Below are 72,089 nucleotides of genomic sequence, written 5' to 3'. Positions count from 1 at the left end.
TCTTCCATTCATCTCCCTCCCTAATGCGCACCAAGTTATAGGCGCTCCTGAGATCCAGTTTTGTGAAGAAACGCGCTCCGCGTAATGATTCAGTCATACTCGCAATCAGAGGAAGAGGGTAACTGTATTTAACAGTGATCTGATTGAGACTACGGTAATCAATACACGGGCGCAACCCTTCATCCTTCTTCTTCACAAAAAAGAAACTCGAGGACGCAGGGGAAGTGGAGGACCCTATGTATCCTTGTCTCAGGGACTCAGCTATGTATGTTTCCATAGCCGCCGTCTCCTCTTGAGACAGAGGATACACATGGCTCCGCGGGAGTGCCGCACCTGTCTGGAGGTTTATCGCACAATCTCCCTGTCTATGAGGTGGCAATCGCGTCGCCCTCGTCTTGCTGAACACGAGTGCCAAATCCTCATACTCAGGGGGAATGTGCATTGCGGGCACTTGGTTCGGACTCTCCACCGTGGTCGCCCCAACGGAAACACCTAAACATCGCCCAACACACTGGTCAGACCATTCCTTGAGAGCCCTCTGTTGCCACGAAATGGTGGGGTCATGGGTGATTAACCAAGGAAGCCCCAGCACCACGGGATACGCAGGAGAGTCAATCAGGTACAACTGAATGATCTCCTCATGACCCCTGCGTCTTCATCTTTAGTGGCGCTGTGACTTCCCTAATCAACCCAGATCCCAACGGGCGGCTATCTAGGGCATGGACAGGGAAGGGTGCATCAACGGGCAGGAGGGGAATCCCTAACTTAGTACAACATTTCTGATCAATAAAATTCCCAGCTGCGCCTGAATCGACTAGCGCCTTATGCTGGGAATGAGATGCAACCTGAGGAAATACCACAGGTATACACAAGTGAACAACAGAGAGCTCTGGGTGAGTGGGGCGCCTACTCACCTGAAATGACTCCCCAGTGCGCGACCTGTTGCCCCGATTCCCTGGAGACCCTCCCCAGCACCTATCCGCAGTGTGTCCTCCACAGCCACAGTTGGTGCAGGGGACGGCCCTCCTCGGGTTCTCTCTCCTCCTCTCTCTAGCGCCAGCACCCCCGAGCTCCATAGGGCTCGGCTCGGAGGTGCTGGGGGATGGAATGGACGGCCCCAACTCGGGACGTCCGCGGGTGGCCAGCAGGGTATCCAGACGGATGGACATGTCCACCAGCTGGTCGAAGGACAGATTGGTGTCCCTGCAGGCCAGCTCTCGACGAACGTCCTCACGCAGGCTACACCGATAGTGGTCGATGAGGGCCCTCTCATTCCACCCCGCATCCGCCGCTAGAGTCCGGAAATCCAAGGCGAACTCCTGGGCGCTCCTCTTCCCCTGTCGGAGGTGGAACAGACGCTCCCCCGCCGCTTTACCCTCAGGAGGGTGATCGAAAACAGCCCTGAAGCGGCGGGAGAACTCTGCGTAGCTGATGGTGGCGGCGTCTATTCCCCTCCATTCGGCGTTGGCCCACTCCAACGCCTTGCCAGAGAGACAGGAGATGAGGGCGGAAACGCTCTCGTATCCCGAGGGCGCCGGGTGTATGGTGGCCAGGTAGAGTTCCACCTGAAGGAGGAACCCCTGACACCCGGCTGCGGTGCCATCATACGCCCTCGGGAGCGAGAGCCGAATCCCACTGGATTCCGGAGCTGGTATGGTGGGGCTGGCCGATGGTGGTGGTAATGTAGGAGAAGGTGTGGGCACGCCTCCCCTTTCCCATCGGCGCAGGGTGTTCATGACCTCCTGCATGGCGGAGCCGAGTTGCTGGATCCTGGCGTCCTGGCAGCTGACCCGATCCTCCAGCGACTTGGTCGCCGCCGCTGCTCCTGCTGACTCCATAGTATGGTGTGTTGTTCTGTCACAAGCTGATGTGGATGCGGTGTTGGAGTCAGGCGCAGGACACAGAAGCTTAGTCAAAACGACTTTACTTGTCAACAAAGACAATACAAAATAACGGGCCTCAAAACACAGGAGGCGAGCGATTACGCAAACAGTGCGTAAAAACACTAACAACTAGAGAACAATACTAATGCACCAACGGACAGGCGGACAACAACACACAACTGCAAACAAAACCAAATGAAACTTATAGGTGACATAATCAATAAATAAGACGAAACAGGTGCACCAACAAGACAAAACCAAACAAACATAGAGAACATCAAGCGATAGTAGCTAGTACTCCGGGGACGACGAACGCCGAAGCCTGCCCGAACAAGGAGGAGGAGCAGTCTCGGCGGAATTCGTGACAGACGGTGCCACGTTGAAAGTCACTGAGCTCTTCAGTAAGTCCATTCTACTGCCAATGTTTGTCTATGCAGATTGCATGGCTGTTTGCTCGATTTTATACACCTGTCAGCAATGGGTGTGGCTGAAATAGCCGAATCCACTAATTTGAAGGGGTGTCCACATACTTTTGTATATATAGTGTAAGTAAACATTTCACTGTAAAGTCTACACTTGTTGTATTCAGTGCATGTGACAAATACAATTAGATGTTATGTTAATTGCTTAATTAACTCAGGAACCACACCTTTGTGGAAGCACCTGCTTTCAATATACTTGTATCCCTCATTTACTCAAGTGTTTCCATTATTTTGGCAGTTACCTGTATATAATAAATAAGGTTCTAATGAAATTTCCATATCAACAATCGAAATGTTAAAAAAAATACAGTTCAAAACGTCAAAAAGGTCTCATCAAAACAAAATTCTAGCTTGATAAATGAAATGCATCAAAGGGATGTTGTCTATTCTCATGTTCATTCAACAGTAGCCTAATTTGCAAATTAGAAACCTTATTGTAAGGTTAGGGTTAGGATAGCAGTGTGATTAAGGTTAGGGTTAAGGTTAGGGTTAAAATCACATTTTGAGGAGAGACATTTAAGAAATAGGCAGGGTTTATGACTTGTGGCTGTGGTAACTAGTGACGACCCTCCTGTATGCTGCCTCTGTCTGGTCTTAACTTTCATTGGAGTTGACGTTCCGGTCTTCGAACCCTCCAAATGGTGCGTTACATTATTATTCCAACTTGGAGAATGTTTTGAGGTGCAGTATAGTGTCCATTTGTCAGGTTGTTTTGCTAGCTAGCTTCTCTGTCATTCAGTTCAAGGGATGTGAGCGCCAAATTATGTAGGCACGACCAAATGTGCAGAGCTTAACCTAGGTTTCCCATACAATATGTTTAGGCAATATGCATGAGCAAAATCTGAAATCGGCTCAATGCAACGAATGAAGCTACTTCAAGCTAGGCAAAGCAGCCCTGCTGACATTGTCCATTAACATTGACTGGAGTCAGGAACGGCCGTGCTCGTCAATGATTTGAATTGATGGAAAGGAAGGCACCGTTCTTGAGGTTTTGATGCAGTTTTAGCAAATGTTGAGATTTTGAGCATAAAAACCAACAGAATCATTGCGAAAAAACATTAGATAGCAAAAAATAATGACCATTTCTTATATACCTTTTCGGGGCCTGGTGGCAATAAATTATTACAACTGAAAGCTTACCTTGACTTGGAAGAGTTGCAGTGTTGGATAGCCTTAGCCAGCTAGCTAACATAAATAGTCAGGTTGTTGAGTATGCTAAATTAGCTGCATTAGCTCAGTAAGTGAAAGGCAAACTAAGGGGAACAAATACAATATAGCTAGCTCTCTTTTTCTCTCTCTCTGTAGGCTGCTTCTCCTTAATTTTTGAAGAAATTAATGTCTTCAAAACTATTCAACTATTATCTTTCTCTCTCTTTGAGTCAACTACACTTTATGCACTGCAGTGATAGCTAGCTGTAGCTTATGCTTTCAGTACTAGAATAATTATCTGATCATTTGATTGGATGGACAAGATATTAGTTCATACTGCAAGAGTTCTGATAGGTTGGAGGATGAGCCAATCCTTTCACGCCCCCAACAGACAACTTCCTCCCACGCCAAGCGGTGTATGATGATATTCGGTTGTCGTCTGTAGTCTTTCGTGAAATTTGAACATGGTGTTTACCCAGTCAGTGCTCAATTTGCCACATTTTGGCATGAGTGATGTGGCTGATATTGTTCATGAACATTCCCAGACTAAGAGATCTAAACTTGATAAAGGATACAAGTTCTTCCACAATATATCTTCAACTATCAAGGTAAGTTAGTACTTAAACCGACCAGTTAAGATAGATAGCTAACTAGCCAATTTAGCTAGCTAGCTAAAGGTAGCTAAGACATTACCAAATTGGTTAGTGCTAACGTTAGCTAACATGAGTTAGCTAGCTAACGTTACTTCATATTTGTCAGACTTAGCTAGCTAACTAATTAATGTTAACTATTTGGCCAGCTACTGTAATATATTATTTGTTTCTAGCTAGCAATGTAGCTCGCTAGCTAGCTAGACCCATCTAAGTAATGTTAAGAGTAGCAATGGTAACTTACTAGCATACACCAATTTAATGTTGTCACCTAACATTATTCTTTCTTGGTCTGTTGTTGTGGTTGTGCAGTGTCAAACATGGTAGACCAGGAGGAGGCAGTGGTAGTAAGGGCAAGGTGTCACCGGTCAATGAGGAAGAATGAGGAGCCCCATTCACTGCAGGTTACGAGATATGATAGGGAGTTTAGTGCTTAGTGTTGTTGCGGTTGCAGTTTACCTGTATTTTGTTTTTATGTTCAAAATAATCAAACTCGGGTGTATCTGTTCTCATGTCCCTGGACATGCAGTAGGCCTAGTTCCTTTGTTATTACTGATATGAAGCTGGACAACATAAAAATGTAGTAATGTAAACTTTTATTACATTTGGTCAGTTAAGTTTTAATGTGAGAATTGAAGAAAAGGTATCATGACCTTTCTGCCGCAGATGATCAAGAACAGTGTATGACGACTACGTGATGATTTTTTCTTTAGATCACATTGCAAGCACCCAAGGAGCCCGTCATCGTAAATCACTTCTCCTGTTCATGTGCAGCTGGGATAGCTTTGTGCAATCATCTGGTGGCTCTACTCTTCTAGACTGCACATTACACCACAATGGGGTTGAAGACTGTGCCACCACCATTGTCTTGCACAAGGGTACTGCAGTCGTGGCACAGGCCAAGGACTCGGGTGAGTTTTGAAATTTAGATAATTTTTCATATTGTCATAGAGAACACACAACTCATATTACTGCACATCGTTCTACATTCATCCTGAATCTTGTTATGATTTATTTTAAACAGGGGATTCGACCAGAGCCCACTTATGAAATGGTTGTGAGGAAGCCAAGGACATCATGCAGGAGTGGCATAAAATGCACTCTTTACCAAGCATTCCATGGTGAGTAACAATTGTCTTTCATAAACAAGTTGGCATTCCCATGCTGTCCCCATTATGCTCACACGTTGCCTTCACTCATGTAAATTTATCGGACTAAAGTTTTACAATCTTGGCTGACATTCATCCCTTGTCTTAGTTTATTTTATATGTGTTTCATGGCCCCTTCCTGACTTGACGTACTGTCTGCAGGACCAAGTTTGAGGAGCATGAGACCACAGCTTGCCATTGTCAAGGTGCTGCATGGACTGGATGAAATGACTCTGGTTGATGACTCTGGTTGATTTGGTCCACTGCCCTGCGGGTCAATGCTGTCATATTAGTGTCCCCCAACTGTCACCAGAGAGATTCTAAAGCATCCAGACGCTCCTGCATTCCCCCATCTCCCAGTAAAAGAAAGTCAATTGCACTGTAATTTAAACTTTGTCCCTACTTGCACTCAGTTTTTCCACTTGGAGAGCTTGAAGGTGTCACCAGCATTGTCATCTGCTGTTGAGAATGGTACAGTCGAGCAGTCTGCCTGTCCACTATGGAAGGAAATGAGGAAACCATGTGTGACTGCTAGCCGGTTTAGGGAGGCATGCCACGTGCGTGGGGAGTCATCTAGGCATGCCCTAGCTATGAGAATGCTTAAAGGTGAGCGGCAAACCGAAGCTATGAGGAAGGGTCTTGAGCTTGAGCCAGAGGTTCTACAGAACTACTCTGAATTATTTAATGTCTCGGTCAAACCTTGTGGTTTGATTGTGCACCCCATCTTGGGGCAAGTCCTGATGGGAAAGTTTATGACCCTTCTGCAGCGCAACCCTTCGGGCTAGCCGAGATCAAGTGCCCTGATGTTGAAAGTGTAACTGATGTGAAGGACTTTAAGTTTGTCAATGGCCAGGCCAAGCTCAAACACAGCCACAAATATCACTGGCAAGTCCAGGGCCAACTGGCTGTAACCGGTTTAGATTGGTGCGATTTCATTATAAGCACCAGAAGTGACATTACAGTAGAGAGAGTTTGGAGAGATGATGCTTTGATAGCAGATATGAGAGATAAACTTGACTTTTTCTTCTTCTACACCTACATGGATGTGTACTGGCCCCCCGTGTAGCTTAGTTGGTAGAGCATAGCGCTTGCAATGCCAGGGTTGTGGGTTCGATTCCCACGGGGGGCCAGTATGAAAATGTATGCACTCACTACTGTAAGTCGCTCTGGATAAGAGTGTCTGCTAAAATGTAAATGTAAGCAACATTGCAATAGAGTAAATTATTATACTGATTGAATTGTGTGATCTTTGTTATTTTATGAGAGGCTATACATAACATGTCACAGAATTAATATTCAAATGTATTTATTGAATAAAATCTTCAAATAAAAAAATTATGTTCTCTCTTTAACAGATTAATGCATTATGCAAACACTAAATCCCCAAACCCCATATTATTCATAAAACCTATTTATCAATTCATATTCAATATGCAAATGATCCCAAATTCATATCTTGTCTGTGAACAGATCAATTTATAAAAATCACAAAAAAACATATGTACACGTAGGTATAAAGCTGTTATTTATAATGACCTAATTAATTGAACTAAAATCATCAATCATTAATTTGTAGTGTGTCACTGCCGCGCTTGAGCATGTTTTCACACTGACTTATCACCCTTGAGATCCAGAGGGCCCTGGTAGTTCACCATTGAGCAGCAGTTCCTCCACAGTTGATTGACAGAGCCTGCCAGAATGAGTGGGATAATCGTGTAACTCCTTTACCCTCCTAATGGCTCTCTCCACTAGCACTCTCAGACGTGCAATGGCTTGCGTTCGCTCAGTGTCCTTCCATGTTAGCTGAGTTGCTCTTTTGAATGGGGGAATGATGAGCGTTGCCCCCACATCTGACAGCATCCTCTCTATGATGAACCCCTTGTCTGCCATACATCCATCACCAGGTTCAAACAGCTAGAGGATTCCAGATAGACGCATGATCTCCTGATCAGAGATGGACCCAGTGAAAAGCTTGGATACAAAGGTGATGGCTCCACAAGGTGCAATCCCAATCAGGCCCTTAAAGGTGGTGTGGTTTTTGTAAGATGAAAAGGTCTCTGACTGTAATGTCAGAGAGAAGGGGTTGGCACATCTCAGCTCTGTGCAGTCCAGGATAACTCGGACCTCTGGACAGTGCACCTTGAACTTGGCAGGCATGGTTGCCTGCGCCTACTCCCTGGAGATCCAAATGGGCACAGAGCCCAAGACAAGTATGTTATGGTACTGCTTTTTGGATTAAGAAATGTTGGTTCAAGGAACTAAGGGGAAGGTGGCTTAAGTTGGAGAGCAGAGTGGGAGAACAGATAGCATGCAAGCTGGCTAGCGATTTAGTAGTTTTGCTATTGTTATTTCAAAAGCTGAATACAGGTAATGCAATAACTGAACTATAGCAACCATTTGCAGGACTACAACGCTAAGCTGCAACACATCATCAACCATCTGGAAAACCTTAGTTCACGTTACTCACCAGGTAGAGGATGGCAGGCATAGTCATGGTCCTCTGGAGTCAGTGCAGAGGCACCAACACTTGAGTCCATAGCGGAGACATCTATCTCCTGTTCCCGGACATTGGTTCCCAGTCGCGCACTTGCTCTATCAAAGGGAAAGACCCGAGACTACAGGCTCTTCCCCCAATCGTTCCAGGAGAACTGACAGGGAACGGTCCCTGTCTTAATCTGACCATGGCCTTTTGGTGTTAAGTTCATGTTGGCCAGGTTAAAATGCAGGCTACAGATGAAAGTCCTCCCACATAAAATAGTGAAGTCAAAGCCCTCATCTCTTTTAATTGCTCTCACCCAGCTATCGCGTAAAATTGTATCCTTTGGGAAGTCGTGAAAGCTGTTTTTGTTTGTTGTTGGAACAAAAAGGGACACTACAGTAGCATCAGCGAGAGGACTGTGCCACCATTATGCTAGCTTGCTAACTCTGCGCTGTTGCTAGCGACCATAACATACATTGGAAAATAAACAACGCCGCTTTGCTGAACTCCCGTTTTTCAAACCCGAAAGTGTGAAAGAAGCATATTAATGTGAAAGTGTATGGAAGGGGTGAGAACCATGAGCCTCCTAGGTTTTGTATTGAAGTCAATGTACCCAGAGGAGGATGCAAACCTAGAGGGTGCTTTTGAAGCTACTGTAGACCTTCATTGGAAAACAGTGTGTTTTAATTAAGCAATAAGGCACAAAAGGCAGTGCTGTATGACATATTTTCATGAACTATATGTTGACAAGTCAATTCATACAATTTCAATCTTCCACCAGAACTTTTTGGCAAAGTTGCTATGCAAAAGAACTGGAAGTCTGTTCTAAACAAAATGGTGTTCTTGTCACTCGCTACCTAGCTAGCCAACTTCAGCTAACTCAGTCACGTCAAACATTGAACCTTTTCTTTTGGCATTTACTTGGATATGTCCATGATAATGACGTTGATGTGTGATATCGACTGGCTCAGAAAAGGTTGTGTCGTCTTGTCTGGGCACTGTTCACTCTGTGTATGGTAATACAGAGATCGAAATTCAAAAGTGAAACATTGTTTCCAAAGTTGGACAGGAAGACAGCAAGGCTTATAATAACCCCTGCTGTACCAAACTAAATGCTAGGCTGGAAGCAAAGGGAAATAATGTGCGAATTGAGATAAATACAAGAGATGATTCGGACAGCAACATGAACATTTTCAGATGGAACTATTAGCAGGCAAAGGTCTGTCTGTGAAGGCGAATACAGCATGGCTATGAACGCTGCTTATCCAATCAGCATCCAGGAGCCAAACAACCAGTTTTAAGAGTTATTTGGGGTGCGTTCGTAAATTCACTGGCCGGTGTCAATAAACGGCTGAGAAAAAAAAGCGTCATTAAATTGTTGCCAGCAGCACAGTTACAGTCACCAACGCTCTGGATAACATGAAAACAGCCTAACCAGCTCTGCTTGGGCGAGTAAAATGGTCAGAGTGAGATGTTCTCTCATTTGTGTCTGTAAGTAGCTAGCAAGCTAGCCAACGTTAGCCAGTTAGCTTGGGTGCTTGACTGCCGTTGTGTGGTCAGAACGCTCGCCTCAACACTACTCCTCGGCCAGAGCTTCCAGTGTACGCTCTGCTTGCTCAGAGAGTGAAACGCTCTGAATTTACGAACAGACAATCTGACAACGCTCTGAATTTATGAACATCCAGAGTGCACTCTGAGCACACTCTGGCACTCCAGATTGAATTTACGAACACACCCTTGGTGACGTGAATATATTTAGTATACTTTTATCTAAAAGTGCTAACTGTTTTAATGTTTCACTATTTTCATTTTTCTGAAATTCACTGAGTCGGATGGTCCGATCCCCTTCCTCCTCTGAGGAGCCTCCACTGCTATATGCTGATAACAATACATTATTTTGAGCAACGAGAGACATGTCGTTTCTGTCACTTCCAATAAAAAAATACTAAAAGTCTAACCCTTTGTAAAAATGTTTTGAAGAAACATTGAATTTGGCCTTACTGCTATTAGCCCATAGAAACCCAATGAATAACACATTCACACTGTACATGGCAAAACAGATAATACATTTCTTTATCAAAAGGAAGTATGTTTTGAAATATCTGTCCTATATCTTAGAGATATAAGAAACATCTGGATATATACTTTTTTCCCATATTTAACCAATTTTGTTTTGGCCCAAAACTACTTTCATAATTCCATTCTTTTTTTTTACCGATACCGGGTTACTTTCAGACAAGTCTTGTGAAACTTGTAGGCGTCGTAGAACAAAATTAACATGTACATGTTCGTGAGAGTCTCAGCTGTGGATGGTGGGGTCATATTAGTTTCTACCCCAAACAAATATCTCTAGCATAAACAGACAGATATGATGAGGATTGTGGTATTAGGCTAACTACATCGACGTGTGGGCGCGTCAATTGACTCTAGTGGGTTAAGGTCAATCATTTAAATCAGTTCCCACTGGGCACAGATGTCAATTCAACGTCGATTCCACGTTGGTTCAATGTAATTTTATTGAAATGACGTGAAAACAACGTTGATTCAACTAGTGTGTGCCCAGTGGGTTCAATCAATTTAAGACTGATAATATTTTTAGCATGCGGTTCTCAAGTTGAATTAAGCAAGGAGCAGGAGTGACTGGAGTCAGAGTGAAAGAAAGTTTGACTGTCACTTTTCTCTGTTTGCTTTTGGAATGTTTTTGTGTTGTCCCATGCATTGATTACAATGTATCAAAATAAAAGGAACCAGTGCACTTAATATGCACAAGTAATGATACAAAGATAATGTAACCTTAATTTTTTATATATTATATAAGTCAATTTGGCCATGTCACCTTGGATAAAATGTTAATTTTCTTTTGTTTGTGTGCAAACAGTAATGCAGCTTCTATCTTTCAATACTAGCTGTGCTAAGGTAGCCTACTTCAAATAACATGTCACTCAGAAACACGACAGGCTTGGGAATGACAGGCTGACGGTGGAAGCAGAACTGTTGCTATTGTAGCATGTTTTTATTGTTGTGGAAAAACTATTGAAATCATATAATGGCTACAGGCTCTATTCGATCTGTAAGGCTGAAGTGCTATGGATTCCGCGATAGAAATGTGAAGGTAATGTCCAATTGAGCCAACATAAGCAGCGGTTACTGTGAATGCAGTCTCTGCTAAAGCGGGAGCATTGCCTTTAAATTTCAATCACACTGCAAAGCTGAATTGCCGTGATGAAGATTGAATAGAGCCCTTGGTTAATCTTGAATAGCAGCTAAAGACCAGGCTGTGAATAAAACATTCCTGGTTTATGGTCAGTTCTATTGCAGGTGTGTGTGCAAAATGCTCACCAATATCACACATTTTCATAATTTGATTGAACTTCAGCCTTTAATTTGGACTGTCTGCTTTTCCATCTAATACAAATTCTGTTCATCTCTGTGAACGCAATAGCAGACCTTTCACTTATTATTGCTTCTTCCCCTTGTGAATCACTCATGGACAAGAGGGAAATACCACACAAAAGTTTTCCATCACACTCTCTTGCATATAACCTTTACCTCAGCTGAGCCCTATACTACGAATCAGGTTTGAGGTAACTTTGGTCAGCTCTGAGTTCAAGGTTTGAGGTAAATTTGGTCAGCTCTGAGTTCAACTCGGGATAACCAGTACCACGAAGGTGTCTCACTTTTTAGCCAGGTACATTTCTATGGCAACAAATCCTTCAGAACTAACCTGCACCGGGGCAGGCTAATGTAGTATCTGAAAGTCTATGATTTTGCTGACGTTTGCAAATGGTGTGATAGATGGACTTTACTCTGCTTTGCTGAAACATCTGGAAAGCATTACTACATAGGCTTCTTGGAATAGAGGACATTTGGAGATATGGGGAGGCCAGAGATTGGTCTATCAAAAACCACCCATCTTATGTTACATAGGATATAAATACCATGTTTTGAACAAAGGACAGAGAGAATAACATATTAGAGATTGGGTCAGTTGTTCTCCAGATTTCTGCAGGAGTCTGTAAATTGATACTGTATTCTTTGATGTAATAAGCCATTATAATCAAGGACAGTGTCAGCGGATTTCTTGTCATCACAGCATATCCTCATCGTTGTCTCGACACCACAGAATGGCGACGAGGATTTGGGACGTGTTGCGTCTCTCCAGCGTTCCATTCATGAGCTACGAAGTGACTCCCGCTCAAGACGCCGGCAGATAAGGTGAGATTTCTAACAGCTTTGGGCGCTGGTCGGTTCGTGTGCTTGTGTGTGTGTGTGTGTTGAGGAGATGTACCATCAAAGGACTTGTGTGTGCGCTTTGCTGTTATTTTCTGTGTGATGAGAATCCGTTCAAAATGTCTACATTTGTTTGCATTTGGAACAACGCAAACAGGGGGGAGTGTCTATAGGAATTGTTAACACTGGGCACATGGATATTTGGCTTGAATAATATTAAAAGGAGTGTCCAGGGATAGCATGAAGGAAATAAGGAAAACGTATACTTTTAGGACTTCGCTGATTTAAGGAAGCCCTCAAACGAGGCGATCATTAAGATGGGCCATAAATCCTAGGAGAGTCACTAGGTTGACTTTCGGGTCAGTTCTGGGAACTGGAGTTTGTGAAAGATACATTAAATTGTACGTTACCTCTTGACATATAGTTGACGAGGTTTGTGTTCGAAGTAACCTCTCATTGAATATCTGCAACTTGAGGTAGCAGAAATTTAGGAAGGAACAATGAGAAATAAGAAGCGACGGTAGCATGCTTAGTGTATTGTATGAACGGATGCATTCTTGTTGAATTGTGTGTGTGTGAGAGAGAGAGCCTATGCGTATGTGTATAAAAAGGGGAGGTCTCTGCAGTGTGTCGACTAAGGCTATGACAACAGGGGTTTTAGTTTTTTGTAAGGAAATATGTTAGTTAAGGTTAAAATCTTAAGAATCTCTATAAAAGAGAACGTTTAATAATTGTTAAAAAACTATGAGCCCCTGGGAGGACGTTAAGGTTAAAACCTTGTATGAGTCTCTATAAAAGAGAACGTTTAATAATTGTAAAAAAAACTATGAGCCCCTGGGAGGATGTTAGATGTAATGGATAAGAAAATAAGTCTAGATTAGAGTAAAAGATGTGAAGATAAAGGAGAGAAAAAGTAGATTGTGGTACAGTTAAGAAACTTCGAAGTAGGATTTGTGTTCTATGTTCTGTGTTGGTTTGTGAGTTTTGTTAAGTGTTACTGTTTGTCTGTGTTGGAAATAACGGAGGGACAGCTGGTCTGTCTGCTTTCTGTTGTTTAGCTTGGAGAGAGCTGCTTGGGAGAGCTCCTCTCACTCTGAAATCGCACTGGTGAATGAGCTGCGCATGCGTGGGATTTTATGAGTTTAGAGTTACGTAGAGCAAATATGCCACTCCCCTGCCTGCACTGAGCTGCTGTGACACACAGAATTAGTGCTACAGACAGAGAAGAAAGGGGGAGATTTTGAATACACACGGATAAAGTATTCTGTTTGATAAGTGGCTGTTGCTTAACTATGAAACTATTTGATTGAGATCTATTGAATTTATAAATGAGAGATATGTTGACGGATTAAAAATAAAAATAATTAAATAAATAAATAAAATAAAATGTTATTGCGCTATTTATAATATTCCTGAGTTAAGCTGTTTGCTTATTTCTTAGCGCGAATGTGAACATAGGTATGCATAAAATACTAAATTGTTGTCTGTTTCCTTTGTTCTCCTGTCATGTGAGAGACGAGAAGGAGGAGACAGAGAGAGAGAGGAGGTGCTGACCAGTGCGTCACGCGACAGTGTGTGCTGCCCCGGATCCAGTCCAATCAAGGCCAGTACTGTTCTGTTCACAAACTTACTTTCCCATACAGGATATTGTGTGTGCCTAGCATATTTCATGTTGTGAGAATTTAGCAGGGACTTGGCAACAGACTGATCAATTGATGTAATTAAGAATTGCACATTGGAGTTTTTTTGCATGGGTTGGTTCGATTAGAGTTGTGTTGGAAATCCAGCACTGACTTTATTCTGTCAAATTAAGGTAATTGGGTGATTATTAAGCAATTGGTTTGTGAGTGCTGTAGTGTTGCTGGATTACAGGTCTTTCTTTTTTGGATTGCTCTGAAGTTGACTACTTTCCTTCACTTTTCTTGATCGGATGTGGTAAGATTGCCACTAATCAATAATTTGGTAAAATAAAATAAAATAAAAATTAATTAATTAATTAATTAATTAATAAAAATAAATAAATATAATGATAAATTAATTAATTGATTAATTAATAAATAAATTAAAATTAAAATAAATTTGAGGGATTGATAAACAACATAGCTAAAAGTTTTTTGGGTTTACAAATGTATTATTTAAAATAATAATAATAATAAAATAATTCACAATAAAGGAATATAAAAGAGTTGTTACAATGGGGAAAAAGGACATCAAAACTACGAAAGTAATTACTCCTGTTGATGTAGTACAAAATAGTAATCCTCTAGTTAATGGTATTGCAAGGTTATCTGGAAAATGGAATAAACGTTGGCCTGACATTGAACAACCATGGCCAGTGGAAGGGACTTTTAACCCAGAAGTCATCAAGATAATGAAAGTGCTTGTGGCCACATATAAGGTAGATCAAAAAAAGGGGAAAAAAGGGGAACAACATAAATAAAAGACACAAAGAGAGCTGGGTGTTCTTAAGCTGTTTGAAAATGAATGACAAAAACGGATAAAAGATACAAAATATAAAAGAGACAGAGGTATAGAGAAAATGGCAAAAGAGGTGAAGGTGACAGAAAAACTAATGGCAGAAGTCAATACACCTTTCTCACATATGGATTCAGCAAAAAGACTCCCACCTTACGAGGAAGAAGTAGAGTTTAAGGACGTCTATCCTCAGCTTCCAGTGATTGCATCAGAGATGAAGATGAACGAATAATAGAGAGAGGACAAGCAGAAATGACCAGAAAGATGAATCCAAACTCCAAAAGTAAGAAGAAAACGAGATGTCTGGAAACTAAGGGTGGAGTGAGGTTCAGGAGGATGGAACTTGAAGATGATGATGATGATGATCAGAGTGATTCAGAAGAGATCATGGGTGGATATGACCCTGTGATCAGACAGAGATTGGCCAGAGCGGAAAGAAGGGGTGATGGAAGTTGGAAGAAGAAAAATACAAGAGATTCGAGTTCTGATGAAAGTGAAGATGGAGTAAGCGATGAAGATTTGGAGATTAAAGGTGCTTCATATTCAAGAGGATTTTATCCTACAATGACTAGCACAGAAGAAATAGAAAAATATATAGATCGATGCATATCATGCCTGGATAAGGCCAATAATTTAGAAGAAGTAAGAGAACTGGAAGAACAACTCAAGAAGCTGACGATACAGAAGAAAAAACTGCTGAAAAAAGGATCCCAAGAATTGGAGAAGAGGTATACATTGAGGCCAAGACAAGGGAGCACAAGTATGAACATGATGCCAGTGATAATTCGAGGACAGAACCTGGAGTATAAGCCTTTGCAGAATACCGATATGTCAGATATACTTGAGAAGCTGCCTACTCTTCAAGATGGAGCATATCCTTGGATTTCAAAGTTGGAAGAAATTACGGTGGGAACACAGTCTGCCATAGGAGACATTAAGAGACTTTTGGCTAATTTCCTTGGGATTCCAGGTATGGAAGACATTTTTCAGAGAGCTGGACTTCATCGATATGTGGGGACTGCGGTGAATGATCCTGAATTGTAGGCTGCAAGTAAAATCGGCTGTGGAGAGCACTGAAATATACGTTTCCAACAAATGTGCATCCTGACAACATTCTGATTGACCCACTAGGACAACAAGAAAATCAGAGAGCCTATGTGTCAAGAGTTCATCAAGTGTGGAGAAATATTACCGGAAATGATCCAGATGTGAGTCAAATTGAGCAGTCAATTTTGAGAGCTAAACTACAGATGGGACTGCCCTCACCAGTAAGGAGTAAACTGGCAGAGGTGGTTGGACTTGGAAGCATGACAAAAGGTGTCTATACAGATCATATAGCCCATCAAGTGGATCTGTACCAGAAAAAGGAACACAACCAGAAAGAACAGGACCAAGAAACTCTCAGAAAACTCAATCAAATACAACTGGTGGAGAATAAGAAGGAGAAGAAACAGGCTTTGGTTATGCAGAATCAGTGTTCACCAAATCAACAATCACTGCCACAGCTTCAACCGAAGCAGTTCCAACCGCAATTGTACCAGCCACCAATAGCGGTACCAGTTGTTTCATATCCACAGCCAGTTTCTGGACAGACACAGAATTGGAGAGGAAGAGGATGAGAAGGCTTAGGAAGAGGAAGAGGAGGAAGGTTCAAGCCATACTTCCAGCAATCTTCAGAAGTGTGTTATAATTGTGGACAGGTTGGTCACTTTGCCGTGAGTGTAATGGGCCAGGAGGAAACACCAGAGGGAATTTCAGAAGAAGATACAGGGGCCAGTTAAGATCATCTGGAGGACCGGTGAACCCTTATAGGGGCCCGGAGCAAGGATTCTAGAGGTGCCCAGAAGATCCGAAAGGGGGGTGTCAGCTGGTGGCATCAGGACCGGAAAAAGATCCAACAATTGAGGTGAAAGTAAACAAACGACCATTGGAAGTGATGGCGGATAGCTGATTCCTCTTACGGAACCAATTGAGCTCTGCTATGAAAATCAGAAAATTACAATACCCATACTGGTATCAGAACATACACCTATTGCATTGTTGGGAAGAGATGCATTGTGTAAATTGAACTGTACAATAAAATGTACACCAGACGGCTGTCTGGTAGAAGTGCCAAAGGAAAAGGTTTACCAATTGTTGATGATGACAGAGATGGATTCTTCTTCAGTATTCTGGATTGGAAATCTCAGTGAAGATTTTTTGAAGCAGGCTAAGATATGGGAGAAATTCATTGTGGCAAATATGCCAGATGCGAGGCTTCCGGAATATCCATTTCATTGTACGCTCAAGTATTTCAAGAATGCTGCCCAATCAAACTCAGAGGAATGGTTGAATCATCAACCAAAGAAAGTTCAACTCAGCTCATGTTGCATAATTTTAGGACCACAAGGAGCGGCTATGAAGATAAACACAGACGATTATCTGGATAAAGAATTTGAGATTGAGAAGAGTTTGCCACATGTGACCTTGTTGGTTTCTGAAGGCTATGAGCAGAAGCATATAGGAGAAATGATGACAGAAGCAGAGAAAGCTGTTTTCGTACTGATGAAAGATAATTTGGGGATTTGGAGGAGTGAATATCATGATTTCGGCTCAAGGACAAGGAGAGCCACAAGCTGTACAGATGACACATGAATCTATTTGCAGTGCGAAGATAGATTCAGACCCTATGAAAGAGTAGATGTTGCAACAAGTTCCAGGATGTTTGTGGTCTCAACACAGTACCGATATTGGACTTGTGAAATCAGCCCAACCGGTGAAAGTTGAACTTCGACCAGGAGCCAGAACTCCTTGGAAGAATCAGTATCCATTGAAAGATGAAGCAATCCAAGGGATCGAACCACAAATTGAAGGACTTTCGAAAGCAGGTGTTTTAAGGACAACAAAAAATCCTCAGAGTAACACACCTTTGTTGCCTGTGAAAAAACCAGATGAAACTTATCGTGTGGTTCATGATTTGAGAGCGGTGAATGAGGTAGTGACTGACTATCCAGCAGAAGTGCCAGACCCGCATACCTTGTTAGCCCAAATTCCTCCTGATGCGACACATTTTACGGTGTTAGACTCATGTGGTGCATTTTTTTGTGTTCCACTTAGTGTAGAAAGTCAGGGTTTACTTGGGTTCACATATAAGGGACAGTTCTATGAGTACAGTCATTTGCCACAGGGGTACAGGCATAGCCCCCACATTTTCAATAAAGTACTGAAGGATGATTTGGTAGGGATAGATCACAGTCATTCAGTACGTAGATGATATAATTATCTGCTCACAGAATAAGAAAACATGTCATAGAGACTCAATTAAATTGCTACAGGTATTGGCAGAAAGGGGGCATAAGGTTTCACAGAAAAAGTTGTAATATTGCCAGGAGAAGGTTGCTTATTTGGGTCAGAAAATAACGCATGGACACAGAAGCATTTCGGACAGTCATTTGGAAGCTATTCGTAAGGCTCCGAAGCCTAGAACTGTCAGAGAGATGATGACATTTCTTGGTATTGCTGGTTATTCTTCAGCTTGGGTTGAGAGCTATACTAGTTTGACGGGACGTTTGAGAGCTATGGTTAAGGATACTGGAAATGGTAAACTCCATAGCAATCTTTCCTGGACACAGGAAGGCCATGTGGCATTTGAAACGATCAAACAGAGGTTGCAGGAGGCACCTGCACTCACACTACCAGAATACTCTAATAATTTTTTGCTATATGTGTCTACTTCTACTGGAGGTAAATATGCATGTGCAGTTCTTTGTCAGCCGACAGGCACAGGGACGAATCCGCAGCCTATTTCCTACTACTCTACTGCCTATTCAGAAGTAGAACTAGGGCTACCACTGTGCTACAGAGCAATGGTGGGAGTATATTCAATGTAGGACAAAGCATCATCTGTTACGATAGGTTACCCAGTAACAATTCTTACCCATCATAGTCTCAGAAATCTTCTGAACTATGGAAAATATACATTGACTATGCCTAGGCTCAGAGACTATCATAGGCACTTAGAGCAGGAAGATGTCACCCTAATGAGGTGTGATACGGTAAATCCAGCCAAGAATTTGCCAACTTCAGAGGATGGTGAGCCACATGATTGTGTTCAAGAAGCAGAGAAATACTCGAGGCTTAGATCAGATTTGCAAGCCTTTCCATTACGTGAGGCAGACCTGGAGTATTGGATTGATGGGTCTTGTTATCGTGTGGGAGATAAATTGTGTGCTGGCTATGCAGTAGTTAAAGCCCAAGGAACTGGATTTGTTGTTGAAAAGGCTGAAGTAATACCACAGCCTGTGTCTGCACAACTTGCTGAACTTGTGGGGCTAACAGAAGCATGTTAGTTATCAGAAGGAAAGCAAGTGATGATATACACTGATTCAGCATATGCACATAGTGTATGTCATTTGTTTGGAGCAGTGTGGAAAGGTCGAGGGTTTAAGAAAACGGATGGTTCTCCGATACAACATCATGCGCAAATAATGAAACTGTTGCATGCTATGATGAAGCCTAAAGAGATAGCGATAGCTAAGTGTGCAGCTCATAAAACAGATGTGTCAAAAGTCACACAAGGGAACAAAGCTGCTGATGAAGCTGCAAAAGCCGTCACAGGAGCGGACAAATTGGGCAACGTTTTTCTGGTCACTCATGGAGTGGACTTGGAAGACAAAATTACGCTTAAGGGTGTGATTTTGATGCAGGAAGCTGCTTCTACGATCGACAAACAGTTATGGCTAGACCGAGGTGCCGTCAAAGATGCTACTGGTCTTTGGAGAAACCATGAGGGGTTGATAGTAGCGCCTCTAGACCTATTAGGTCTGATGATTCAGGAAGCACATGGGTTAGCTCATGTTGCAAGGGGGGAGGTTAGGAGAAAGATCACAAAGGAGTATGGTTTTTGGGGACCATACCTGCTTGAACAGGTTGACTATGTCATGGGTAGGTGCACAATCTGTCTGAACAATAATGTTCGCAGGGGTGTGACTGTTCTTCCTGGTCACATTCCTACACCGAGAGGTCCTATGCGTGAGTTGGTTATCGACTTTGTTGATATGATAAAACCAGTTGATGGGAAAAGATACATGTTGGTGGTTGTAGATAGATTTTCACGATGGCCGGAGGCCTGTCCAACCAAGGGAAAAGATGCTCAGTCGGTTGCTAAGTTCTTGTGTAAAGAAGTCATAAGCAGGTGGGGACTTTCCGATCGAATATCCTCAGACAATGGGAGAGAATTTGTGGATAAATCAGTGAAATTGATGTTGCAAAAATTGGGAATTAAGCAGCAGTTTATCACCCACAAAGTCAAGGTATTTGTGAAAAAATCAACAGTGTCTTGAAAAATCGCATTGTCAAAATTTGCCAGCATACGAGTCTAAACTGGATAGCGGCGCTTCCTTTAGCATTAATAGTGTGTCGCTCAAGTGAGTTGCGTGATCTACGTATGACACCCCATGAACTGGTCACAGGAAGAAGGATGCCTACGCCTTGTTTGCGAACAAGCGGAAAGGGTCCAAGCTTGGCTCTTTTGGAAGATGAAATGAGAGCGTACGTTACATATATGGCCAATTTTCATAAAAAGCTGTCCACATATGTTTCTGACAGGCAAAGAAAAGAAGAGGTGAAGGAGAAGCTTGATGAGCAAAAAATGAGTACAGTGCAACCTGGGGACAAGGTGTTCGTGAAGGTATTTAGAAGGAAGTGGTATAACGCACGTCGTGAAGGACCATTTGAAGTTGTTCGTAGTACTGGAACAGCTGTCCAGGTTAAAGGGTCTCCAACGTGGTATCATTTGTCACATTGTGTTAAAGCGCCTGGAGAAGAGGTGCCACGCGCAGAGAGACAGGATGTTGAAGGCTCAAGAGAGCAGGATGAAGATAGGGAAGAACAGGCAGAAGGAGAGATGCATGACAATATCCAGAGTCAAAACCCTGAAGGAGAGATTGTCCATGTTGTGGACAACGTTGATCATAATGTGTACACTTCTGATGATGCCAGAGATGACTCTGCAATGGATGGAAAGGAAAGGAGATTTGGGGACATTGATTTTCAATACGTCCCAGAAACAACAGGGAATATTTCAGTGGAATGTGAAACCGCGGAGATCGCCAAGGGCAACTCTGTTACAGGAGAAGCTGGTGATTCGGTTAGACAAAGTAGGCCCAGACCAGTTAGGAGAAAAGTCAGACCAAAACGTTACGAAAACTAGGGTTGAAGTAACTCTAGGAAAGTCAGCTCAGCTTCCATGCCAGTGCACGAGAGAGAACAGTGGTGAAGGGAAATTTAGAGTTCAGTGGGAAGATAGCTATGGCAGGAGTTTAGATCTGTTAGGAGCAGTTGCATTGAGAAAGTATGCGTTGCTGAATGATAAGAGAAGACTGAAGATTGAGGGTGATTGCAGTCTCTATGTGTACAATTTCCAGCAGGAGGATCAAGGTGAATATAAATGTATTTTTTATAATCCACAGTTTGAAAGTGAGGGATTAGAGTCGGGACTGAGAGTTAATGTAGTGACACTAGTGGTGATAGATGGAAATACAAGTAAAGAGCTCCAAGCTGTAGGGACAATAGATGAATCAACAACAATGACATCAACACTTCAGCCTAATACAACAACAGTGAGAAGCAATTCAACTCTTTCAACATTGACAGTTATTAAAGCTATAAATGTATCACATTTGATTACAATGGCGCCTCAGAAACTCACTCCAACACCAATTTTAGAAGAAAAGACTGTCATTAGGGTTAGGATGGGTGGTACAGCTCATCTTCCTTGTAGATGTGAGAGACGGAGTGGGGGTGGTGACATTCCTCCCACGTGGAGAGATAATTATGGAGAAGAAGTGTTGTTATCAGGACCAGAAGCAGAAGCTGTGCCCCCTAGTAAAAGGAAGTATATTTTGTACAATGATATGAAGTGGAAGAGGGTTATGAGTGATTGCTCACTTATTTTGCGTAATATTACATGGGAAGATCAGGGAGAATATACTTGTACTTATTTAGAGCCAGCGTTCAAATTTGTTCCGGTTAAGAATTACTGGTAAGAAGGCTATGTAACTCGTAAGGTGACGCTTATGATGGAAGATTTTAAGTCTGTTGAAGTTTCCACAGTCACCAAAGGAGTTCAGGAGCAGTATATTACAGTAGCCACTCCAACAGTAAATAATACACAGAGGACTCTGTAACTTTGCCACTGGAAATAATTAAGAGTGTTAATACATCAACTAAAGCCACTATTTTAACAGTAACTTTGAAAGAGATGGGTGTTACGATGGCGATAACAAATTTTGGAAATGTGACACAGACACCAACAACAACTTTTCTGAAACTAAAGGATGTAGTAAACGTGACTCAGAAGTCTATGATACAGATGGAGAGTGCTGTAAATGGTAGTAAGGATAGTGTTGAAATAGGAGAGCAGATGGTAGCAGAGAATGATGTAGATTCATCTGAAATAGTGCAGAATACTATCCCAGAGGTACAGGATGAGTTCTTTAATTTTGATGGAACACCAGAAGATATACTGTGAGGAAAAAAAAGTATTTAGTCAGCCACCAATTGTGCAAGTTCTCCCACTTAAAAAGATGAGAGAGGCCTGTAATTTTCATCATAGGTACACGTCAACTATGACAGACAAATTGAGAATTTTATTTCCAGAAAAACACATTGTTGTTAATGATTGTTAATGAATTTAATTGCAAATTATGGTGGAAAATAAGTATTTTTTCACCTACACACAAGCAAGATTTCTGGCTCTCACAGACCTGTAACTTCTTCTTTAAGAGGCTCCTCTGTCCTCCACTCGTTAAATGTATTAATGCCACCTGTTTGAACTTGTTATCAGTATAAAAGACACCTGTCCACAACCTCAAACAGTCACACTCCTAACTCCACTAGGGCCAAGACCAAAGAGCTGTCAAAGGACACCAGAAACAAAATTGTAGACCTGCACCAGGCTGGGAAGACTGAATCTGCAATAGGTAAGCAGCTTGGTTTGAAGAAATCAACTGTGGGAGCAATTATTAGGAAATGGAAGACATACAAGACCACTGACAATCTCCCTCGATCTGGGGCTCCACGCAAGATCTCACCCCGTGGGGTCAAAATGATCACAAGAACAGTGAGCAAAAATCCCAGAACCACACGGGGGGACCTAGTGAATGACCTGCAGAGAGCTGGGACCAAAGTAACAAAGCCTACCATCAGTAACACACTACGCCGCCAGGGACTCAAATCCTGCAGTGCAAGATGTGTCCCCCTGCTTAAGCCAGTACATGTCCAGGCCCGTCTGAAGTTTGCTAGTGTGCATTTGGATGATCCAGAAGAGGATTGGGAGAATGTCATGTGGTCAGATGAAACCAAAATAGAACTTTTTGGTAAAAACTCAACTCATCGTGTTTGGAGGACAAAGAATGCTGAGTTGCATCCAAAGAACACCATACCTACTGTGAAGCATGGGGGTGGAAACATCATGCTTTGGGGCTGTTTTTCTGCAAAGGGACCAGGACGACTGATCCGTGTAAAGGAAAGAATGAATGGGGCCATGTATCGTGAGATTTTGAGTGAAAACCTCCTTCCATCAGCAAGGGCATTGAAGATGAAACGTGGCTGGGTCTTTCAGCATGACAATGATCCCAAACACACCGCCCGGGCAACGAAGGAGTGGCTTCGTAAGAACCATTTCAAGGGTCTGGAGTGGCCTAGCCAGTCTCCAGATCTCAACCCCATAGAAAATCTTTGGAGGGAGTTGAAAGTCTGTGTTGCCCAGCGACAGCCCCAAAACATCACTGCTCTAGAGGAGATCTGCATGGAGGAATGGGCCAAAATACCAGCAACAGTGTGTGAAAACCTTGTGAAGACTTACAGAAAACATTTGACCTGTGTCATTGCCAACAAAGGGTATATAACAAAGTATTGAGAAACTTTTATTATTGACCAAATACTTATTTTCCACCATAATTTGCAAATAAATTCATAAAAAAATCTTACAATGTGAGTTTCTGGAAAAAAAAATCTCATTTTGTCTGTCATAGTTGACGTGTACCTATGATGAAAATTACAGGTCTCTCTCATATTTTTAAGTGGGAGAACTTGCACAATTGGTGGCTGACTAAATACCTTTTTTCCCCACTGTATCTGATCAATACCGCTTGTTAGGGAAGAGAGAAAATAAATGGAAGGCATATGGATTTGATTCTTCTGTTTTGCAAATTAAAGATGGATGGGCAGGTCGGAATCTATGGTTCCAGCAGTTAACTCACTTTGTAAGATCAGTGAGGAATCTGGAGGGTCCATGTCTGTTGAGAATTCCAGCACCAGGCACATGGGGTTCAATCTTAGAGACGGTGGCTCAACCTCTATCGTGTCAATCTTATGCTTTATTATGGCTGTTGTATCAGCAACAATCATTAACAGATATAATTATGTCATTGTCGAAGCATTTGTTTAGGCCTAGGTTTAATTGTTCTTGGTTAAACGAATTACCCTATGTGAATTTGTTAGATCGGAAGGAAAATCAGTTAACAGCGAATCCTGAAGCATTGGAGGTGAAACCCGTGAGGGCTAAAATCTGTTTTTGTTCAAATAAAACATATGATGGACCGGGTATGTTTATGGGAATATCAGATTGTGATGATTATATGATGACTTTGGGTAAGCATGAACGTAAGGTTAGTGATGAGACATATAAAGTAACTTTTTATGTTCCATTTAGTAAGAAGAGCAGGACTTTGATGGTAAAATATCAGCTTTTGCCTGGCAATGTGACTATTGGGAATTTTCTAGATATTTGGTGGGTTTGTAGTGATAAAGCCTATATATTCTTACCCTATGGATGGACAGGATGTTGTTACATGTTGACGTTGAAGCTTCCATATGAGGTTTATACCATTCAAAAGGGGGAAGCACCGGACACTGCTAAATCTGATTCTAGGTCTGGAAATAGGGTGAAAAGGGAAATGGCGAAATTTCATTATTTGGAATCCTACCATTGGAGGATAAGTCTAGGAGAGAAGTAGGGACTTGGACTTTTTCCATGGTATGGTGTAACATTTTTGGCAGATCACATTGATAATATTACCTATACTTTGCAGGGTTTTGCAAATGAAACGATACGAGGGTTTAACCTTCTGTCAAATACTCAAAGAAGTCACAGACTGACGCTGTTGAAACGTGACATGGCTCTTGACTATATTTTAGCTAAACAAGGTGGCTTATGTTTGGCTATGAACTTGACGGGGGATGATTGTTATACTTTGATCCCCGATAGTTCCGATAATATCACTAGTGTTATAGATGCATTGAAGAGTATAAGGGATGCGTTTGGTCGATCTGAAGGAGCTGGATGGTCAGCGAAGGCTTAGTTGCAAGATCAGTTAGGTCCAGTGGGAGCAGTGATAGTTCAGATTTTAGTGGCAGCTCTTGTAGCGCTGTGTGTGAAGTTTTGCTTTTGTACTTTGTTATTGACCTTTGCGAAAGCTATGATATTGAGATGGGTTGGAGTTGTGATGCCTGGAGACAACACTCAGATGCCGTTGTTAACTGTGACTGATCTAGATGGAGATAAACAAGTGGGACTGGATGGAGTATTGATGGATAGATATCCATTTTGAATATTCGATCATTTTTCACGTCTTTACATATTATTGTGATATTTAGTATTTTCTTATGAATCAAAGGGGGAAATGGAATGTGATTCATCTTATATATAATTGTATATAGAATTTTTATATTATTGTTGATATTGATGTTTTAATTTGCATGTGTTGTTTTGCAAAAGATACTGGTTGGTGTTTTATTTTCTTCCAGAAGTATATGGGGAATGTGTAGAGTGGGATTCAAATACTCAAACATGAACAATATGAATGGACTGGAGGAAGTGGAACAAGGAAGGTGTGGAAATGTTCAGATTCCATCATCGACGTTGCATTGAAAGTCGACACTGTGGAGGAGCTGCAGTGTAGTAGACTACATTCCAGTGTTATATTCTTTCTGTATACATTTTTGAAGAATGATGTTTTCTGTTGTTGGGTACATGTGGGGACCTCAGATGTTTTTGTTTATTTCGTTGAAGCTTAGGGATATTGGGTCTAGGCAGGGACAGAGAGAATCCACAGGAGGGTCCAATGGGTCGACCAGCCTGAATGTGGACATTTTTGATTGTATTTTGTTTTCTGAGGTTTTCATGTGTATTCAATTGCATCATAGCTTAAAATGCATTGATAAAGATTTATAAATTGATCTGGAGTACTTAGGTGGTCGCCTGGGGCAGAGGGGCCGTGAGAGAATTTTCCTGTCTTGATTGATTGATGGTTATTTGGAATGAAAGCTGCTAGACAGGTTTTTCGCTCTTACACTCCATAACAATTTATTTACACTCCATAACAATTTATTTACACTCCATAACAATTTATTTACACTCCATAACAATTTATTTACACTCCATACAAAAATGTGTCTATATAAAAATGTGTTTACTCTCCATAAATTTGGTTTATTGCTAAAGTTACTCAAGAACAAAAATTGTTATTTGTCATAATCCTATTATTTTTGTTTTCGAGACTTAATTCGTCTCGAAGGGGGGAAATATGTAGTATCTGAAAGTCTATGATTTTGCTGACGTTTGCAAATGTTGTGATAGATGAACTTTACTCTGCTTTGCTGAAACATCTGGAAAGCATTACTACATAGGCTTCTTGGAATAGAGGACATTTGGAGATATGGGGAGGCCAGAGATTGGTCTATCAAAAACCACCCATCTTATGTTACATAGGATATAAATACCATGTTTTGAACAAAGGACAGAGAGAATAACATATTAGAGATTGGGTCAGTAGTTCTCCAGATTTCTGCAGGAGTCTGTAAATTGATACTGTACTCTTTGATGTAATAAACCATTATAATCAAGGACAGTGTCAGCGGATTTCTTGTCATCACAGCATATCAGCATCGTTGTCTCGACACCACACTAACTCATCCCTAACTCCATTTATCCTGAATGAAGTGTCTGAGCCATGAGTTGAGGACCAATGAAATCAGATACCCTCATTCTTGCAAAGATTGTGTCCATGTTCGAGAGCTTAAAAACTGTGACGTATCATGGGTAAATTATGACTAAGTGACTAATCTACAAATAATATTTTATTTATGATGCAAGGTGATTTGTAGATTAGTCAGTCTCGCTTCGTCTTTAAAGTCGGCTTCAATGTCGAACTGTCATCAAACCCTTCATTTGAGGAAGACGACTGATTAAATATTTTATTAATCAAATATTTTTGTGTGTAAAAAAAAGTTATGTTTAAATACCTATCACATTTCACCTTTAGTAATGACAGCATTTGCTTTCCAAACTGTACGTTTTTCACGTGATTGTATTTTGAAATTTTCAATAGGCAAACTGACAACCAATCATAGACATATAATCCATAGATGGCAGTTCCCATTGAAGTCAAGACTGGCAGCCATTGCTGTAGTGTACCCATGTTTGGTAACAGTCAAATTGCCAGGGTTAGAGGTTCGAAAACCCTTCTATGGGTTATGTGTTTATGGCCACAACGCAACAAGCTGTTCCACAGATAGAAGGATTGATAGGAGTGGGAAAAAGGTGCTTGTACTTTGATAAGCACACCAAAGCACACGAAAGACGACATAAACGATAAGTAATAAAATAAAGACGGCACTTCTAAAAGCCTATTTCACACCATAGCCTGCTGAATTTGCAAGATACATTTTCTTTCATTTTGATTTCGGCACAAATGAAAATGTGGCACCTACTCGCCCATGGATTGATGTTTCAGCATGGTCTCTTCTCTACCTTGTTAGTATGTCAGAAACCTTAATTGGTTTTTCTCATATGCAACATTAACATTCTGAGAAATCAAAGGTCAGTTTTCTTTTCTTCCTTGAAATGAATGAAAATCCATCTGGTTTGAAACACATTGTCATGCTTTTCTAAACAAAGGCAGACTATCGGGGGACTGTATAGCACTTAGCTGAGGAGTAGGCTAACTGGGGGTGGTTGCTGTGGATAAAATAAATATTGTGGACATTGTCCATCTCACCTCTGTGTTATCACAGCTGTGATCTGAATCCCTGCGAGGCGCTGGGCGGTGTAGGTTCAGGTGGAGGATGGAGATAGCCCACTAGCGCTGGCTGGAAATCGATGGAACCAGGCTGGGGGAGGATGTGCCACCTCCTTCCTTCTCCTCTACCTCCAACATGATAGCATTGATAAGCATCAATCTGGTACGATTTTGCAAAAAGATAGGCCTCAAAGAACATGAGATAGGCATCAAGCTTATTTTAATGCATTGCATTCAATAGGGGGAAATTAGCATCACATTATGGACACCTAGAGAACAGCATCTCGGATATGATGCCTAAGTGAATACATTGCATTCAATGGGAGGGAGATTAGCATCACACGATGGATGCCTAGAGAAAGGCTTCATGAACATGATGCGTCAACAATCAGTCTGTGATACTTTAGCAGAAAGTTATATTCGTCGCATGGCATGATGCATCTGTCAATACATTGGATTCAAGGCAAAAAAGTTGGTGATAAAGCTGCAATTGGTAAATTGTCTGTCTGTTCTCTCTCTCTCTCTCTCTCTCTCTCTCTCTCTCTCTCTCTCTCTCTCTCTCTCTCTCACTCTATTCTCTAATGCCCCCTCTCTCTGTCTTATCTGTCTCCCCCATCCATCCTTTCTTCTCTCTCACTCTCTTTGCCTCCCTCTGTCTCTCTTTCTACCTCCTCTGTATCCCCTTATCCTCTTCTCTTTCACTCCCTCCACCCTCTCACCCCTCTCTCCGTCCTTCTATCTCTCTCCCTCCCCCTCCTTCCTTCACCCTCTCCCTCTTTCTCTCCCTCCTCCCCCCTCTATTCTCTCTCCCTCCTTCTCTCTCTCCCTCCTCTCTCCCATCTCCACAGACTGTCACATAAGACTGACACATAAGTCAATACATTGTATTGAAGGCAAAAGAGTTGGTGATAAAGCTGCAATGGGTAAATAGGTGAAAGACTCAGACAGACAGACAGACAGGCAGGCAGGCAGAGAGACAGACTCTAATCTCAACCCTAAACCTAACCCTAGCTTCATGTCCACATCCTGGCTCACCCCTAACCCCAGCCATAGGGTGAGGGTTAGGGTTGAGGTTGGAGTTAGGGTTGAGCCGGGATGTGGAAAATAAGTTAGATTTATTGTCATGGCCAGGGTTAGGGTTGAGCCAAGATGTAGCGAGGGTTAGGGTTGAGGCTAGGTTTAGAGTTGAGCCGGGATGTAGACATGAAGCTAGAGTTAGGGTTAGAATTGAGAATTGAACATGAAGCTAGGCTTAGGATTGAGGTTTAGGATTGAGGCAGGATGTGGACATGAAGCTCGAGTTAGGGTTGAGGGTTAGAGTTTAGTCTTAGGTGAGGAATGAGCCGGAATGTGGACTTGAAGCTATGGTTAGGTTTGAGGGTAGGTTAAGGGTTGACCCGGGATGTGGACATGAAGCTAGAGTGAGGGTTAAGCCGGGAGTGGACATTAAGCTAGGGTTAGGTTTAGGGCCTTAGAATGAACAATTTATGAATTAACCCCACCCCCCACTACATGGCAGAAAGGTAGGCCTCACTTGAAGCCTGACCTAAAGTTAATGTGCTTTTGAGTGACATCGGCAGAATTGTTGAGGCTAGAAATACAATTCACATATTGGATCATTCAGCAGAAGCTCCCGATGAATGCAAACCTACACCTGACTGTGTAAAATTAACTCTTCACAGTAAAAACGTCCATAGAAAAGCATTACCTACAGCCCTAGTAGAACCATGACGCCACCGTGGACTCAATTGAGCTGGCTAACTGTCCTTCCACAAAACCCATCGTGACCTTATAGGGAAGCCCTTGGTTGAGGTTCAGCTTCCTGTGGCAACAGAAAGTGGCTGAATTCATCCTCAACATGGTCCTTCATTATCTCCCTGCAGTTACACAAAAACACTGTCTTCCATCCTCTGTCAACAGTCAATTCTTGGCAATGAGGCCCTTTATCTACTTCCCCAGAGTCAGATGATCTCGTGGATACCATTTTTATGTCTCTGCATGCTAGCAGATACCATATACTTCAAGTCATTGTGCTAACACTTGTTAGCATTGGCTAGAGAAACTACATCTAACTTCCTTCATACTAGACACAGAAACATAACAATGGTATCCACGATTTCATCTGACACTTGGGAAGTAGAAAAATTGCCTCATTGGCAGTATCCCTTTAACGTAAAGACTTGAAACTCAGGGCATTGTTCAAGAGTGTCCCCAGGAGCAGTACGTTGAATTTCAGCTTCCTGCAATTACAGGAAGTGACTTAATTGGGGACCATAGTGCACCTACGTCATATCGCTGAGTATACCTGTAAAGAGATGCGTGGGTATGAGGATGTGAACGATGCTGAATGGGCATAAACAAAGAAGAGCTCACTCCATCTTGAAAAGATGGCGCCGACAGATAGGGCAGCTCTGCTTCTAGCTCCTAAGCAACTTTGCAGTATTTTGTTTTTTTGTGTGTTATTTCTTACATTATTAGATCAGAAATGTTTTTGTGTTATCACATACAGCCAGAAATAACTTTTGGATATCAGAGTGGCGGTAACTCACCAGAATTACTACCAGGAATACAACTTTCCCGAATTGGATCCTTTGTCCGTAAACCCTCAGGGCAATTGAACTGATTCCAGAGGCTGAAGAGGTATTCAGAGTGGACTTCCAGTCTGACTCAGGAGGCGCGCACACCATCCACCGCTTCTGAGTATATTACTCGCTAATGTTCAGTCTCTGGATAATAAAGTAGACGAGCTCAGGGCGAGGATCTCCTTCCAGAGGGACATCAGGGATTGTAACATACATTAGGGATTGTAACATACATCAGGGAAATATAGCTCTCTCGGGATATACTGTCTCCGTCCATTCAGCCAGCTGGGTTCTTTGTACATCGCGCAGACAGGAATAAAGAACTCTCCGGGAAGAAGAAAGGCGGGGGGGTGTTTCATGATTAACTACTCATGGTGTGATTGTGATAACATGCAGAAACTCAAGTCCTTTTGTTCACCAGACCTAGAATACCTCACAATCAAATGCCGACCGTATTACCTCCCAAGAGAATTCTCTTCAGTTATGGTCACAGCCGTGGATATTCCCCCTCAAGCCGATACCACGACGGCCATCAAGGAACAACGCTGGACTTTATGCAAACTGGAAACCACATATCCTGAGGCCGCATTTATTGTAGCTGGAGATTTTAACAAAGCAAATTTGAGGAAAACGCTACCGAAGTTCTATCAACACATTGACTGTAGGATTTGCTCTGAGAAAACATTGGACCACTACTACTCAGCTTTTCGAAATGCCTAAAAGGCCCTCCCCAACCCTCCCTTCGGCAAATCTGATCACGACTCCATGTTGCTCCTCCCTTCCTATAGGCAGTAACTCAAACAGGAAGTACCCGTGCTAAGGACTATTCAATGCTGGTCTGACCAATCGCAATCCATATTTCAAGATTGTTTTGATCACGCGGACTATGTTCCGGGTAGCCTCTGAGAATAACATTGACGAATACACAGACACGGTGACTGAGTTCATCAGGAAGTGTATAGGAGACGTTGTACCCACGGTGACTATTAAAACCTACCCAAACCAGAAACCGTGGATAGATGGCAGCATTCACACAAATCTGAAAGCGCGAACCCCCGCATTTAACCATGGCAAGGTGACTGGGAATATGGCAGAATACAAACAGTGTAGTTATTCCCTCCGTAAGGCAATCAAACAGACAAAACGTCAGTACAAAGACAAAGTGGAGTCGCAATTCTACGGCTCAGACACGAGATGTATGTGGCAGGGTCTACAGACAATCATGGACTACAAAGGGAAAACCAGCCACAACGCGGACACCAATGTCTTGCTTCCGGACAAGCTAAACACCTCCTTCGCCCGCTTTGAGGATAACACAGTGCCACCAACGCGGCATGCTACTATGGGCTCTCCTTCTCCATGGCCAATGTGAGTAAGACATTTAAGCGTGTTAACCCTTGTAAAGCTGCCTGCCCAGATGGCATCACTAGCCGCGTCCTCAGAGCATGCGCAGACCAGGCTGGAGTGTTTACAGACATATTCAATCTCTCCCTATCCCAGTCTGCTGTCCCCACTTGCTTCAAGATGTCCACAATTGTTCCTGTACCCAAGAAAACAAAGGTAACTGAACTAAATGACTATCGCCCTGTAGCACTCACTTCTGTCATCACAAAGTGCTTTGAGAGGCTAGTTAAGGATCATATCACCTCTACCTTACCTGACACCTTAGACCCACTTCAATTTGCTTACCGCCCCAATAGATCCACAGACGATGCAATCGCCAACACACTGCACACTGCCCTATCCCATCTGGACAAGAGGAATACCTACGTAAGAATGCTGTTCATTGACTATAGCTCAGCCTTCAACACCATAGTACCCTCCAAGCTCATCATTAAGCTCGGGCCCTGGGTCTGAACCCCGCTCTGTGCAACTGGGTCCTGGACTTGCTGACAGGCCGCTCCGAGGTGGTGAAGGTAGGAAACAACACCTCCACTTTGCTGACCCTCAACACTGGGGCCCCACAAGGGTGCGTGCTCAGCCCCCTCCTGTGCTCCCTGTTCTCCCATGTCTGCGTGGCCACGCACGCCTCCAACTCAATGATCAAGTTTGCAGACGACACAACAGTATTAGGCCTGATTACCAACAATGACAAGACAGCCTACAGGGAGGGGGTGAGGGTCCTGGGAGTGTGGTGCCAGGAAAATAACCTCTCACTCAACAACAACAAAACAAAGGAGCTGATCGTGGACCGCAGTGGAGAAGGTGGAAAGCTTCAAGTTCCTCGGCCTACACATCACTGACAATCTGAAATGGTCCACCCACACATCCTCCCAGGAGGCTAAATAAATTTGGCTTGGCACCTAAAACCCTCACAAACTTTTACAGATGCACAATTGAGAGCATACTGTCGGGCTATATCACCGCCTGGTATGGCAAATGCACCGTCCGCAACCGCAGGGCTCTCCAGAGGGTGGTGTGGTCTGCCCAACGCATCACCGGGGGCACACTACCTGCCCTCCAGGACACCTACATCACCCGATGTCACAGGAAGGCCAAAAATATCGTGAAGGACAACAACCACCCGAGCCACTACCTGTTCACCCCGGTATCATCCAGAAGGCGAGGTCTGTACAGGTGCATCAAAGCAGGGACCGAGAGACTGAAAAACAGCTTCTATATCAAGGCCATCAGACTGTTAAATAGCCATCACCAGGCGGCTTCCACCCAGATACGTAACCCTGCACCTTGGAGGCTGCTGCCATATCTAAATAGACTTGGAATCACTGGCCACTTTCATAATGGAAAACTAGTCACTTTAATAATGTTTACATGTTTTTGCTTTACTCATCTCATATGTATATACTGTATTCTATTCTACTGTATTTTAGCCTATGCCTCTCCGACATTGCTCGTCCTAATATTTATATATTTCTTAATTCCATTCTTTTACTTTTACATTTGTGTGTATTGTGTGTATTGTTGTGAATTGTTAGAGATATTACTGCACTGTTGGAGCTAGAAACACAAGCATTTCGCTACAGCCACAATGGCATCTGCTAAATATGTGTATGTCACCAATAACATTTGATTTGATTTGATTTGAGTTAGCGCTCAAAAAAACCTTTCAAGGTCATTTTTCTCCTACTGGGATAACAAGTTCATCAACTTTTAAAGCAGTATAACTTTTCCATGCTTCCTCCAATCACAATGTACGGAATACCATTTTGGAGCTCTGAATCTGAACTTGTGTAATGTGTAAAAACAAGCATTTTGGATTTTTCAACATAACCCCAGTTGGGATGGCCCGTCACATATTAGCTTGATTGTAATTAAAAGATGTCAAATAGTATTCTGTTTGTATTTTTGCCATGATATGTTAGGCTGCTCCCTTCCATTCTGGAGTGTTTGATCTAATGCATTCTGAGACATGTAATTTTTCTCTAATATTTAATAACATTTAAGTGAATGATCAATTATTACAGACAACCTACAAAATGATCATAGAATGTTTCCAGACTGTAATTATTTAACTTTTTTAGGAGGATGAGTTTTAAAAATGATATGTGACAAAAAAAATGTTACATATAAATTAGTAATGGAAACAATACATTATGTCAAAATAAACATGTTCATAATGATGTATGGAATAATTTATCCAGTTGAATTTCAATGAATTTCATTGAATTAAAGTAACTGTCCAGTGTTTCAAGTTTTCTATGAAACATGACCTATAATGACTTACAATATGAGTTAAATAGTTTTCCTTCCAAAAAATGGTAATTAAGTATATGTTAAAAAGTAGCTTTTCTGTGTTGGAATGGTGTGGGTGTACCCCAACAACAGAATGTTGTGGGTGTATATGTCATAAAAAAACATGAATGCGAGTAGACTGCTGATTGTCCAGCTCATCCTACTCTAGACCGCTGATTGGCCAGATCATCCTCCTCAGGTGTATGACATCATACTCTATGAGGAAATATCTAGCATTTTTTAAATGATCTGTTTAAGATACAAGTTTTAGGTGCAAAAAAAATAAAATTCTAAATGTATGCTTTGGCTACAAATACGAGTATTGGACGAGTCAACAACATTAACAGAATATGGCTAATCTTGACCCCATTGAACGCAATGCATTCATTTAGGTGTCATTTCCGTGATTTCTTTCTCTAAGCATCCACAGTATGAGGCTAATCTCCCCCATTAAACGCAATGTATTCACTTAGGCGTCATGTCCGTTTTGAATGCAATGCACAAGTACAGTGAAATGCCTTTCTTGCAAGCTCTAAAGCCAACAATGCAGTGATCAATATCAATATAGTACAAAAAAAATTACTTAAGGTAGAACAAAAACACACGAGAAATCTAAATGAGAAATAAGAAGAACACGAGAAAGTAAGAAGCTATATACAGGGTCAGTTCCAATACTATATTTACAATGTGCAGGGACACTGGAGTGATAGAGGTAGATATTGTATGTATAAGGGCAAGGTGACTAGGAATCAGGATGTACAGTATGATAAACATACTAGCAGCAGTGTAAATGAAGATTGTATGTGAGCGTGTGTGTGTGTGGTCAGTATAAATGTGTGTGCATGTTATGTGTGTGTTGGAGTGTCAGTGTGTATGAGTGTGTAGAGTCCTGTGAGTGTGCATAGAGACAGTGCACATTCTTTAAATAAATACTAGGGTCAACTCAGATAGTCAGGAGCTTGTTGGTGTCAGACTTGATGCACCAGTACTGCTTGCCGTGTGGAAGCAGAGAGAACAGTCTATGGTTTGGGTTGCTGGAGTCTTTAACGATTTTCCGGGCCTTCCTTTCACACTGCCTGATATAGAAGTCCTGGATGGCAGGGAACTCGGCCCCATTGATGTAATGGAATGTCCACACCACCATCTGTAGCGCCATGCGATCAAGGGCAGTGTTGTTGCCATACCAAGCAGTGATGCAGCCAGTCAAGATGCTGTTAATGGTGCAGCTGTATAACCTTTTGAGGATTTGCCACCAGTTTTTCAACCACCTGAGGCTGCCGCGCCTTCGTCAGGACTGTGAGTCTGTGTGTGGACCATTTTAAGTCCTTGATTTGGACCCCGAGGAATTTGAAGCTCTCGACCCGCTCGACTGCAACCCCAACAGCGTGCATAAAATGAGTTGAGTTCGTCTGGTAGAGAGGCATCGTTCGGCAGATCACGGCTGGGTCTTCCAGATTGACGCTTAAATGCTGATACCAGGCTGCCTCCTCTCACCGACCCCTCCTCAATGTCACATGGAGATCTATCTTGCCTTTGGGCTGCAGAGAAACCACATCAGACCCCTTCTGTTTATCACCCCCTTCGCCCTCCCCCCATCCCCTCTCACCCCTCTACCAACATGTTCCTCAGGCAGGGAGCCATTGACTGGGCTCACTCTGCATCGATTCTTAGAAGTGGGTTGCTTTTGATAAATAGCATCAGTAGGTTAGCCCCACAGGGATGAGAAACTGAATGAAGTCTGAGTGGGAGTTATTCATATTTTCACCTGATTAAATCATCTGTTTTTGATTGAATAAGTGATCAAATGGATCGATGTATTATTTGAGAATGGTGTCATCACATTAGCTATTGACCTTCTGTCACGATCGCTCATTAACGAGAAGGACCAAGGCGCAGCGTGATATGTATTCATATTTATTTCCGTACTGAACACACGACAAAACAACAAACGAAACGTGAAGTCCGAGGTAGACAAAATAACATACCTCACACGGAACAAGATCCCACAACTGACTGGTGCCAAAAGGCTGCCTAAGTATGGTCCCCAATCAGAGACAACGAGCTACAGCTGCCTCTGATTGGGAACCACCCTGGCCAACATAGATCTAAACGATCTAGAAACTAAACATAGAAATAAACACAACACGAAATATACACACCCTGACTCAACAAATGACCGTCCCCTGAGTCAGGGCGTGACACCTTCATGTCTTTAAATATTTACTTTTCAATATATTCAACTCGGGTTGAATAACTTCCCATGTATTTCGCAGCACTAGTCGCATCATGAGTATGAGTCTGTTCCCAGCAATGTCTCATCAACACAATGTGAATTGAGTTAAGGAGCCAGGCCTTCTTTGAACCGGAAGGTCTTTGTGAAGAAAGGTCTGATATTTTGTGAGTAGCAGTACGGCTGAATGAACCAGACCAAGACCAAGGTGAGATAGCACATCTTATTTTACTGCTTTATAAGTCCTCCTCCACCTCCCGACAGCTTCAAGAGGCAGGTGACCTCTGGATGCGTCCCTGCCGACCTTTACTTTTAGGTGGTTATGCTGACCTGAAAATTCCTCCATCCTGATTGGTTTAGGGACTGGCGATGCAATCTGGTGATGAATACTGAAAAGGTCAAGCCGTCCTCTCCAAAGACGCGTCACTCCATTGTACAGCACGCTGTGTAAAATGCATCTGATAGACCCTTTCCCTTTTTTCCACTGGAATGTCTTGTTCCTGGTGCAGTCTTTTGCATCTCTATCTCCTCCCAACTCCCTGTCTTCCCCTTGATATGGAAATAGGGTAGTGATAACACATGCCCTTAGAAGAATCACATTTTTCAAGGGATGAAAAACGATTATAGGATTGTTGCAGAACAGGGCAGACTTGAGTGGTTTAAACCTATAGAGGTGCTAGTTGTGTCTTAATTAACATATCCCGACTGAGCAATGGCTTTCTTGAAGCATTGGATTTAAATGATGAGGATTAGGATATGCAGGACAAATGTAGGACACGAAGAGGGAAGGAATAAACCACTGGAGTTCCCAATCTCAATGAATACATATTCTCTATAGTATTGTGATCCAATGCCACCTGTTGTTTCAGTCCTTTGTATTCTCTCCCACCCCGTACCCTCTCACTTTTTATTCTCCCTAACATTTCCCTGAAGGTAGAGAAGGCATCAGTCCCTGTTCTGTTTGGTCTGTGTAATGTTGATATATCTCACTCAGGGCCTAAATGTCAGTCTGGGAGAGTCAAGCCCTTTTTGGTAATGGCCAAGCAGTTGAAAATGTCAGGCACAGCGTTGTGTTGATGAGTGGCTGTGCCTGAGTGTCCCACGCAGCTCCCACAATACAGCTCCGACAGTCACCCACGAGTAGGACTCACCCTCTGTGCCCTAGCATTTCTTTGATATCGGGCAGAATAGCATACCAAAAGCAAATCAAAACCCAAGCTATGTTTGAGATAATGTAGTCCTAGTACAACAAGGTTCCTCATACGGTGTGCAAACATTCTAAAAACATTTTGCCCGGATTTTCCTCAACCATCTACTTTTGAGGGATATAACGTAAAAAGTAGGTTGAATGCTAACTTGAGACATGTATGTAACTTGAATTCTCCCATAAATATTGAATAATGATTTAAACAAAAGTTCTAGTCGTGCATGCATTTCATCTTACGGTTCAGCTCTATTACATTAGATCACAACCAAACTGATTTATGATTTTGCAACTGTCTTCCACATACTGTGAATCTCACAGGTTTTTACTCTCAGAAAACAACACTTCTGTGTTAGTCAGAGTTTGACATTGTTCGTGTGATTGTTACCTGGCCAAGTAAAAATGTTAGCGCAATGCAGCTGTTCCTATCAGTAATTCCTATCGTTGAGCATCTGAAAGCACCAGCAGCTGTACCAGGAGGATGACTCATGCCGTAGCACCTCCTCAGATGGTTTTCACACATCTTCTTTTCACTGTCAGATCTTAAGCCCTGACACCTCATCTCCAGATGATATGGGATGGCGTAACGCTTCACAATCCTCTGTGTCACTTTACTTCTCGCTGCCTCACAAAGTCCCGGCTCTCCATTGATTGGAGAGCGAAAGAAATGCTCCATACATACCTCAATCTATCTATCTATACGGGAGAAGACGTCAAAGAAGAAGAAACACAGCTAGCAAGTCTGTAATTCTGATTGCCTTCAGGAGATGAGGCCTTGCTGCAGAAAAAATTATTCTGACTTCAGAGGGATAGATCTCCCCCCACTCCCATCCGTGGCTTGCTCCCTGCGAATGCAGAGTTAGCCTTTCCTTTTATGCGCTGCCCCTGGGATTATTATATCAATCTACGTGACCTGATTACCAGCCTGCAGTTCACTGCCAAAGCACTGGATCAAGCGATCCCTCCATTTCTAAGGGATAATTAACCCTGGCGTGTCAGTGTCCTATTGTCCCACTGAAGCCTCCACAAGTTTCCTCAGCTACTGTGTTTTCACACAGCCGCAAGGTCTGGTCCTCTCTGTCCTCACAGGGTATATCAATGGTTATACAACGGGTGGGTCTAATTCTGAATGCTGATTGGTTAAAACCGCATCCCAGCTGGTGTCTATTCCACAAGTTACCACCGGCTAAAATGCCTATTTACTCAGTTCCATCGGACTGCGCAATCCACTGTCTCATCAGCCCAGCCTGGCACTTAAACTTGATCTCCATTATAAAAAGCATCTAGACATTATCTCACATTTCTTTTAGACTAACATTTAGTTTTCAACAGCTGAGATTTATATAAACCTTGCTGTCTGTCTCTCCGACATTTGCAACATTGGTTCAATATTCAAATTTGATCTCCAGCTGTCCCATAGTAATGAACATCTCGGGTTTCAGGATGAGACAGACAGGCAGGCAGCTTTTCTCAGCCAGTCAAAATCATGGATATATACAAAAAAATGTCAATTGAAAAAAGGTCCAACAAATCGAAGTGCAGCTAGTTTGCAGTCTTTCTAGCTTCAGTTTGTGTCACGAACAGAAGAGGACCCAAGAGCGCAAGTTCAAATTCAGAGTTCTTTATTCAAGGTTACAGGCGGGAAGAGGAGTCCCAGGGGTGTCAGGGGTCTTTCAGGGTCCTCCTGTGGGTACCTGTGCTCCGGGGGTCACCAAATGTCCGGGGGTGTCCAGTCCAAGTGCTTAGTGTGTGTGTTCCCCAGTGATGGAGCGGCGTATCGGGCTGAGGGTGGTGAAACGTCTGGGCACGCTCATCTGGTGGTCGGAGACCGGAGGGGCTGAAGATCGGAGAGTAGTCGAGGTCCAGAAGGCAGGTTGGGATAGACGGGGCAGTAGAACAAGGAGGCAGTCAAGAAAGGATCGGTATCACAAACAGGAGTCAGAGCGCAGACAGGCAGGTTACTGGTCCGGGTTTGAAGACGATCTGACAGGGCTTGGCTGAAAACCAGGGCTTGATATACTGGGAGAGGTAGTGGGGAAATGCAGTTCAGCTGGCAGAGTAATTAGAACAGAGTGAGGCAAGGTGAGGATGGTGAGTGGGAAATGCAGTGCAGCTGGCCAGGTAACAAGAGCAGAGCAGGGCAGGTGGAGCTAGTTAGGCTGAGTAGAGAGAGGGAGGTGAGCAGAGTGGAAGATAATTGAATGCAATTAATGTTGCTACCAGGGAGAGAGAGTGCTCATGACAGGACCCCCCCCTCCAAGGGACGGCCCCAGAAGTCCCAAGAACAACATCATGCCGGGGGGTGGAGGGGAGCAGGCGGCGGGTCAGAACTCCTCCGAGCGGTCCGAGTGAATCTCCTCATCCTCAGAAGGAGCTGGAGGGTCACGGTCGGGGAGACAGGACAGGCACTGAGACAGGAGCAGGGCGGGCCGGACGGCTAGGAACCCCTCTTGGGACGGCCCCCTACGGATTGCAGGCTGATCAGGATGTAGTCGGTGGAAGTCAGTGATAAGGGTCCGGTCCACTATCCTCCTGGCCGGGATCCAGGTCCTCTCCTCTGGACCATATCCCTCCCAATCAACGAGGTACTGGAGACCCCTACCCCTTCGCCTAGAGCGGAGCAGCCGCCGGACGGTGAAGACAGGACCGCCATCTACGAGGCGCGGAGGAGGTGGCGCCGGAGCTGCAGGGACCAGGGGACTTTCATGGACCGGCTTGACCTTGGAGACGTGGAAGGTGGGGTGGACCCGCATGGAAGCGGGCAACTGAAGTCGGACCGCCGTTGGACTGATGACTTTCTGCACAGGAAAAGGACCAATGAAGCGAGGGGCCAGCTTTCGTGATACAACCCGCAGCGGCAGATCCCGGGCAGACAGCCAGACCTTCTGACCAACCCGGTAAGTAGGTGCTGGGGTCCTCCGTCGGTTGGCACCGACGGCGTAGCTGGTTCCAGACTTCAGGAGCACAGTGCGAGCCTGGGCCCAAGTGCGGCGGCAGCGGCGGGCATACGCAAGAGCAGACGGACAGGTGGCATCCGCCTCCTGGCTGGCAAACAGTGGAGGTTGATACCCGTAGACACACTGAAAGGGGGAGAGCCCGGTGGAGGAACTGGTGAGTGAATTATGGGCATATTCCACCCAGAGCAGGTGTTGAGCCCAGGCCCGGGGATTTTGGGAAGCCACACACCTCAGTGCCTTCTCCAGCTCCTGGTTCATGCGTTCAGTCTGGCCGTTTGACTGCGGGTGGAATCCAGACGATAGGCTGGCGGTGGCCCCAAGGAGATGACAGAACTCCTTCCAAAAGGTTGCTGAGAATTGCGGGCCCCGGGTCTGACACTATATCCTGGGGTAGGCCATGGATACGAAACACATGTTCCAGGACCACCTGGGAGGTCTCTTTAGCAGAGGGTAGTTTGGGAAGGGGCACGAAGTGGGTCATCTTACTAAAGCGGTCAACAATGGTAAGGATGACTGTGTGTCCGTCAGAGGGCGGAAGGCCCGTAACAAAGTCCAGTGAAACGTGGGACCAGGGCCTCTTGGGTATGAGTAGGGGTTGCAGCAACCCAGCAGGAGGCTGGTTGGGAGTCTTGTTTCGGTTACAAGTGGGACAAGCTCGGATGAATTCTCGGACATCCCGTCTCATCCCCCGCCACCAGAACCGCTGGCGGACCAGATGAAGGGTGCGAGTGATGCCGGGATGACAGGCCAGACGGGATTCGTGCCCCCACTGAATCACAGGTGACCTGAGATTTGCTGGAACAAACAGACGGTTGGGGCGCTGGTGCTTGGACCTGGCTGGTCCCGAAGAGCCTCCATGACCTGCTTCTCGATCTCCCAGGTGAGGGCCGCTACGACCAAGTGGCTGGGAAGAATGGAAGCTGTCATGGCGGTGGTCTCGTCCTTCTGAAACATCCGGGAAAGAGCATCAGGTTTGATGTTGCGAGATCCCGGGCGGTAGGAGAGCGTGAAATTGAAGCGCGTAAAGAACAGAGACCACCGCTGTTGACGGGAGTTCAGCCTCCTGGCTGTTTGGATATACTCCAGGTTCTTGTGGTCTGTCCACACTACGAATGGTTCCTTTGACCCCTCTAACCAGTGCCGCCATTCTTCAAGGGCGAGCTTGACAGCCAACAGCTCGCGGTTCCCAATGTCGTAGTTGCATTCGGCAGGGGTTAGCCGACGGGAGTAGAAGGCACAGGGGTGCATCTTGCCATCCTCAGCTGCTCTTTGAGAAAGCACTGCACCCACTCCCACGTCCGAAGCATCTACCTCCACCACAAACTGCCTTGCTGCATCTGGCATCTGGAGGATGGGAGCAGAAGTGAAACATGTCTTGAGGATATTGAAGGCCTTATCAGCAGCTGATGTCCATTGGTACGGTTGTTTAGTGCTGGTTAGCGCCGTGAGGGGTGCAGCCACTGTGCTATAGTTTCTGATGAATCTCCTATAAAAGTTGGCAAAGCCCAGGAACTGTTGCAACTTCTTCCGAGACTCAGGAACTGGCCAGGAAGTGACAGCCGACACCTTCGTGAGATCCATCTGAATGCTGCCCTCGGTCACCACATACCCCAGGAATGAAACGGTCTTGGCATGGAACTCGCACTTCTCTGCCTTCACGAAAAGAGAGTTCTCCAGCAGGCGGCGCAGGACCAACCGGACGTGGTGCGTGTGTTCTGACAGAGTCTTTGAGAATATTAAAATATCGTCAAGGTACACAAATACGAACGTATTTAGCATGTCCCTGAGGATATCATTCACTAGGGCTTGAAAAACTGCTGGGGCATTGGTGAGGCCGAAGGGCATGACGAGATATTCATAGTGGCCGGTTGGTGTGTTGAACGCTGTCTTCCATTCGTCTCCCTCCCTCATCCGCACCAGATGGTAGGCATTGCGAAGGTCCAGCTTAGTGAATACAGTGGCTCCCTGCAGCAGTTCGAAGGCAGACGAAAGTAAGGGCAGTGGGTAGCGATTCTTAACCGTGATGTCGTTCAGACCCCGGGTAATCTATGCATGGACGAAGAGAACCGTCCTTCTTGCCGACAAAGAAGAATCCCGCTCCCCGCGGGGGAAGACGACGGTCTAATTATCCCCGGAGGCAAGAGAGTCATTAATGTAGTCCTCCATGGCCTTTCTTTCCGGGGCTGACAGTGAATACAGACGACCCTTGGGAGGTGCTGTGCCAGGCAGGAGATCAATCGCGCAGTCATAGGGTCTGTGTGGGGGTAGAGATGTCGCCTTGGATTTGTTGAACACCTCTTTCAGGCTGTGGTAACAGGCCGGAACATTGGATATGTCGGAGGTAGCGCTAGATCCTTCCCGGTGAACGGGCAGGGTGGCCCCCCTTAAACAGGTCTGGTGACAACTCCTTCCCCACTCACGGACTGTTCCTGTCTCCCAGTCGATGTGGGGGTTGTGCTGACGGAGCCACGGGTATCCAAGAATGAGTGGTTGGCCAGGTGAGTGTAGGAGGTGAAACTGGATGGACTCCTGGTGGTTTCCTGACAGCAGGATTGTCACAGGGGCGGAGATATGAGTGACAGTGCCAAGATGATGCCCATCCAGGGCTCGTGCAGGAATGGGTTGTGTCAGTTGATGATGGTTCACGCCCAGTTGCTGTGCAAGCTCAGGGTCCATGATGTTTGCTTCGGCTCCGGAATCCACAAGGGCGGCCAATGTATGAGTCTTGTCAGAAAGCTGAAGGCGGAGATGAAGCAGGGTCTTACGGATGGAGGGAGACTGAAGGCTTGTTGAGCTCACCCGGATCTCCCCTACACCTGGTGAGCTGCGGCTTTTGCCGGACAAGTAGCGACACGGTGATTCTCGCCACCACAGTAGAGGCAAAGGTTGGAGCTTAGACGGCGCCCGACGCTCCTCGGGAGTCAGAGAGGCACGGCCAATCTCCATGGGCTCAGGCTGATTGAGTTGGCTATGGGACTTGACAGGCAGGGGCTGGACAGAAGCGGTATCGACCCGAGTACGGATGGCAGGTTGACTGAGACGGCCCTTCTCCCTCCTCCGGGTCTGTATACGGCGGTCAATGCGAACGGCAAGGTCAATGGCGGCATCAAGCGTTGAGGGCGGGTCATGGGAAACAAGCTCGTCCTTGATATAGTCCGCCAGGCTATGGAGGAAGGCTTGCACCAGTGCCTCTGGGTTAAACGAGCTTTGACTGGCCAGGGTACGAAAGTCAATGGAGAAGTCTGCCACTGTCCGATTGCCCTGACGGATGGTGAGCAGAGCTTGTGACGCTTCGGCTGTTGGCGAGCCTAGGTCAAAGACCTTTAACATCTCCTCCTCAAAGGCACTGAAGGAGGCACAGGCTGGGGTTTGCCGGTCGAATTCCGCCGTTCCCCACAACCGAGCTCGACCGGTGAGATGTGTGATGACATACCCCACCTTGGCTCCCTCTGTTGAGAAAGTCCTGGGCTGTAGTGCAAACTGGATTCGGCAGCTGCTCAAGAATGGTCTTACTTGCTTCTGGTTGCCATCAAAACGTTCCGGGTTCCCAATCCTTGGTTCAGGAGCGTGGGGATCTGGTGGCAGCACTGCCGGGCCTGCAGCATTGGGACCTCCAGCGGAGGGATGAAGGAGTATCGGTGGTACAGGAACAAAAGGACCAGGGGGGGTGCAGGTGGAGTAGCCGGGCTTGAGAGTAGTTGCAGGGCTTGGGCTAGCTGTTGTTGCTGCAGTTGGAACTGTTGTTGCTGCTGGTTGAATAGCTGGAGAAGGGAAGCGATGTCGCCAGCCATCCGATTTATGTCTCCCTCAGAGCGTTCCAGTCGCTGTAGGGCAGTCCTCTCTGGCTCTTCCTCCATCGTGGTCAGGGAGTGCGCTGGGTCCATGATGGTCAGATCGTTCTGTCACGAACAGAAGAGGACCCAAGAGCGCAAGTTCAAATTCAGAGTTCTTTATTCAAGGTTACAGGCGGGAAGAGGAGTCCCAGGGGTGTCAGGGGTCTTTCAGGGTCCTCCTGTGGGTACCTGTGCTCCGGGGTCACCAAATGTCCGGGGGTGTCCAGTCCAAGTGCTTAGTGTGTGTGTTCCCCAGTGATGGAGCGGCGTATCGGGCTGAGGGTGGTGAAACGTCTGGGCACGCTCATCTGGTGGTCGGAGACCGGAGGGGCTGAAGATCGGAGAGTAGTCGAGGTCCAGAAGGCAGGTTGGGATAGACGGGGCAGTAGAACAAGGAGGCAGTCAAGAAAGGATCGGTATCACAAACAGGAGTCAGAGCGCAGACAGGCAGGTTACTGGTCCGGGTTTGAAGACGATCTGACAGGGCTTGGCTGAAAACCAGGGCTTGATATACTGGGAGAGGTAGTGGGGAAATGCAGTTCAGCTGGCAGAGTAATTAGAACAGAGTGAGGCAAGGTGAGGATGGTGAGTGGGAAATGCAGTGCAGCTGGCCAGGTAACAAGAGCAGAGCAGGGCAGGTGGAGCTAGTTAGGCTGAGTAGAGAGAGGGAGGTGAGCAGAGTGGAAGATAATTGAATGCAATTAATGTTGCTACCAGGGAGAGAGAGTGCTCATGACAGTTTGAAGTGATTGTGTTAGCTGTGTTGTTGGCTAGCTCCTCTGAACAATAGTGTCCTGACGAGAGAGCACATTTTCTATGCCAGGCGAAATCACACCTTATTAGCTCATTGTTACGGATGTATCCAAATAAATGTCACTAGAAAACAGCTTAAACAAATGCAAATGCAGCTACTATTGTTATTCTGGCTGCACTGTTTAATGTGACTGTAAATTAGCCATAGTTGGCTAGCTGGCAAGCAAGGGATTGCAATAGAACATTTAGAACGAACGACTGGGTTGCGTCCATGGATACAGAACAAAAAGACTGAACGACTAGATACAGAACAAAAAGACAATGACTGGGTCGCGTCTCTGACAATAGACCGATAGAACGAACGACAAGCCAGTTTGGGTAGCAACCCTAGATTTGTGTCTATTAATCAAAATAGCGTTGTCAATGAAAATATGTCAATCATTATTTGAATATGTTGGCAACCCAACTTCGTCTCGGGCCTAAAAACACCCATGCCAATATATCCTCCAAACACCGGCTCCTCGGGCATTATCACTTAAGAAGATGTTAAATAGCTCTATTAGTCCTACAGTAGGCTTGTGTAATATAGGTGTGTATAAAGCATATAGCAATACTTTACGGCATATTGTAAGACAATCTGGCACCCAAATGTGTTTTGTGACTTGGAGACGTAGATTAACACTGCAAAGGGAGTGACGTTGACATCTTAAACCCAGATGGGTGTCCTACACTGGGTAGGCATTATAGTGACCTGTCATTAACAAGTATGCAATTAATTCCCCATGATGGGATAGTGTGAAAGTAATGAAGGTTGACAGTGTGGAGGCTTGTTCCCATGGGACCAGAGTGACGACAGCCGGCCAGACGTGTCCTTGTCATTCGTGTGTGTGTGTGTGTGTGTCTCATATTGTCCTCCTCCCCCCTGCTTAACTTTGAGCTGCCATGATGGTAGCATTTGTAGTCCTACACTACCGGTCAAAAGTTTTAGAACACCTACTCATTCACAGGTTTTTCTTTATTTTGACTATTTTCTACATTGTAGAATAAATGTGAAGACATCAAAACTATGAAATAACACATATGGAATCATGTAGTAACCAAAAAAGTGTTAAACAAATCATAATAACAGTCTTCAAGGAGTTCCCACATTTGCTGAATACTTGTTGGCTGCTTTTCCTTCACTCTGTGGTCTGACTCATCCCAAACCATCTCAATTTGGTTGAGGTCGGGTGATTGTGGAGGCCAGGTCATCTAATGCAGCACTCCATCACTCTCCTTCTTGGTAAAATAGCCCTTACACAGCCTGGAGGTGTGTTGGGTTATTGTCCTAAATTATAGTCCCACTAAGCCCAAACCAGATTGGATGGCATATCGCTGCTGAATGCTGTGGTAGCCATGCTGGTTAAGTGTGCCTTGAATTCTAAATAAATCACAGACAGTGTCACCAGCAAAGCACCCCCACACCATAACACCTCCTCCTCCATGCTTTACGGTGGGAAACACGCATGCAGAGATCATCCGTTCACCCACACCACATCTCACAAATACACGGCGGTTGGAACCAAAAATCTCCAATTTGGACTCCAAACCAAAGGACAAATTTCCACCGGTCTAATGTCCATTGCTCGTGTTTCTTGGGCCAAGCAAGTCTCTTCTTATTATTGGTGTCCTTTAGTAGTGGTTTCTTTGCAGCAATTTGACCATGAAGGCCTGAACAGTTGATGTTGAGATGTGTCTGTTACTTGAACTCTGTGAAGCATTTATTTGGGCTGCAATTTCTGAGGCTGGTAACTCTAATAAACTTATCCTCTGTAGCAGAGGAAACTCTGGGTCTTCCATTCCTGTGGCGGTCCTCATGAGAGCCAGTTTCATCATAGCGCTTGATGGTTTTTGCGACTGCACTTGAAGAAACGTTCAATGTTCTTGAAATGTTCTGTGTTGACTAACCTTCATGTCTTAAAGTAATGATGGACTGTCATTTTTCTTTGCTTATTTGAGCTGTACTTGCCATAATATGGACTTGGTCTTTTACCAAATAGAGCTATCTTCTGTATACCCCCCTACCTTGTCACAACACATTAAGAAGGATAGAAATTCCACAAATTAACTTTTAAGAAGGCACACTTGTTAATTGAAATGCATTCCATGTGACTACCTCATGAAGCTGGTTGAGATAATACCAAGAGTGTGCAAAGCTGTCGTCAAGGCAAAGGGTGGCTATCCAATATAAAATATATTTTGATTTGTTTAACACTTTTTTCATTACTACATGATTCCATATGTGTTATTTCATAGTTTTTATGTATTCACTATTATTCTACAATGTAGAAAATAGTAAAAATAAAGGAAAAACCTTCTTGAATGAGTAGGTGTTCTAAAACTTTTGACCAGTAGTGTACATGTTGAACTATATTTAGTTTGATAGTCGTGCACAGGGTGTAATGTTATACATTAATTCAGCGGGTTAGTCCATTGGCCTATTATTCCTACCAAATGACAGTAAAGGGTAATACAGGTACAGTTATGTGTGGTTTCTGAATAGAGACCATCATTGATTGTATGGACACAGCAATAGGGCTGTGACGGTCTGGTTTCACACCTCTGAGTAGATGTGCACTGTAGGATCAGGCTATCTCACTCCTAGCCACCATGCACTTAGCCACTGTAGAATTCAACGTTAGTAATCAAATATCTTCAGTTGGCAGTAATTGAGTGTTGTCCACGACTGTCAGTATGTTGGCAAACCCAAGTGATACACAAACAGAACAGAAACTGCAAGACAATTTTAGCATTTTTATTTTATTTAGAACTCAGAACACAGCGTGTGTGTGTGTGAGAGAGAGAGCGATAACATCAGATATCCTCTTTGTACTGAGCACACTGTAGGTCTGAGTGGTGAATTATATTGCTGACACAGTTGTTGGAGCTGTCTCCTCCAGTCCTTACCCAATAAATGCTTGAATTTGTCATTACAAATTGAGAAATTCACAATGTCCCTCTATTAGCATTTGGGAATAATTGATTCATAAGAAAATATGCAATATAAATCAGGATGGGTCTCCTTTTACACAAAAGATCCACCTTACCCCCACCATTCGCCCGTTCCTTCAATTATTTTTTCATCTGCCATTTGTATGCGTTTCATTACCCATCTGCTCCCTTATGACATGCCGGTAATAGACTTGGAGCCATGCTGGTAAACAGTTTTGACAAATTAAAATCACCCAGCTCAAGTGAAGGGCCTGTGCTGCAAACTATATGAGAGAAGAGAGGAGAGGAGAGGCACTAGGTCTGCCTCCTAGTGACAAGGCCAAGCCAAGTACACATCCGCTGCAGGGCAGGCAACTACTGTACTCTAGGTTATTTAATTTTAATACCATTGGATGATAAGAAATTAGGATGATTTCTCTTAGTGAAGGAATATTCAACTGAATGCCAAGCTAGCACTTCATGTTCACATCCAAAACATGCAGCTACGGTATCCTACTGTTTCATTACTGCCTTTGCTGCTGTGCCAGTTCCCTCCTGCAGTCTAAGAGATTTCTCGAAAGGATGATTATTACTTTAGATTCACATGCCAGGACTGTGAATGACAGGGACATATGTGGAACACACAGTGAGTGACGGAGTAATCCATTAATGACTAGAAACATTATTAATCCTGCACATACACACAAGCCAGTTTTATTTAACAGGCATATTTAAAGATAGATGGCAGGCTGGTTAATCCATCTTCAATCCATCTAAAAATACTCCAAGGCACTGTTTTAGGCTGCTGTTTCTGTGCTACTTTACATTTCATCAAAGGTCCAGTATGAGCCTTAATGTTGTTATTATGTGAAGGATGATGTAACATTTGCAATTTTTTCTTCTTAAAATAACAAACCATACATGTATATTTATAATCTGGATTGTATTGATCTGTTTTCATTCATTATTCACAGTTGAAAGAAAAAATTACAAAACATTTTGTTTATGCTTGCAGTTTGCTAGCATTGATATCCTTTTAACATTTTTGGAATAGTCTTCCAAAGTGGCGTTCAGATGCACATGGTAATCTAATTAGCAAAAACAATACAAAATCTGTGGAATTACAAGTAGAGACATTTGAGTCATTTAGCAGACGCTATTATCCAGAGTGACTTACAGGAGTAATTAGGGTTAAGTGCCTTGCTCAATGGCACATCGACAGATTTTTCACCTAGTCAGTTCTGGGATTCAAATCAGCGACTTTTCGGTTACTGGGCCATTGCTCTTAACCGCTACACTACCTGCTGCCCATGATGACAACCCATGATACCATGTAACTAGCAGATCGACATTGATCTCCACTATCTCTCCTACACCACTGCAACACTGTAGCACAGCAGGCGGGCGGTCGCCTAATTGTTTGAGATTATCGCGACGTTCTTTAACTTCCTACCTCAACAAAAATCAGCTCGTCACTATCCATCTTCATTCTCCATCATGATGGCCTGACAGGGGTTTCCATCATGTGTCATTATTGGTGCATGAGGCAACACAGCGAAACATTCCTCCACTCTGGGAAATGCATCAATCACATACTCCTTGTCCGACAATGACAGGCCTGTGCGTGCTGCAGTAATGACAGCCCCGTGCATGCCACACGACCATTAGGATGTATCTGAACCACGGTAGAGAGGAGAGAGAAGACTCAATAAATGTGGTAGGTAATTAAGAGGTTAAAATTAGGCATTGAATAGTGAATACATTAGTACGATGGCAGTCTGAATAGCTGTCAGGCTGAAGCTGATAATTGGGTGATGATATTGGTATTGGTACTGCAGTCAGACTGCAGTGTGATTGAAGACAGGTACAGTGAGGGAAAAAGTATTTGATCCCCTGCTGATTTTGTACGTTTGCCCACTGACAAAGAAATGATCAGTCTATAATTTTAATGGTAGGTTTATTTGAACAGTGAGAGACAGAATAACAACAAAAAAATCAAGAAAAAAATGCATGTCAAAATTTTTATAAATTGATTTACATTTTAATGAGGGAAATAACTATTTGACCCCCTCTCAATCAGAAATATTTCTGGCTCCCAGGTGTCTTTTATACAGGTAACAAGCTGAGATTAGGAGCACACTCTTAAAGGGAGTGCTCCTAATCTCAGTTTGTTACATGTATAAAATACACCTGTCCACAGAAGCAATCAATCAATCAGATTCCAAACTCTCCACCATGGCCAAGACCAAAGAGCTCTCCAAGGATGTCAGGGACAAGATTGTAGACCTACACAAGGCTGGAATGGGCTACAAGACCATCGCCAAGCAGCTTGGTGAGAAGGTGACAGCAGTTGGTGCGATTATTCGCAAATGGAAGAAACACAAAATAACTGTCAATCTCCTTCGGCCAATTATCATGAGAACGGTGAGGAATCAGCCCAGAACTACACGGGAGGATCTTGTCAATGATCTCAAGGCAGGTGGGACCATAGTCACCAAGAAAACAATTGGTAACACACTACGCCGTGAAGGACTGAAATCCTGCAGCGCCCACAAGGTCCCCCTGCTCAAGAATGCACATATACAGGCCCGTCTGAAGTTTGCCAATGAACATCTGAATGATTCAGAGGAGAACTGGGTGAAAGTGTTGTGGTCAGATGAGACCAAAATCGAGCTCTTTGGCATCAACTCAACTCGCCATGTTTGGAGGAGGAGAAATGCTGCCTATGACCCCAAGAACACCATCCCCACCGTCAAACATGGAGGTGGAAACATTATGCTTTGGGGGTGTTTTTCTGCTAAGGGGACAGGACAACTTCACCGCATTAAAGGGACGATGGACGGGGCCATGTACCGTCAAATCTTGGGTGAGAACCTCCTTCCCTCAGCCAGGGCATTGAAAATGGGTCGTGGATGGGTATTCCAGCATGACAATGACCCAAAACACACGGCCAAGGCAACAAAGGAGTGGCTCAAGAAGAAGCACATTAAGGTCCTGGAGTGGCCTAGCATGTCTCCAGACCTTAATCCCATAGAAAATCTGTGGAGGGAGCTGAAGGTTCGAGTTGCCAAACGTCAGCCTCGAAACCTTAATGACTTGGAGAAGATCTGCAAAGAGGAGTGGGACAAAATCCCTCCTGAGATGTGTGTAAACCTGGTGGCCAACTACAAGAAACGTCTGACCTCTGTGATTGCCAACAAGGGTTTTGTCACCAAGTACTAAGTTATGTTTTGCAGAGGGGTCAAATACTTATTTCCCTCATTAAAATGCAAATCAATTCATAACATTTTTGACATGTGTTTTTCTGGATTTTTTTGTTGTTATTCTGTCTCTCACTGTTCAAATAAACCTACCATTAAAATTATAGACTGATCATGTCTTTGTCAGTGGGCAAACGTACAAAATCAGCAGGGGATCAAATACTTTTTTCCCTCACTGTATGTTGCGACCTCAATTGCGGAGACGGAAAAAACGCAGAACAATGGCTTGCTCAGTCGACTAGATAAATGGCTGCACCATCTTTCTTTGCTGATAATTAGTATTTTCTGTTAATGGTGATTCAGTAATTACATAGTAAGTTAATTAATACTTGTATGTCAATGCTTTAGGATGAAACTAAGGACTTCATTGGAAAATAAAACAGCATAACGTCCCAAATTGTAATTGCCTCACAAAGTACTTATAGAGAAAATTATAGAAACTTCAATTGAATTGTATGCAGTACATAAAGACACAGCAAGCACAAAACTAAATATTGAGAAGATTGACCCAACTGATAATAAACCCAGGATAAGGGTTAGTCAAGGGTACTCAAAGCTACATGACATTCAGCCACATTTCATGGACATTGTTTATTTTAAATAAAGGGGAGGAGGAGGTGCCTTGTTGATTTAAAAAAAAGTCAGATTGAAAAATGGAGTTTTCTTAGGTCATCTTTTAGATCTCAGATGTTGTGACTTCGTTTGACTTCAATTAAATCCTGAGGGGGGCTTCCGAGTCAATCTGTGATCTTTATCGCAACCCTGGCTCTTAGATCTCTATCGCTTTGCGACCCATGGGGAAATGGAGGTGCCTTTCATGACAATGGGTTTGGAATCCATGCTATTTCTGGCCAGCCCCCTGTTCCCTAAACAATGCTGTGACTCTATTGAGGGCCGCGACCTTGACTACAAGAGTTTCAGCGAGCCCAGAATCTGTAAAAATATCAATGACCTGAGGAGTGTTTTTTACTCATGCAGGGATAGCAGCACTATCATAGTGCAGTAGTGTTATCTAATCAGGGAGGTAAATATATTATTATATTCCTTGTGTAATATTTGCACTGCTCTGATACGCAGAACAAAAACACATTGGATTCATCTGTCTCTCCCATCTCTGAGGTTTCAATAGAAGCAACTGGCTAGGCTGGCAGTCTCTGAAAAAGCTAGCGGTTGACAGACACAGTGAAGAAGAAGGCCTTGGTTTGAGATGATTGGAGCTCCCCTCCCTGTCTCCGTTAATCCAACCTCTCCTCCCTCTCTGCCAGCCCTCCTCTGATGGCTAATTACAGGCTTTGATCTGTGTTTGTTCCATCTGTATAATATTTAACGTACTGTAATTACGCTGAATATTCACTAGGCACGTCACCTCCTGCAGAGTCATACTGTAGCTGTAATACCCACATGAAAAAAGCAGATAGTATACTATGGTATAAATACTTTTTCCACTAATTGTTCTTTTTACCAATCACATCAGATCTTTTCACATCAGATCTTTTCACATCAGATCTTAACATTTACATTTGCAGTGTACAAACATAACATGATGAACAGGAATACGTTCACAGGTGGCCAAAAATACCTATTTGAAAGCCATGCCCCCAAGAGCTGTAGTCAATGAACAGCATTCTCACATAGGTGCTTTGTGATTGGGAGTAGTGGGTTGAGTGGGTTGAGTGGGTTGAGTGGTTGAGTGGGTTGAGTGGGTTGAGTGGGTTGAGTGGTTGAGTGAGTTGAGTGGGTTGAGTGGGTTGAGTGGGTTGAGTGGTTGAGTGGGTTGAGTGGGTTGAGTGGTTGAGTGGGTTGTGGAATTTGTTGATGTTGTTTGTGTTTCCATCGTCCAACCAGAGGAGAGGATTACGCACAAGTATCCTCCAGTGCAGCAACACACCGGGCACACGGCAGTTTGGATCTCAGGTAAGTATTCGGGTAAATATTGGGTAGGTATTCCTGTTTAAGGCTTTTCTGAGTAAGTATGCATGTTGTTGTTGTTGTTGTTGTTGTTGTTGTTGTTGTTGTATTTTTTAGGTCACTGCAGTTAAGTATACATGTTTTAAATGGCATGCATGTTTTAGAAGATTATGTTTGAAAATCCGCTCTGGATCAGTATGCATGTATTAAAAGTTCACTCCAGGTAAGCATGCATTTTCAATGTAGAGATTTTGCATTCTTTAAAGCTGGCAGCCTCTATGCTCCTCCATAAGTGGGTAAATTTTTTTATAAAATACCAACAGTTTAAAAAGTGGGTAAAAGTTATGACATGGTAAAAACACAATAATAAGCTAATAATTTGTTAAAATTCATGAAACTTGTTAAATCCACTTAAAATTGTATGGATAAAATACCAGCAGGAGTAAAAGCACTTTTAAAGTGCATAAAAGTTATGACATGGTAATAACACAATAATAGCATGATATTGTGTTAAAACTTGTTAAAACGTGTTAAATCCATTTAAAATGTTATGGATAAAATGCCAGCAGGAGTAAAAGCACTTTTAAAGTGGATAAAAGTTTTGACATGGTAATGACACAGTAATAGCATGATAATGTTCTAAAACTAGTTAAATCCGCTTAAAATGTTAAAATATTAAGCTCAGAAAAATAGCTGCACTTTTAAAGTGGATAAAAGTTTTGACATGGTAATGACACAGTAATAGCATGATAATGTTCTAAAACTAGTTAAATCCGCTTAAAATGTTAAAATATTAAGCTCAGAAAAATAGCTTAATATTTTAAAAGCAAGTAGAGGGGGGTGCTTAAAAAAACTCTGGGGGGGTTGTTGTTCCTCTTGAATCATCAGTCTCAAAGATGGATTTTCAGCCAACCTGATGACAAACTTCCGCCCCAGAACAGCCATCCTCTCCTCTGTGGTCAATCGCCCTGCCTGTTCATGTGAGTATTGATTATTTCTGTGTTTAGGGAGCCTGAATGCCATCTTAATGGCAAGGTTTTGAACTGTCTGGAGCTTTGATATTTGTCTGGGAGCGGCATTGCACCAGGCTGGGGCATTCAAACAATGACTATGAGCTTAAAGTGCAGACTGTCAGCTTGAACATGAGGGTGTTTACATCCTTTTCGGGTGAACCAGTTAGAAATTATAGCACTTTTTGTAGATAGTCCCCCCATTTTAGTGGCGCAAAGGGATTGGGACAAATTCACTTATGTGTGTATTAAAGTAGTAAAAAGTTAAGTATTTGGTCCCATATTCATAGCATGCAATGACTACATCAAGCTTGTGACTCTACACATTTGTTGGATGCATTTGCTATTTATTTTGGTTGCGCAAATATCATACCCCCCCAACAATTCTAACCTCCCCTGTTATTGTAATGGTGAGAGGTTAGCACGTTTTGGGGGTATGATATTTGTGCGTCTGTAACTTTCTCACTCATCATTATTCACGATACATTCAGCATTATCAGTAATCATGGTAGCATCCATATTAATCCATATTAATGTAAAAACATATTCTATTCTTATTTACAATAAAAGTGACTACAAAATGAAACAATACAAGATTTACCATTCATTTCTATTTGGCACAAAATAATCTGAAACACAACCAAAACAAACAGCAAAAGCAAAAAAGCAGATATTCATGTTTACATTTGTCAATATTCATAAATTAATGTAAAGAAATAGTGATTGAAATCAAAATACTACTCTCATTACAGAGCAAGTGGTAAAGCTTCATATGACACCAATTGTTGCTTTGTAGCACCTATAGATAAAACACTATGGAGTCTTAAAGGAATCCTGGGTAAGGCCAATAAATATGCCAACTTTGATAAATTATTTCTCAATTATGTCAAATATATTTCAACAATCCTTCCTCCAAAGGACAATTCTATGGATTTCATATTGTAAAAATCCCCCAAATCATGTTATTTTTTTATTTTTATTTTTTTTGGGGGGGGGGGGGGGGTTGGGATTGGGGGGGTTAGTGAGGAATCACTCTTATGTATCATAACCTGAGGAGTACTGTCAGATGCAGGTGAAAGGTGTTAATGCAAGAGTATCAAAATACAGAGCTTCAGAATACAAGGAACTCTTGCTTAATGAAGTAATGATGCAATCTCTCACTGGGGTGAGAGAGACAATAATAAGTATATTCTTTCTTCTCTTTCTGATGCAACTGGAAATAACTGTGTCTTGAGGAGCTGAGAAATGTAGCTAATCATATCTGTAGTAGCTAGCTAGAGCATTAAAAAAATATGGTAGAGACACTATATCTATTCCTTCTGATAATCATAATAGGTCCTGTGTGGTTGGCTGAGTTGGTAGAGCATGGTGCTTTCAACGCCATGGGTTGTGGGTTTGATTTCCACTGGGGATACCCATCTGTAAAATGCATGACTAAATTGTTATGGATAAAGGTGTCTGCAAAATTATTATATTATAATAATCCTTGTCTTGCACAGTTTCACAGCTCACTGGTACCAGCACATGTCCCTGGGATCTTGCTGGCCAATTGTTCAGATTGATAGCTCACATAGATTTTGTCAGTTCTCAAAACAGCTTCTAACTCAAGACTATCAGACTGTTATATAGCCTTCACTAGCACATTAGAGGCGGCTGCCTATATACATAGATAATAAATCAATGGCCACTTTAATAAATGGAACACTAGTCACTTTAATAATGTTTACAAATCTAGCATTACTCATCTCATACAGTTGAAGTCGGAAGTTTGCATACACCTTAGCCAAATACATTTAAACTCAGTTTTTCACAATTCCTGACATTTAATCCTAATAAAAAGGCCCTCTTAGGTCAGTTAGGATCACCACTTTATTTTAAGAATGTGAAATGTCAGAATAATAGTAGAGAGAATGATTTATTTCAGCTTTTATTTCTTTCATCACATTCCCAATGGGTCAGAAGTTTAGATTCACTCAATTTGTATTTGGTAGCATTGCCTTTAAATTGTTTAACTTGGGTCAAAGGTTTCAGGTAGCCTTCCACAAGCTTCCCACAATAAGTTGGGTGAATTTTGGCCCATACCTCCTGACAGGGCTGGTGTAACTGAGTCAGGTTTGTAGGCCTCCTTGCTCGCACATGCTTTTTCAGTTCTGCCCACAAATGTTCTATAGGATTGAGGTCAGGGCTTTGTGATGGCCACTCCAATACCTTGACATTGTTATCCTTAAGCCATTTTGCCACAACTCTGGAAGTATGCTTGGGGTAATTGTCCATTTGGAAGACCCATTTGCGACCAAGCTTTAACTTCCTGACTGATGTCTTGAGATGTTGCTTCAATATATCCATATAATTTTCCTTCCTCATGATGCCATCTATTTTGTGAAGTGCACAAGTCCCTCCTGAAGCAAAGCACCCACACAGCATGATGCTGCAACCCCCGTGCTTCATGGTTGGGATGGGGTTCTTTGGCTTGCAAGCCCCCCCCTTTTCCTCCAAACATAACGATGGTCATTATGGCCAAACAGTTCTATTTTTGTTTCATCAGACCAGATGACATTTCTCCAGAAGTACGATCTTTGTCCCCATGTGCAGTTGCAAACCGTTGTCTGGCTTTTTTATGGCGGTTTTGGAGCAGTGGCTTCGTCCTTGCTGAGCGGCCTTTCAGGTTATGTCGATATAGGACTCGTTTCACTGTGAATATAGATAATTTTGTACCTGTTTTCTCCAGCATCTTCACAAGGTCCTTTGCTGTTGTTCTGTGATTGATTTGCACTTTTCGCACCAAAGCACATTCATCTCTAGGAGACTAAACGCGTCTCCTTCCTGAGCGGTATGACGGCTGCGTGGTCCCATGGTGTTTATACTTGCGCACTATTGTTTGTAAAGATGAACGTGGTACCTTCAGGCGTTTGGAAATTGCTCCCAAGTATGAACCAGACTTGTGGAGGTCTGCAATTTGTTTTCTGAGGTCTTGGCTGTTTCTTTAGATTTTCCCATGATGTCAAGCAAAGAGGCACTGAGTTTGAAGGTAGGCCTTGAAATACATCCACAGGTACACCTCCAATTGACTCGAATGATGTCATTTAGCCTATCAGAAGCTTCTAAAGCCATGACTTCATTTTCTGGAAATGTCCAAGCTGTTTAAAGGCACAGTCAACTTAGTATATGTAAAGTTCTGACCCACTGGAATTGTGATACTGTGATACAGTGATTTATAAGTGAAATAATCTGTTTTTAAACAATATTTTGAAAAATTACTTGTGTCATGCACAAAGTAGATGAAAAAATCTATAGTTTTTTAACAAGAAATTTGTGGAGTGGTTGAAAAACGGGTTTTAGTGACTCCAACCTAAGTGTATGTAAACTTCCGACATCAACTGTATATACAGTATTCTATACTATTCTATTGTATGTTAGTCTATGCCGCTCTTACATTGCTCGTCCATATATTTATTTATATATTCGTAATTCCATTGCTTTACTTAGATTTGTGTGTATTGTGTATACGTTGTGAAATTGTTAGGTATTACTTGTTAGATATACTGCACTGTCGGAGCTAGAAACACAAGCATTTCGCTACACCCGCAATAACATCTGTTAAACACGTATACAGTTGAAGTCGGAAGTTTACATACACTTAGGTTGGAGTCATTAAAACTAGTTTTTTCAACCACTCCACAAATGTCTTGTTAACAAACTATAGTTTTGGCAAGTCGGTTAGGACATCTACTTTGTGCATGACACAAGTAATTTTTCCAACAATTGTTTACAGACAGATTATTTCACTTATAATTCACTGAATCACAATTCCAGTGGGTCAGAAGATTACACACACTAAGTTGACTGTGCCTTTAAACAGCTTGGAAAATTCCAAAAAATTATGTCATGGCTTTAGAAGCTTCTGATTTGAGTCAATTTGAGTCAATTGGAGGTGTACCTGTGGATGTATTTCAAGGCCTACCTTGACTCAGTGCCTCTTTGCTTGACATCATGGGAAAATCAAAAGAAATCAGCCAAGACCTCAGAAAAATATTTGTAGACCTCCACAAGTCTGGTTCATCCTTGGGAGCAATTTCCAAATGCCTGAAGGTACCAGGTTCATCTGTACAAACAATACTACGCAAGTATAAACACCATGGGACCACGCAGCCGTCATAGCGCTCAGGAAGGAGACGTGTTCTGTCTCCTAGAGATGAACGTACTTTGGTGCGAAAAGTGCAAATCAATCACAGAAAAACAGCAAAGGACCTTGTGAAAATGCTGGGGGAAACAGGTACAAAAGCATCTATATCCACAGTAAAACTAGTCCTACATCGACATAACCTGAAAGGATGCTCAGCAATGAAGACGCCACTGCTCCAAAACCGCCATAGAAAAGCCAGACCACGGTTTGCAACTGCACATGGGGACAAAGATCATACTTTTTGGAGAAATGTCCTCTGGTCTGATGTAACAAAAATAGAACTGTTTGGCCATAATGACCATCGTTATGTTTGGAAGAAAAAGGGGAATGCTTGCAAGCCAAATAACACCATCCCAAACGTGAAGCACGGGGGTGGCAGCATCATGCTGTGGGGGTGCTTTGCTGCAGCAGAGACTGGTGCACTTCACAAAATAGATGGCATCATGAGGAAGGAAAATTATGTGGATATATTGAAGCAACATCTCAAGACATCAGTCAGGAAGTTAAAGCTTGGTCGCAAATGGGTCTTCCAAATGGACAATGACCCCAAGCATACTTCCAAAGTTGTGGCAAAATGGCTTAAGGACAACAATGTCAAGGTATTGGAGTGGCCATCACAAAGCCCTGACCTCAATCCTATAGAACATTTGTGGGCAGAACTGAAAAAGTGTGTGCGAGCAAGGAGGCCTACAAACCTGACTCAGTCACACCAGCTCTGTCAGGAGGAATGTGCCAAAATTCACCCAACTTCTTGGGGGAAGCTTGTGGAAGGCTCCCCGAAAGGTTTGACCCAAGTTAAACAATTTAAAGGCAATGCTACCAAATACTACTTGAGTGTATGCAACTTCTGATCCACTGGGAATGTGATGAAAGAAATAAAAGCTGAAATAAATCATTCTCTCTACGATTATTCTGACATTTCACATTCTTAAAATAAAGCGGTGTTTCTAACTGACCTAAGACAGGGAATTTTTACTAGGATTAAATGTCAGGAATTGTGAAAAACAAACTTTAAATGTATTTGGCTAAGGTGTTTGTAAACTTCCGACATCAACTGTATGTGACCAATAACATTTGATTTGATTTGAAGTGTTTGTTTTAAATGAGCAATCGTCCATTCCTCCTGACAGAGCTGGTGTGACTGAGTCAGGTTTGTAGGGTTGTAGCTTGTCGATCCCTGGTACAAACAGTTGAGTAGAAAAAACTGTACAAACTGCTCAGCATTTCCTTACCTTCTACTGTAACTCTAATGGCACGACCACTATTACAGGTGATTGATATGTTGTCAGTATTTTCTGTAGGCGACAACATCTAAGTTCAGCAACACAATAATAGACGTGTCATTGTTCTCTCAAAACGCAACAAATAAAGCAGACTAAACGCTATCTAATGTGGGCGATTATGGCAACAATTATGAAAATGTTCTTCCATGTTATTTCCATGAATTTAAATTTAGTATTAATTTAACGCAGCCATTCATCAGCCCAAGGGCGGGGCAGGGGGGGATAAAAAAGCAAGTCATTGGGTTTTGAGGAAATTAGTGTCATTAGGTCGTTATTCTCCCTGAAAATTGTGCCAGTAGCACTGAAATCCCAAATCAGTCATGTAGTGTAACCCAGGGGACTGGGACAGTGGCTCTTCTCTATCAACCGATGCTCCATATGAACGTGGCACATGATGGATTTCAGGACTACGTTCATTCCATCTCTTGAACTGCAGAGATTGCCTGGGGAGGCTGCTGGGTCCCTGACAAGCAGAGCCTCCTTCTCCTCCGTTCCTCCCTCTGTCATCTTGATCAACATTCAGCAGCTCGCCCCGTATCCATCACATGGGCTGACACCTCCCTTTTGAAGCATTTCTATCATGTAGCTAGGCTTAGTAAATGAATGATGAAGATGGATGATGATGATAATGTTGATTACTACCACCATCATTAGTTGTCTGGTTGTCTAGTTGACTAGTATACAACTATGTTAAATACAGAACCATCTCAGAAATTACAATGCCAGCCTGGTCCCATAGACTAGACATAACAGTTAGTATGCTTACTTACTTTATCGTGTTCTTCTTATTCTTACTTTTACATCTTGTGTGTTTTTTTCTACCTTGTTATTTTTAGTATTACATTGTTATTAATTACTGCATTGTTGGGGTTAGAGCTTGCCAGAAATGCATTTCACTGTACTTGTGCATGTGACAAAACTTGAAACATAGTAAAATTAGCATGATATGTTATGTTTGGTCTGTTAACATAAGCCAGAAGGTTACTTAAGGCAAAGACAAAAGGAGGTTGGTTGGTTGGTTGGGGTGGATTGGTAAGCGTATAATGCTAATGTCTAGCAACCCGAAGGTTGTGTGTTCAATTCTCATCACGGATAATTTTAACTTTTCAACTACTTACTTATTTTTATCTACTTTGCAACTACTTAGCATGTTAGCTAACCCTTCCCCTTCCCCTAACCCTAGCCTTAACTTTTAAATCTAACCCCTAACCTTAACACTAACCTTAACCCTAACCTAGCTAACATTAGCCAGCTAACTAACATTAGCATTAGCCACCTAGCTAACGTTAGCCACAACAAATTGGAATTTGTAACATATCATACCTTTTGCAAATTCATTTATATTTTAGTCATTTAGCAGACGCTCTTATCCAGAGCGACTTACAGTTAGTGAGTGCATACATTTTCATACTGGCCCCCCGTGGGAATGGAACCCACAACCCTGGCATTGCAAGCGCCATGCTCTACCAACTGAGCTACAGGGGAGAATATTCGTAACATATTGTACGTTTTCATAAATTCATAACATATTATACGTTTAGAAATTCGTAACATATCATACGAATTGTAATTCAGAACATATCATACAAAATTGATGATGGATATCCACAAATGAATACATACCATACGAAACGTAAATATCATACTAAATGGAGTGTCTGGGATTTGCATACAGAATAATACGAAGTGGTTGACAATGCGGAACAAAGTCTAAGCAATATTGTATTTACATTTTACCATTGCTACAAAATAGCAAGAAAACGGTTTTCAACCCACCTGCAACTCTTCTGCAACAGTTATCCAACATTAGATGGTTTGACGTATAAAGACTACACAATCAAAATGCCCACAAAATGCCAGAAACAACAGTAGTCAAGAACTCAGATCAACTGGTGCATTGATCCTACAATGTATTGTGAAAGTAAATATTTGCAGGTTATAGTGCCCGAATGGTTAATGTGAACTAACCTGAAAAGAAAGGTTCAGAGTGACTATTAATAATTTTATAATTATGCATGCTAAGCAATACAGTGCTTGGTTGCACAGCATGTAAGTAAAATTATTATCTAGCTTCAGATTAGTGGAAATTATTGATTGTCATAGCAACACTGCAAATGACTTCCCAGGAATATAATGCCTTGTTATAGTTTATTGTATATATTTTTTCTATTTTTAATCAGCATAAGTAGGTAGACATACTTGAAACACCGAAGTGACATAATAAGTGACTTCTCGTCATTGCACACTTTATCTGACCATAAATCAGCCATGTATTTTTCATTCAACACTGATAAAAATACACTGATGTGGTTCCAGACACAACACATTTTGTGCAATGGTTGTGAACCCAACAGACCTTGTTTTTCTGATGTCATCTTAACATTGATTTGGAAACATACACTAGGATAACCCTTTGAAGAACCCTTTTTGGTTGCAGGTAGAAGAACCCTTTTGGTTCCAGGTAGAACCCTTTTGGCTTCCTTGTAGAACCCCATCTACAGAGGGTTCTACATGGAACCCAAAAGGGGTTCTACCTGGAACAAAAAAGGGTTCTACCTGGAACAAAAAAGGGTTATCCAATGGGGGCAGCCGAAGAACCCTTTTAGAATATTTATTTCTAGGAGTGTAGGTTAGTGCAACATAAGTACGTTTAGGTTACCCTATATTATATTGCATATTGATATGGTGTATCCAAATCCCCCTGGTATTCAAATGCTGAAATCTGGTAATTTATTTATAACCTTACAAGTCCAGCTTAGATTTTGGCCAACATTTGGTGAGAAACTATATACACTTTAGGCATTGTTTCACTGATGTTAGATTCACAAAGCGTGCTTATGCAAGACAATGGAATAATTCCTGCCATCTCAAGCACAGCTAGGGTATTTTGTGATATTCTGTTTCTGCTGTCCCAATATAGACCAGATTTCCTGAGAATTCAGTAGGCTTTGAGTCAAATGTTGAATATAATCAATACATTTCCATAATAATTTTGTTGGGTTATCACAGTGTTGTACAGATGAAGTGAATTGGTTTACTTCATCAATACCATCATGTCAAATAGCTCTTTCATTGGCTAGATTATATATTCAGGGAATGAGATTGATAGTAAGGATGAACTCACTGTAAATAAAGATTAGACGAATGCAATTTAAAATGCTTGTCAAACAGCATTCTGCATATCATTTGATCACCACCCCCACTTATCCCATCACTGTAACCAATGTGTAGATGAAACATGGTAAACAAATAGCGTGACTGTTTCTGGCATTAGTCAAGAACTGATTTGCAATAATGTTTTGCTAATGATATTTCAGTTGGAGTTTGGAATCACTTTCCTCTGACAATGAATAGAGAAGAAGAAGCAAGTAAACTTAATGCAGACTCTTTGATGCAAACCACTTTCCTTAAACAGTGAGGTTTTATTATCTCTTAATCTAGAGAGGGGGGAGAGAGAGACTGCATTGTGCTCTTAACACAGAACCAAAAACCTAAGTAGTAAACACCATTGAAACCAAAAAATTAACAATATTCCTCTCCCCATCTCTCTATGCGCCTTAGCTCCACTTCTTCCTAGCACTGTCATTGCCATTCCCCCAACATGAGTGTTTTTATTTGATATCAAACTAATGAAATTTCATTGCTACCACATTTCGTCTCAGAATTTTATGTGCAGGAAGATCACATTTATGAACTGTATATCCTAGAATGATATTTGTTTTGAATATTTACATAGAACATATCCAGCCCATCTATATATTTTTCTAAATGTCAATGTTTTATTCATATCTTCTCTATCATTTGCTTCTCATATCCTACCAACAGTTAAACTGCATAAACTGTCAAAAAGAGTGATTTGTTTCATTGGTATATTACACATGTAATCTAATTTGCCCTTTGGGTAGCGGAAAAAACCACTTAAATTGGATTAAGAGACTCTCGATCATATCCACCAATTATGGTAGTTATTTCTGAAATCAAAAAGATTGAAAAGGTAGCTCCGGTAAGTGCTTTACACAAGTCTTATACAATTAATTCAAGTCAATATTCTTCACAAGGCTTTCCTCTCTTTTTCATACAGTACAAAGTTATTGCCGTAATACAATCTTAACCTTCACTGCCCTGAAAATATACAGTCATGAGGAAAACAGGAAAACAGTAACAGTATAGCTTACTGTGGTTGTGCTGCATGTACTGGAGGAACCATAAATCCCCCAAAAAGCACCACTGAGATCCTGACCATCCCCAGTCATCAATTAGATCTTCATTGATTGACAACCCTGTCAACCACATCCACTGCCTATACAGTGTTCATGGGATCATCCGTCTGTGAGCTACTGCAGTAATCTTTAACATACTCCCTTTTGACTACACCACTTTAATCTCATATTCAAGACAGGGTATCAGAGTGCACTGCATGCAGGGGCTGTTATGAAATATGTCCTCCATAAACTCTTGGAACGGGTCCAGGATGTCCTCTCACACCGCTGCATTATAGATGAACCAACTGACACTGTGATGATACATATGTCACATCTATATACAATCATTTTTAAAGGATTGTCTCTCTTTATGCACCTCTGGAGTTTAGATTTTGTGACTTGACATTTGAGTGAAGTTTTACGAACGGCCTGAGCTCTGATGTCTAAATTCCAGCGAAACAGAGCCTCTACGCTGTGAAGGGTTGGAGGCCCGCCCGCCTGCCCGGGGTGGGACACGTTTCCTTTATATCCTTATGTATCTCCAAAGTGAAATTTTCAGGCCCCATTGACCAACGGCATCTTACAAGGTGTTCGTGAGATGTTGTTGTGACACCTCAGATGAGAAAATACCCAAATAAATGAGAGAAAGCGCAACACTACTGCATTCTGTTTTTCTTTTAAAGCAGATTAATTTGCAGATTTTGCAGAAACTGTTTGGTCATATAGCCGTCTTCATGCTGCTTACAAAAGCAAAAACTTCCCAAATACTTTGTAACAGAAATGGTCACACACAACTTAATAAGATTTCCTAGATTAATCAGATTTTGCTCTGAAATAAAATGATTCAGCAAATCGTGTACTGTAGGTCCAAAGATGACCTTTGAAGATTGTATTCCTAATTGGAATATTGCAATATCTTACTTTTTTTTCAAAGATAGTTGAGAAGATCATTGCTCAACAGGGTTTTTTCTGCCTAAGTCCCCCCCACCCCCAAAACATATCTAAATTATATATGGAAATACACACACACTATATATACAAAAGTATGTGGACACCCTTTCAAATTAGTGGATTTGGCTATTTCAGCCACACCTGTTGCTGACAGGTGTATAAAATTGAGCACACAGCCATGCAATCTCCATAGAAACATTTGCAGTAGAATGGTATTACTGAAGAGCTCAGTGACTTTCAACGTGGTAATGTCATAGGATGCCACCTTTCCAACAAGTCAGATCATCAAATGTATGCCCTGCTAGAACTGCCCCGGTCAACTGTAAGTGCTGTTATTGTGAATTGGGAACATCTAGCAGCAACAACGGCCACCGAGTGCTGAAGCGCGTAGCGGGTAAAAATTGTCTGTCCTCGGTTCCAACACTCACTACCAAGTTCCAAACTGCCACTGGAAGCAAAGTCAGCACAATAACTGTTTGTCAGGAGCTTCATGAAATGGGTTTCCATGGTCGAGCAGCCACATACAAGCCTAAGATCACCATGCGCAATGCCAAGTGTAGGCTGGAGTGGTGTAAAGCTCAGGAGTGATAAATCATCTTGCACATACTTTTAGTCATGTAGTATATCCATATATATATATATATATATATACTACCGTTCAAAAGTTTGGGGTCACTTAGAAATGTCCTTGTTTTCGAAATAAAATAATTTTTTTGTCCATTAAAATAACATCAAATTGATCAGAAATACAGTGTAGACATTGTTAATTTTTAATGGAATATCTATATAGACGTAAAGAGGCCCATAATCAGCAACCATCAGTCCTGTGTTCCAATGGCACATTGTGTTTGCTAATCCAGTGTATCATTTTAAAAGGCTAATTGATCATTAGAAAACCCTTTTGCAATTATGTTAGCGCAGCTGAAAACTGTTGTGCTGATTAAAGAAGCAATAAAACTGGCCTTCTTGAGACTAGTTGAGTATCTGGAGCATCAGCAATTGTGGGTTCGATTACAGGCTCAAAATGGCCAGAAACAAATAACTTTCTTCTGAAACTCGTCAGTCTATTCTTGTTCTGAGAAATTAAGGCTATTCCATGCGAGAAATTGTCAAGAAACTGAAGATCTCTTACAACGCTGTGTACCACTCCCTTCACAGAAAAGCGCAAACTGTCTCTAATCAGAATAGAAAGAGGAGTGGGAGGCCCCGGTGCACAACTGAGCAAGAGGACAAATACATTAGAGTGTCTAGTTTGAGAAACAGGCGCCTCACTGGTCCTCAACTGGCAGCTTTATTAAATAGTAAACGTAAAACACCGGTCTCAACGTCAACAGTGAAGAGGCGACTCCGGGATGCTGACCATCTAGGCAGAGTTGCAAAGAAAAAGCCATATCTCAGACTGCCCATCTTAATCTTTTCTTTTTATTGGCCAGTCTGAGATATGTCTACACTGTATTTCTGATCAATTTATTTTAAGGACAAAAAAATTGCTTCTCTTTCAAAAACAAGGATACAGTGAGGGAAAAAAGTATTTGATCCCCTGCTGATTTTGTACGTTTGCCCACTGACAAAGACATGATCAGTCTATAATTTTAATGGTAGGTTTATTTGAACAGTGAGAGACAGAATAACAACAACAAAATCCAGAAAAACGCATGTCAAAAATGTTACAAATTGATTAGCATTTTAATGAGGGAAATAAGTATTTGACCTCTCTGCAAAACATGACTTAGTACTTGGTGGCAAAACCCTTGTTGGCAATCACAGAGGTCAGACGTTTCTTGTAGTTGGCCACCAGGTTTGCACACATCTCAGGAGGGATTTTGTTCCACTTCTCTTTGCAGATCTTCTCCAAGTCATTAAGGTTTCGAGGATGACGTTTGGCAACTCGAACCTTCAGCTCCCTCCACAGATTTTCTATGGGATTAAGGTCTGGAGACTGGCTAGGCCACTCCAGGACCTTAATGTGCTTCTTCTTGAGCCACTCTTTTGTTGCCTTGGCCATGTGTTTTGGGTCATTGTCATGCTGGAATACCCATCCACGACCCATTTTCAATGCCCTGGCTGAGGGAAGGAGGCTCTCACCCAAGATTTGACGGTACATGGCCCCGTCCATCGTCCCTTTGATGTGGTGAAGTTGTCCTGTCCCCTTAGCAGAAAAACACCCCCAAAGCATAATGTTTCCACCTCCATGTTTGACGGTGGGGATGGTGTTCTTGGGGACATAGGCAGCATTCCTCCTCCTCCAAACACGGCGAGTTGAGTTGATGCCAAAGAGCTCAATTTTGGTCTCATCTGACCACAACACTTTCACCCAGTTCTCCTCTGAATCATTCAGATGTTCATTGGCAAACTTTAGACGGCCCTGTATATGTGCTTTCTTGAGCAGGGGGACCTTGCGGGCGCTGCAGGATTTCAGTCCTTCACGGTGTAATGTGTTACCAATTGTTTTTTTGGTGACTATGGTCCCAGCTGCCTTGAGATCATTGACAATATCCTCCAATGTAGGTCTGGGTTGATTCCTCACCGTTCTCATGATCATTGCAACTCCAAGAGGTGAGATCTTGCATGGAGCCCCAGGCCGAGGGAGATTGACAGTTCTTTTGTGTTTCTTCCATTTGCGAATAATCGCACCAACTGTTGTCACCTTCTCACCAAGCTGCTTGGCGATGGTAAAGTGGTTATCCCACTGGCTATAGGGTGAATGCACCAATTTGTAAGTCGCTCTGGATAAGAGTGTCTGCTAAATGACGTAAATGTAATGTAATGTAGCCCATTCCAGCCCTGTGTAGGTCTACAATCTTGTCCCTGACATCTTTGGAGAGCTCTTTGGTCTTGGCCATGGTGGAGAGTTTGGAGTCTGATTGATTGATTGCTTCTGTGGACAGGTGTCTTTTATACAGGTAACAAACTGAGATTAGGAGGACTCCCTTTAAGAGTGTGCTCCTAATCTCAGCTCGTTACCTGTATAAAAGACACCTGGGAGCCAGAAATCTTTCTGATTGAGAGGGGGTCAAATACTTATTTCCCTCATTAAAATGCAAATCAATTTATAACATTCTTGACATGCGTTTTTCTGGATTTTTTTATTGTTATTCTGTCTCTCACTGTTCAAATAAACCTACCATTAAAATGATAGACTAATCATTTCTTTGTCAGTGGGCAAACGTACAAAATCAGCAGGGGATCAAATACTTTTTTCCCTCACTGTATTTCTAAGTGACCCCAAACTTTTGAACGGTAGTGTATATATACACTACCAGTGAAAGGTTCGGACACACATACTCATTCAAGGGTTTGTCTTTATTTTTACTATTTTCTACATTGTAGAATAATAGTGAAGACATCAAAACCATGAAATAACACATATGGATTCATCTAGTAACCGTCTAGTAACCAATCAAACTATATTTTAGATTTTAGATTCTTCAAATAGCCACCCTTTGCCTTGATGACAGCTTTGCACACTCTTGGCATTCTCTCAACCAGCTTCACCTGGAATGCTTTTCCATCAGTTGTGAAGGAGTTCCCACATATGCTGAGCACTTGTTGGCTGCTTTTCCTTCACTCTGCCGTCAGACTCATCCCAAACCATCTCAATTGGGTTGAGGTCGGGAGATTGTGGAGGCCAGGTTATCTGATGCAGCACTCCATCACTCTCCTTCTTGGTAAAATAGCCCTTACACAGCCTGGAGGTGTGTTGGGTCCTGTTGAAAAACAAATGATAGTCCCACTAAGCCCAAACCATGGGATGGCGTATCGCTGCAGAATGCTGTGGTAGCCATGCTGGTTAAGTGTGCCTTGAATTCTAAATCCCAGACAGTGTCACCAGCAAAGCACCCCCACACCATAACACCTCCCCCTCCAAGCTTTACGGTGGGAACTATAGATGCAGAGATCATCCGTTCACCCACACCGCGTCTCACAAAGACACGGCGTTTGTAACCAGAAATCTCCAATTTGGACTCCAAACCAAAGGACAAATTTCCACTGATCTAATGTCCATTGCTCGTGTTTCTTGGCCCAAGCAAGTCTCTTCTTATTATTGGTGTCCTTTAGCAGTGGTTTCTTTGCAGCAATTCGACCATGAAGGCCTGATTCACACAGTCCCCTCTGAGAAGTTGATGTTGAGATGTGTCTCTTACTTGAACTCTGTGAAGCATTTATTTGGGCTGCAATTTCTGAGGCTGGTAACTCTACTGAACTTATCCTCTGCAGCAGAGGTAACTCTGGGTCTTCCATTCCTGTGGCGGTCCTCATGAGAGCCAGTTTCATCATAGCGCTTGATGGTTTTTGCAACTGCTCTTGAAGAAACTTTAAAAGTTCTTGAAATTTTCGGTATTGACTGACCTTCATGTCTTAAAGTAATGATGGACTGTCGTTTCTCTTTGCTTATTTGTGCAGTTTTTGCCATAATATGGACTTGGTATTTGACCATATAGAGCTATCTTCTGTATAACCCCCCTATCTTGTCACAACACAACTGATTGGCTCAAACGCATTAAGAAGGAAAGACATTCCACAAATTACCTTTTAAGAAGGCACACCTGTTAATTGAAATGCATTCCAGGTGTCTACCTCATGAAGCTGGTTGAGAGAATGCCAAGAGTGTGCAAAGCTGTCATCAAGGCAAAGGGTGGCTACTTTGAAGAATCTCCAATATAAAATATATTTTGATTTGTTTAACACTTTTTTGGTTACTACATGATTCCATATGTGTTATTTCATAGTTTTGATGTCTTCACTATTATTCTACGATGTAAAAAATAGTAAAAATAAAGAAAAACCCTTGAATGAGTAGGTCTATTCAAACTTTTGACTGGTAGTATATATATATATATATATATATACAGTGCCTTCTGAAAGTATTCAGACCCCTTGACTTTTTCCACATTTTGTTACGTTAAAGCCTTATTCTAAAATTGATTAAATAAAAACGTTTCCTCAGCAATACCCCATAATGACAAACTGAAAACATATTTTTTTTGTGCAAATGTATTAAAAATAAAGAACTGAAATATGTTATTTACATGAGTATTCAGACCCTTTGCTATGAGACTCTAAATTGAGCTCAGGTGCATCCAGTTTCCATTGACCATCCTGGAGATGTTTTTACATCTTGATTGGAGTCCACCTGTGTTTAATTAAATTGATTGGACATTGTAAGGTCCCACATTTGACAGTGCATGTCAGAGCAGAAACCAAGCCATGAGGTCAAAGAAATTGTCCGTAGGGCTCCGAGAGAGGATTGTGTCGAGGCACAGATCTGGGCAAGGGTACCAAAAAAATTCTGCAGCATTGAAGGTCCCCAAGAACACAGTAGCCTCCATCATTTTTAAATGGAAGAAGTTTGAAACCACTAAGACGCCCGGCCAAACTGAGCAATCGGGGGAGAAGGGCCTTGGTCAGGGAGTTGACCAAGAACCCAATGGTCACTCTGACAGAGCTCTAGAGTTCCTCTGTGGAGGTGGGAGAATCTTCCAGAAGGACAACCATCTCTGCAGCACTCCACCAATCAGGCCTTTATGGTAGAGTGGCCAGACGGAAGCCACTCCTCAGTAAAAGGCACATGACAGCCCGCTTGGTGTTTGCCAAAAAGCACCTAAAGGCCCTCAGACCATGAGAAACAAGATTATCTGGTCTGATAAACCAACATTGAACTCTTTGGCCTGAATGCCAAGCGTCACGGCTGGAGGAAACTTGGCACAATCCCTACGGTGAAGCATGGTGGTGGCAGCATCATGCTGTGGGGATGTTATTCAGCAGCAGGGACTGGGAGACTAGTCAGGATCGAGGGAAAGATGAACGGAGCAAAGTACAGAGAGATCCTTGTTGAAAACCTGCTCCAGAGCACTCAGGACCTTTGACTGGGGCGAAGGTTTACCTTCCAACAGGACAATGACCCTAAGCACAGAGCCAAGACAACGCAGGAGTGGCTTCAGGACAAGTCTCTGAACGTCCTTGAGTGGCCCATCAGAGCCCGGACTTGAACCCGATCGAACATCTATGGAGAGACCTGAAAATAGAGCTTGAGAGGATCTGCAGAGAAGAATGGGAGAAACTCCCCAAATACAGTTGTGCCAAGCTTGTAGCGTCATACCCAAGAAGACGCGATACTGTAATCGCTGCCAAAGGTGTTTCAACAAAGTACTGAGTAAAGGGTCTGAACACTTATGTAAATTGATATAAAAAATAAATAAATAATTATACATTTGCAAAAATGTCTAAAAACCTGTTTTTGCTTTGTCATTATGGGGTATTGTGTGTAGATTGATGATGAAAAAAAAACAATTCAATCAATTGTAGAATAAGGCTGTAACGTAACAATATGTGGAAAAAGTCAATTGGTCTGAATTCTTTCCGAATGCACTGTATATATATTCTTTAAATAATATCATCTTTGAGAACTAAGAATCACCTAAATCTGAAATTCAAACATTATGCATTCAGGAGTATTTTTGTCGTATGTTATGGGGTCCCTATTGATTTTGTTGTGATGTTTTGATTCACTCAGATAACATAAGAACATGGCATAAGCCTTGGCAACGTTTAGAATTGCAGGAAATTAGCTTTAAAACAGCACATTTTCTCTCAGCCGTATGGCGAAATGTGTAGAATTGCAGGAAATTTGCTTTAAAAACGATTTTTGTTTCTTTCAGCCTCATGGCAAAATGTGTAGAATAGAAATAAATGTACATTCAAAATGTCAAATGTTCTCTTCGGCCCATGGCAAAATGTGTAGAATTGTAGGAAATTAGCTTAAAACAGCAAAATGTTGTCTCTGTGGCCAAGAGGAGGGCCTTGGTTGGCGACCCTGCCACTGCCCATGGCCACACCCATCACCTAAGCCCCATTTTGGTCCAGAAAAAACCCTGCTGAAGCAAGAAGGAAATGATTCCTCACTGAAAATGCATGCCAGCATACCACTCCGTTTTTCATATAAATAATGACTGTAGCTAGTGAATTAAAGGCCTAGTGCAGTCAAAAACTTTGGACCTTTAAGGAAAAACATAGATAGGGGTGGTTTTTATGTTGATTCTGAATTGAATATATTTCTGATATACCAAATCTGAAGCCCTCCGCAGGCTCGCTGAGAGAAGCCGCATTTACATGTTTTTCTTCTCAGTTGAATCGCCTTTCTAGACATGACATGGTTAATATGTCATTCTGTCAACCCACTAATGCCCTGTCTCAGTCTGTATGCATGCTGGATAAAGGGCAATTCCAGCATAATCCTTACCACACATATTTCACATACACTTAACATGGAAAAACGGGCTTGATCTTTTAGTCTACATTTGACAGTGACACTCAAGTTGCTGATTATCACACCAAGTCCTTTGTCCTTGTAATCACTTTCAGAGAGCAAATATTAGTAGAAAAGTTCTAAAATATTCATAAATCCCTTTGAAAACAATTATGTTGCTGGATATAGGTTACACAGTGCCTTCAGAAAGCATTCACACCCCTTGACTTTTTCCACATTATGTTGTGTAACAAAGTGGGATTAAAA

Source organism: Coregonus clupeaformis, chromosome 12 (assembly GCF_020615455.1).
Source record: "Coregonus clupeaformis isolate EN_2021a chromosome 12, ASM2061545v1, whole genome shotgun sequence".
NCBI classification, from domain to species: domain Eukaryota; kingdom Metazoa; phylum Chordata; class Actinopteri; order Salmoniformes; family Salmonidae; genus Coregonus; species Coregonus clupeaformis.
The sequence above is the reverse complement of the archived record's forward strand: the minus strand, read 5'-3'. Positions refer to the sequence as shown.